Source organism: Stegostoma tigrinum, chromosome 7, assembly GCF_030684315.1.
Source record: "Stegostoma tigrinum isolate sSteTig4 chromosome 7, sSteTig4.hap1, whole genome shotgun sequence".
Classification (NCBI taxonomy): domain Eukaryota; kingdom Metazoa; phylum Chordata; class Chondrichthyes; order Orectolobiformes; family Stegostomatidae; genus Stegostoma; species Stegostoma tigrinum.
The window spans coordinates 61,754,532-61,826,620 of NC_081360.1; the positions used below are offsets into that span (position 1 = coordinate 61,754,532).

Consider the following 72,089-nt stretch of genomic DNA (forward strand, 5'->3'; position numbering starts at 1 on the left):
ATCCTTCCTCTGCCAAGCTCTGGGACTTTTCCATGCCCATTCATCCACTATAGACTGCAGAAAACTGATCATTGTAGAGAATACTTAATGTGTTTTTAAAAAAAGCTTGTAACAGTCATTAGTTCATTACACTCAATGTTAATAGAGTCATAGAGTCATACAGCATGGAAACAGATCCTTTGGTCCAACTCATCCATGCCAACTGAGTTTCCCAAACTAAATTTGTCTCACTTGCCTGCATTTGGCCCATATCCCTCTAAACCATTTCTATTCATGTACCTATCCAAATGTGTTTTAAATGTTGTAACTGTACTTACATCAGCCACTTCCCCTGGTAGTTCATTTCAGATAAAAATCACCCTATCTAAAAATAATTGTCTCTCAGGATCCTTTTAAAACTTTCTCCTCTCACCTTAAAAATGTCACCTAAAAGTAAATTCTTACAAGTCAAAAAAAATGCATCAATCACCCAGACCCTTTACAATATCAATTTCAGAAACTGCAAGCACTAGAACTTTCTTAACCTTTTATAAATACACATCATCAAATTGACAGCACAGCCGAGAGCCAGAGATGTCAATCACACAGGAGTTTCAACAGGGTAATAGGTATCTCAGCTTTCAGCCATGCCTTATTATGCAAAATTTTCAATTTGTAACATACATACCATTTTGATATAGTCATTAATATGGAAAATTATATTCAACTTCCACCACCTGGCTATTAGATCTGAGGCCTTTCATGTAATTTTTTTTAAAGGAGTAGCCTGACCTGGGTGCCATGATCACCTGACTGCAGACTGAGACAAGTCCAGGAGACCCAAGTGAAATAAATAAAACTGCCTACAATAAAGATGCCACTTTATCTAAAGAAGTTGAAATGATGCATTAAGTCAGCATCCAGAAATTTACATTTACAGCTTTCGTTCATAATTGCATGGTAAATGATATTGAACATCAAAGTTTGCCTATACCTGCTTTGTTTAGAAAGAAAATGGAGCTAGGCTTTACAATATATAAACCAACCATTTTTCAGTAGATGTATTTGAGCAGAGAGAGTTAACGATTTTGTAACAATAAAAGCTGGAAGTCTCTCTCTCTTTCTTTGTTTTAACTTTCAGAAGTCAACTCCCAGTGAGAAAGCAAACTGAGAAAGCCTTCACCAAGAACACAAAGGTATCTTTAGGTTCCACTACTGCCAACAATACAAAACAGCAATTAAACAGCTGTGGTCTTGGGTTGAAATTTAACATCACAAAGATTCTAAGGACTAAACTTGACATCCTTTATTCTTCTTGTCCATATCAGATAATGTATTTTTGAAATGTATTACTTATATTACAGTCAGAGAGTCATATAGATCTACAGTGCAGAAAAAAAGGCCCCTTTGGCCCATTGAGTCTGTGCCAGTTCAAAACAACCACCAAACCTACCTAATCTCCTAAACTTGTGTTGATTATTTGTTTAATATTCCATTTGTATTCCGGTCACTCCTAGTGTTTTTTTAGGAGCATCAGAACTGTAAGCTGTATGGAAGTGTGTGGCTTATTAAAATGAAAATGTCATGACTCAATGAAATCAGATACAAAGAGATTTTAATTCAGGCTCATGATTATCATGATTAGTCCTGAAATTGGGAGCTAATAGGAAAGACCCAAGTCTGAAAAGGGTTTTTTTATTAATTGTCCTACTAAGAGTCCTCGTTTATATCCTGCTAGAGGTTTCTCCTCCTCTTTGTATGCCACTTCTCTTACCTTGTGGAGGCAGTCTTCTTTAATCCACATTAACTTTAACTGCACAATTTCCTATTCCAATCCACTTAGAAGTAAAGCTTAGCTTCATTTTGATGCTATTATGAGTGCGTCCCTTCTGCACATTTCATTCCTGACCTGGCATATAATCAACTCATTTGAACAAAGTGCTGCTTAGTCAGAGACCATGTCATTTAATATAGATTGCCAAACATGTTGTGTCCCTCCAAATTGTTGCATATTTTAAATCAAATTGTTTAACACATTTCCTGATATACCACTATCTAAAATTATATTAATAGTCAACAACATCCAAGCACATTGGGTTGAACACAGAGCAATATGGGCTGTGACAAGATTTGTGGCAGATTTACATAAGAAGTCCAGCAAGTTCCACCTCAATGACAGGAGCAACACTCTGCACCTTTTACATATCTGCCAGGCATCAAGGCAAGTTTCACGCTAGACAGTGGAGAGTTGCCATTTAACAGCTTACCTTTATTAGCAACCTTACTAATTGCACATCTTGCCTCATTAGTTTGCAGCTTCCTATCTTACCAAATGCACTGAACAAGCTGGATGTCGAGAATTTTAGACGTGGAAGTCAGAACAGGCAACTTGTCATTTCAGTTCATCACTGGCTTTAAAGGGCCTCCATATTCATTACCAGGCTACATGCCGTCCACATCTATGGACATTGTCATCTGATATGTGCCAGCCTTTAGGAATCCTCAAGGCACATTTGTGATCCACATACAGGATGCTTCTGCAGTTCAAATTTATGACTCAGACTGTAGCATCAACTATCATTTGCAATTCTCTCGTAAAGGCACTTTGAATGCAGGAACATGCACCCAACTCATTGACTGGACCAGGTTACAACTCTGGTCTCTTCACTTCCTGACATAGCATTTACTCACTCATGCTTGTGACATTCCAACCTTGCATTGCCTTGCCTTTTTGCCTTTTGCCCATTCAGCCAGGGGTACTAGGCTGACACTACTGCTTTGTTGCTGTACCATTTAGCACTGACACAAAACCAGGAAACTTATCACAATTCTCATTGGTCCTTCATCAAGTGAAGGGAGATAGCTTGCAGTCTGGAGTTCTGGCACAATATGTCAAGGCTAGCTTCCATTATCAGTCTAGGGAATTGGCAATGGTCAGTCAGCTACCCTCAAGATTCAGAATCAGGATGCTCTCCAGATAAAGGATGAGGAGATGATGTCTAGCAGCCTACTGCCTGTCTTTATTCTTTATGTGCTATCATGAGGCAGATATTAAGAGAGATGAAAGTAGTTGGCACACTTAGGGTGCTGGTGGGGAGTGAGTAGGCCGTGCATAGGGTATTCAGGGATAGTGGTGTTGAGAGTTGTGCTGGGTTAGAATGAGTGGTGCAGGCAGGAGGGAGAACGGTAGTGCCTGAATCTTGGTAGGAGGTGACAGAGAAAGAGTAAGTGTGTGATATAGGAAGGAGGAGTATCATACTTACATTGGCAATGTGTAGAAGATTATCGATCTTCTTCAGACTTGCTGTGCATTCCACAGGCTGGCTAAGATTGTAGCGACCCAATGGCAACCTCAAGCCAGTCCAGTTTCTGGCCTTTGCTGCTGGTCCTGGGGAAGAGGATGTCGCACCTCTGCACCACCCTGTGCAACAGTATGCCAGATTTCCCTTCTCTACCATGTCCTGGGCAAATGTCAGGAAATGTGAAGAGCAGCTCCAGGCTCACAATACTTGTCCAAGAGCATAACAGCCTTATAACTATTGCACTGTCGTCAGGGTTGCAGGTCAACTGTTGGAAGTCCCAGCAGTGGCAACTTGTTCCAGGACCCACACATAGTAAGATGGGGCTAAAATAGGTGAAGGGGTGGGGGGCATGAGTGAAATAGAACAGGGTTAGCTCATTGATGAGGTGAATGTTTAAGATACAGCGAGCAATCCCACTAGGCCTCACAGAGAAAACACTGAACATTTTTCACTTTTTTTAATAAAACAAGACACATCTGCTCAAAGTTTGAATGCGCTCTTTATGGACAAAATATCTCCCCATACTGTGTTTGAATGAAAATGTGGGTGCTTTATATTTGGCGATGCAGCCACCAGACAACTAAAGAGCATATGATTATCCCAACATGAGGACTGCTCCATTTCTAACAATGAACTGAACATGAAATGATTATATACTGCAACATCTCCTACTACAGGTAAAAAAAAATACAAACAGTGTGGCAGTTTCATGACTGTGAATATACATGTTTTCATCTAATTATCTATAATGTATTATGCAATGTCTCTGAAAAGTTAGTAAAGTGAGTCTCAATCCATGGATGGTTGTGGTTCAGCAGTATTTACACAAGTGCATTTCATGTTCAGTATGATCCATAGAAGTTTACATTATAATTATGGCAAGCACTTTACTGCCTGAGACCGTTTTAGCAGTGGCCCCACAGCTGAGAATTCACAAATTACCAAGTTCAAACATGAAGCAACTAAGACACAAATGTTACATTTTTTGGGTCTCCCTTGAACCTTGTATTCTGGGCAACTGGCTCGAGCATCTTAAATTAGTCTGATTATCAATTTCTTAAAATATCAACAATATCAACCCTCACGTCAAACAAAGTTTTTGGAAATGTGCTTAGGAGCAAAGATCTTAGCAACTGGAGTTCCCATTTCTTCACAGCATCTTTTCCCATTGAGGATAAACAGTAGAATATCACAATATCATCTATTACTCCAAACTATTACAATTAAGGAACTTTATTTAACAGCAGAAAAATAAACAAATAAAATAATCTGTAAAACTCGAACATTGTCCACAATTAAAACAATCCTGTTGGTGTTAATGTGATTCTTTCACACTTGATAGTAGTTGCTAATTCTGGTTGTAATAAAGCTACATTTTGAGCATAGCAAAACCATACACTTGTAGGAAAAGTTTTATAAATCTTATCTCAGTTATAAACAAATTTTAGTGAAGAACAAACAGCTAGGTGTAACTGCTTGAAGGAATGAATGCCGGAAATCAGAGAATTTTTTATATCAGTATAGATAGCAGATTAAGGAGGTGTGAATAATTTACAAAACTGTGCAAAATACACACACGTTTAATCTGTTATAGTTGGTGGCTTGAAGTTCACTTCTGACAAATGGTCAGTGCCAATTGCTTGAAACTGGGAGTGGCCCATGATGAATACATATAAGTCGTGTGAATTTCACTCTACTGTTTGAAAAGAACACAACAAATGCTTGAAAACTCAAAATTAGGTTATTAGTCTTTTTCTTAAATGGTCATGTTATCGGTACAGTGATGTTGTTTTTGCTTTATTTCTCAATTACTGTAAAGTTCCAACCAATAATGCATATTTTGAAACTTTTGCACTTATTAATTCAACTGATGTGAGTGATGTCACTGCAAGATTGAAGTGGCTATTTTAATTGGCAAGTGTATTTTGACTGACTGAATGGGGTGCTGCCCTTGCTTGATGTCAGCTATGTGAGGGCTAGACCATTTTAACTGCTTGGGCTAAGATGACTATGATTGAGAGGCTTCCCATAGGAGGCATGTTGGTCACTTTGGCTTGTGAGCTCCTGTGGGCCAGCTGTTTCTGTTTTACACTGTTCGCAAATTATTGACAATAATAGTACACAAACTCTTGTAAACCACAGATTCATGACCTTATTAAATATGTCCTTCATGCATATATGCCAGCAACTTATTTAAGCTGCATGTTTGAATACATTGCGATTTTGAATAACAAATATTAGCAAAAGAGTTGAGTCACTTTTACAAGCCTAACTCACATATGCCTTTGTGCAGATTGTAGTATAACCAACTTCTCATGGAACCTAAGAAGGCTATAATCCACTTTTCTGCTGCTGAGACATTTTTTGCACTTGGTTGCTTTAAGAATGTCTTGCCTCATCCCTTAAGGAGCTTTAATAAGTGTAAAATCAATGCCTTCTAATTTGTTTTTAAGTGTTTTAATTATTGAAATTCACGCTAACAAACGGTCTGCACTCAATGATGGCATCTTTTTCAATGAATTGAATAAAACAGAGATTAGTGTGCATATGCTATTTTTAATGTGTGTGCTGCAATGTCAAATCAATATATGTAACTATTTTGCATGGTAAATGATGGTAATTAAATCTGAAAACTTTTCTATGAGTATCTCTTGTATACATCTGTGCATCACATATGGTGCACTTAGAAAAATGGGGTGGTTGCCATCCATCTGATAAATGATTTTAGCTCTGATTGTGTAGTCAGATAAGGAATGATGTCAGTATCCTACACAGAAATTTGTTTCAAATACAAGACAAATTTCTGAGACAGATTTTGCTGAGGGGACCTTTTCAAAAAAAAATTCAGAAAATTCAGTAGTTAGTAAGACAATAAAGTATGTAGAGTGAAATAATGTAGTGTAATATTGACATAGTTAAAATGAAACCATCATTGTCAAATTATTCAATATACTGAAAATAGTGCTAAACCTGCCATTTACATTCATTAGAAAGAGGGTCGATTTTAATTTTGGCAATGTTGGAAAAGAGATGGTAGCAGTACTTGTGAGTGAGTGAGTTCTTTATTTTCTCAAAGATGCAGGGAAAAGTGTTGTGTGCCACAGTCTGACACTATTTTAAGTTACAAAAAGAATGAAACAAAATTACATTCATTTTCTGTACAAGGGGCCTTCAAACACAGCTCCAGAGCTTCTGCAAGGTATCCCAAGCCTCAAGGATTCCTAGTGCTTCAGTCCCACTGCAGCAAGAACTCCTCACTCCGGGCATCATTTCACCAGTGATCCACCAAACACCACTACAGTGACCCACCAAGCACCACCACAGTGACCTGCCAAGGAGTACCACAGTGACCTGCTGAGGCCCATCACAGACAGTGACCCGCTGAGTCTGCGCTTCAGCTCTACCACTGCCAGCGCTGCTGCCAAAGACCTGCCAAATCTTTGATTCCACACTCCAGGCCTACTATAACCAGAAGTCCTCACTCCAGGCTCCGCACCCAATGATCTACCGAGTCCATGCTTTGGGTGTCCCGCAGTGGGAAGTCCTCACTCCAGCCACCGCCACTGTCGCAGCCAACAACCCACAGAGCACAGCTCCAGCTTCCCCACAATATTAGAAGAGGAAGAAAAGAGAAAACAAGAAAGAAAATTATGAGAAAGAAGAGAAAGAATGCAGCCACCAAGATAGCAGCTATAAAATCACATGGAAATCAGGTGGGCTAACTAGATGGATACAAAACTGGCTTGGTCATCGAAGACAGAGGATAGCGGTGGAAGGATATTTTTCAGAATGGAGACTGGTAAAAAGTGGCGTTCCACAGGGATCAGTCTTAGGTCCTCTGTTGTTTGTTGTATATATAAATGATCTGGAGAAAAATGTGCACAGTCTGAATAGTAAGTTTGCAGTTGATAAGAAGAGTGGTGGAGTTGCTGATATTGCCAATGATAGGTAGATTGACAACTTGGGCACAGAAATGGAAGATGGAGTTTAATCTTGACAAATGCAAGGTGATGCATTTTGGAGGATCAAATTTAGGTGTAAATTGTAGAATGTTAATGTCAGAACGCTTAGGAGTATTAATATGCAGATGGATCTGGGCGTGTAGGTCCACTGTTCCCTAAAAGTGGCAACACAAATGGCCAAAGTGATTAAGAAGGCATATGGTATACTTGCCTTCATTGGCTGGGGAATGGTGTGCAAGAGTTGGCAAATCAATTTGCAGCTATATAAAACATTTGTTGGCCTATATTTGGAGCATTGTGTGCAGTTTGGTTGCCACATTATCAGAAAGATATGGAAGCTTTGGAGAGAGTGCACGAGGATGTTGCCCGGTCTCGAGGGCATTGGCTCTGAGGAAAGGTTAAAAAGACTAGGATTGTTATCACTGGAATGACAGAGCTGAGAGGAGACCTGGTGGAGGTCTACAAACTTGAGAGGCATAGATAGGGTGGAAAATCAAGGACTTTTTCAGGTTTGAAGTTTCAATTACAAGGGGGCACAGGTTCAAGGTGAGAATGACTTTTTAAGGGAAAATGTGTGAGGAAACCTTTTCACACAGAAAGTGGTAGGACCCTGGAACCACTGTTAGAGGAGGTAGTGGAGCAGGAAGTTTGGTGACATTTAAGAGGCATCTGGATAGTTACATGAACCAAGGGGAAATAGAGGGATACAGACCAAGTAAGGGCAGAAGGTTTGTTTGTTAGTTTAGTCAGGACATGATGATTAACACAGACTTGGAGGGCTGAAGGGCCTGTTCCTGTGATGTACTTCTCTATTGTTCTATAAATCGGGTTCTAAACTCTGGGAGCAGCAACAAACCACAGCACCGGAAGATCATGTTGGGGTTTGTGGCTGACCCAATACGTTTATAAAGTTTCTCTATCGAGCCATCGAATCCAGTGGCCACCTCATCCCGCTGAATTGTTAATGTTCCCACAGCTGAGGGACAAACCACATCCCATCGCCCTGTATAGCATGGTAACCTTTTGATACAATTCAAAGTTAGCAAGATGTAATGGCAATAGGAGTGGGATACACAAACGCACATTAATTCACTACCAATTCCAGGTACCACCATTCCCAAAAGTTAAAATTGCCAAGGCTTAAGCTGTCATTGAGTTCTGGAATTATATTGAATAAGCCTGTTAAAAAAACACCATGCTTTGTAGAAATGTTCAGTTGAAATGAGTGTTGGGAGATGGTCATGAGTGGTCATTAGTAGTGAGAAGCAGTGATGCCGACTAGACTAGATGGGCCTCAATATCATTATATTCATTTGGCAAAACAAGTATAAACTGCGCCATGTGATTTTCAAGTAGGTGAGTATCAAGAAGAATTATAGAAGACAGGAAAGTCAAGAAATCCACTTATCACCTAGGAATAAGTCTTTTCAAAAGAATTTGGCTCCCAAAAATATACTTTTTGATGCTTGTAACAATTCATTGCAATCAAAAACACAAGGGAAAGTTATCTATAGGTGTTCATTGGTTCACACCATACCACAGCAAATAAATCTTACCAGGTATTTTCAAATATTTTCCCCAGTGCTTACTTCATCATTCCGTTTCAACTGGCAGGTTGTCCTTCCTTCTGATCATTCCATTGCAACTCTGTTTCCGCACTGCTGGGATGACCAATTCTTGGGGAAAGGTGACAAGTGGTCCACCATGGAAGCAAGGGCAGGGAAGCTGATTAGCAAAAAGTCAACAAAGTAAATTGTGAAATTAAGGTGGTAGCATTGGGAGGTATAAGAGTTTAGTGGAAATCAATTCAAAAGTATATCATGAAGAATAAAAGCTAGTAACGCATCAACTGTGCAAGACTCCCATATCTTTGAAACTCATGGCCTCTACCAGCTAGAAAAACAAAGGCAGCTGATGCATGGGAAAATCTCCACCTGCAAGTACACCTCTAAACTATGTGTCATCTTGACTTGGAGATATATCGCTGTACCTTCTCTGGTTAAAGTCATGAAAACCCTTTCATAACAGCTTCAGCTACTTGGTTGTTATTTTCAAGTATCTGACTGCTGAGATCCTTATCGTGGAGGTTCAACATGTTCCAGGATGATACAGAAGACCATGTCATTCCTGTTGTCTGCAACTCACATTCAATGCGAACAACGTAAAACTCAATAGGCTGCAGGTAGGAATCGCCATCATACATCATCCAGGCTGTGTTCCCACCCAAAGAAAGCAGATATCCTAGCAAGGTTTTCAACTCAAGAAAAAAGATGAGAAAAATGCCTTGTCAATAAAAAATAATCCTTTAAAGAAATGATTTACCTGACTTTTAAATCTCCAAGGTACCTGAAAGTCAAGCCAACCCTACCTTTCAGATTACCCTCTTCAGGCCAGGCAGAAAGGTCCCTGTGTCGGCATTTGTGCCTGACCCGCACACCCCTGCCCACTTGTCTGAGTCTTGGGACAACACTCACCTCTCTTTCACAGTCTTGAAACCCTCTGTATCCAACAGTCTGGTGATTAGACCCACTCTTGCTCCCACAGTCTCAGGACTCCACACACTGTCCTTCTTACAGTTTTGGAACTACACCACCCCTTTCCCTCTCTTGTGACTACTATCCACTTCCCAGTTCTGGATTTGTATTATAACAATGCCTCCACCCTGCTCCAAGATCTGGGTCCCTTGTACTCTCAATGAAGCTCAGAGGCCAGAGCATGACAGGAGAGCAAATGGACATAACAACAGAACTAGGTCGCCGTTCCTTTTATGCCACAGTTTCTCTCAAGAACCCTCACCTGCCACCAGCTTCTGACCTGTTATCTCACCAAGCCCAGTTACCTATATAAACTACCTCCTCTCTGCACTGTCAACTATTATGGATCCCAGATCAATCTGAGCCAGCATTGACTATCCCCAGGTTCTTGCTGGCTAGAGTGGAGTTGAGGGGGCACAGAGGATGAGGAAAGGAAGGCAGAGGGAGTGGAGAAGGGGAGATGAGGGGGAGAAATTGAAGGGAGATGGGAGAGGAGATAGCAAAAGTGTATGAGATGAGAAGTGGGTGATGGGTTTTGAGGAGAAAGGATAAAAGGCTTGAGGAGTCACATGGTGCCATGGATCAAATATGACACTGTCAGGATAATAAAGTTTATGTGCCACCCAACATGTTAGTTCATGTAAAATATACCACAAGGATCAATTTCTTGCTGAGACAGATGTCTTGAAGGTTATTAACATTAATTATTCATACTGCTGTAATATCATAGTCTGGAATTTGTAGTCACCAATGTTACTGCAGTGTACATGCACATAACTGATCAACTGATTCCATTGCACTGAGTGACTGAAGGTGAGGGAGGCTTCTTTATAGAAAACATTACATGTAGTGCAGCACAGAAACAGACCCTTACACCCACAAAGTCTGCGCTGACCATGATGCCATTCTAAACTAATCCCATTTGTCTGCATGTGGTCTGTATCCCTCTATTCCCCGCCTGTTCATCAGTCTGTTTCAATGCCTCTTAAATGTTGCTTCATATCTGCTTCTACCATTTCTCCTGACAGTGTGTTCCAGGTGAGTTCCAGCCTTTGTACAAAAAAGTTTCCTCACACATTTCCTTTAAACTTTCCCCCTCTCACCTTACACCTATGCTCCTCAGTGTTTGACATTTCGACCATGGGAGCAATACTCCAACTGCCAAACCTATCCATGCTTCTCATAATTTTATGTATTTCTATCAGGTCACTCCTCAGCTTTCAACGTTCTTGCAAAAACAATCCAAGTTTTTCCAACCTCTCCTTACAGATGCTACTCTCCAATCCAAGCAATATCCTGGTAAATCTCTTGTACCCTTTCCAAAACATCGACAATCTTCCTCTATTGTGACAAGCAGAGCAATACACAATACTCTAAATGTGGCCTCACTGAAGTTTTAACAGTTGCAATATGGCTTGCCAACTTTTATACATAATCACCTAACTAATGAAAGCAAGCATGCCTCATGCCTTCTTTACCACCTTATCCATTTGTGCGTTACCATGTTCAGGGAGCTATGAAATTGCAATCTGAGATTTCTTCGGATATCAATGCTCCTAAGGCTCCTACCATTTATTACATATTTTCCTCTGGCATTTAGCCTCCCAAAAATATAGTACCTCACACCTGTCCAAATTAAACTGCATCTGCCACTTGTCACCCAACTTTCCAAATGATCTACATCCTACTGTATCCTTCGATAATCTTCCTCGCTATTCACAACTCCACCAATTTTCATGTCATCTGCAAACTTAATCATTGGGTCACCTACATTTTCATTTAAATCATTTACATAGCTGACAATCAACAGAGGTTCCAGTACTGATTCTTGTGAACACCACTGATCACAGACCCCCAGTCAGAAAACTATCGCTCCATCACCACCCTCTGTCTCTAATAACCACTGCAATTTTTTTTATTCACCTTACCAACTCATGGTGGATCCCATGTGATTTAATTATCTGGACCAGCCTATCATGAGGAACCTTGCCAAATGCTTTTGTAAAATCAATTTGGACAATAGGCACTAACCTGCCCTCATAAATCATCTTCACCATTTCCTCAAAAAACACAGTCAAATTTGTTAGAGACAACCTCCCCCACAAATAGCCATGCTGACTATCTCTAATAACACCATTCATTTGCAGGAGTCCTAGCCTCTGATCTGTTTTTGTAACGATTGTGTTTATGTGGCAAGTGCAGTTGAGTTTCTGGCCAATGATAAATCACGGGATCTCAATAATGGGAGATTCAGGGTTGCCAATGCCAATGAAAGTCATGGGGTGATATTTAGATTATTTCTTATTTGAACCAGCAACTGTGAGGCTCAAATGTTACCTGCAACTTGCTTGTCCTCACATGGATAGTGTCCATATCTTATTGCATTTGAACATGGACTACTTCAGTATCTGGGGAGTTGTGAATGGTCCTGAACATTGTGCAGCATTGGTGAACATTCCCAGTTCTGACCTTATGATGGAGGGATAGTCATTGATGAAGCAGCTGAAGATGGGTGGGCCGAGGACACCAAGCTGAGGAATTCCTGAAGAGATAGCCTGGATCTGAGATGACTAACCTCTAACAACCACAATCATCTTCCTCTGTGCCAAGTATGACTCCAACCATTGGAGAGTTTCTCCCAGATTCCCATTCATTCCTGTTTTTCTGGAGACTTTTGCAGCCATACTCAGGTAAACATAGCAGTCATTCTCCCATCAATTCTGGAATTCAGTTTCTTGTCCAAAGTTGAGGTGGGAAAAGAGGATTTTGGGGGTTTGGATCAGGAGAAGGGATGTGTGAAAAGGTGTTTTGGGTTAGTGAGAAGAGGCAGGATATGAGAAGGAGTGAGGAGAGGGTGGTTGGTGATGAGATGGAGATAATTGAGGGTGGCATTGGGTGAAAAAGAAGGTGATGTTAGGAGACATGAGCCGAAGAGGTGAGAACAGGTGAAGAATAAGAATAGCACAGCTGGTGGTGATAGTAGTGTGGGAAGAGGAGTTGTATGCACAAGTAGAGATGAGGAAAGCAATGAGAGGTGAGGGAAGGCAGGAGGGGTGTAGGGAGGAGGAGAGGGGTAGGACAAGAAGGGGGAAAATGAGGAAAAGGGCTGGATGAACAGAGGCAGCTGTAATTGGAAGAGTTGGTATTGAGAGATGGGAGTGGAAGTGGGCAAGGTGGATGAGGAATGATAGAGAGCTGGAGAGAGTGGCATGAAAAAACACATGTTCAGGAGAAGGGGTGTGATGTGCAGCCAGAGGGAATGAAAGGCGGAGGAAGGTAGGGCTGGGGGAGGATTGAGAGAAAAAGTTAAATTTAACTAAGTTAACTAATATTAATGACAACATAAGGATCACTGTTGTGATTTCTCTGTATTAATCAATTGCACACTACTAAGACTTAACTGAATTTTCTCCTTTTTGATCACTTCTAGAATAAGGAGACCTTTGTTTCACCTTGATTCCCTGGTAGTTGGTTTCCGGTTATATCTGTTGAATACCATTGAGCACTTTAAACAAAAATAATTGTTTGCAACTGAAGTCCTTCGAGCATTGTTTGATTTTGGATCAGAGTCATTATTTTGAACACATCATTGCTAGATGTCAAACAATCACTAAATGAACAATGTGGAATGCAGAGCATTATCAATGAGCGTGATCAAACACTGTTGAGCTCAGGAGATATTAAAGTCTTCTGATTGGGAATGATATGGGCTAATGTATTATGGGGTGAGGAGAGTGGCTGGTGTGAGCATCCTTGATTTATTGTGGCAGTGAAATTTGAAATGTGTTCTTGGTAGTAATGTTTGTAATTCTGCCACAAACAGCAAAAGAAATCCTCCCTTGCTTGTAGCAAGCTGTCTATTTAAATATTGAGAATGCTGATTGCAAGAAGGTGCAAAAATATTTTACAAAGCATTTCCTATGTCATAAACTTTCAAGTTAATGGGTTTATATTTTGTTCAGGTGTTAAAGAGAAATAGGCCTAACATCTAATGCATTGCTGAAGTTGAGTAAGAAGCAGAGAGTCTGGAATAGAGTACATCATACATGCTTCACTCCTTTGGAAGTTAATGAGTATGAATTTCCCTCGGCCTTCCTTCTGGTTCTCTCCTGTCACTTTGCAGGAGACAAGATATATTTTGAACAACGTAATTATTTGAAATCACTCCAGAATCTGCCCATATATGTTTTTAAATCATTGTTGCTGGATAGGCCACCTGGAGAAGTTGGTAATGAGATGACTTTTTCAACATCCACAGTGCTGTTGGAAAGGGAGTTCCAGGTTTTTGACTTGAAAGAATGACAATATAGTTCAAAGCAAGGATGATGTGTTGGTTGGAGGTGGTGGTGAAGTTCCCTTGAATTTGCTTGCCTCATCCTTACAGCTGGTAAAGGCTTTGCATTTTTGAAAATGTCATTGAGGATCCTTGGAGAGTTACTGCAGTACACACTATAGATGGCCCACACTACTGCCACTATGTGTCAGTGGTGATTGGACTAAATGTTGAAGGTGGTACATGGGTTGCCAATTGAACAGGCTTCTTTATCCTGGCATCAAGAGTCTTGTTGGGCCAGCATTCATCCAGGCCAATGGAAAGTATCCCATCACATTTTTGAGCTGTGCCTTGTCAAGCTTTCTAGCATTTAGACCCCTGATTTCTGTCATTCTCTTTTTTATTTAATAAAGGATTTATATTAATTATTTTCCAATCTAAGGATATCAACCAGGAATCAAATTTTGGAAAATTAATGCCAAAGCATCAACTTTCTCACTAACCATTTCTTATCAGATCTTAGCATGAAATTCATCAGGACTTAACTCTAACAATTTACTCAGTGTGACTCCCTGTTGATTGCAATTTTCATGGGTTCCTCCTTCCCTTCCATTTCCAGATTTACAGTTTTGGATAGGTTGTTGCTTATAAGATATGTAGGATTTTTAAGATTTTCTGTTTTATGGTTCTGCATTTATTCATTCTCAGAAACCAAACTGCTGATTACGCAGATAGCAGGTAACAGAAGTTTAGAAGATGAGCAACTGAGAGTCATAATCATGGAGTTGTAGAGCATGGAAGCAGACCCTTTGGTCCAATTCATACATGCCGACCAGATATCCTAAATTAATGTAGTCCCATTTTCCACCATTTGGCCGAGATCCCTCCAACCTCTTCCTATTCATGCACCCATGCCTTTTCAATGTTGTAATTATACCAGCTCCACCACTACCTCTGGCAGCTTGTTCCATACATGCTCCACCCTCTGCATGAAAACGTTGCCCCTTAGGCCTCTTTTAAATCTTTCTCCTCTTACCTTAAACCTATGTCCTCCAGTTTTGGGCTCCTCTACCCTGGGGAAAAAAAGATCTTTGCTATCACCCTATACATGCCCCTCAAGATTTTATAAACCTCTATAAGGTCATCCCTCAACCTCCAATGCTGCAAAGAAAATAGCTCCACCCTATTCAGTCTCTTCTTATAGCTCAAAACCTCCAACACTGGCAACATCCTTGCAAACCTTTTCTGAACCCTTTCACATTTAACAGCATTTTTCCTAAAGCTAGGAGAGCAAAATTGAACACATTATACCAAAAGTAGCAATGTCCTGTATATCACAACATGACCTCCCAATCCCTATCCTTAATGAACTGACCATTTACAGTAAGTGTACCAAACACCTTCTTCACTGAAGAAGAGTAACACCCAAAACATTGACTTCTCCTGTCGTCCAGATGCTGCCTGGCTTGCTGTGTTCTTCCTGTTTTCCTCTCTTGGATTCCACCAACTGCAGATTTTTCTGTCCCTAACCTTCTTCACTAATATGTCTACCTGTGATTCAACTTTCAAAGAGCTATGAGCCTGCACCCCAAGGTGTCTTTGATTGGCAACAGGCCCCATGAGCAGCACGGTGGCTCAGTGGTTAGCACTGCAGCCTCACAGCACCAGGGACGCAGGTTCGATTCCAGCCTCGGTTTACTGTGTGGAGTTTGCACATTCTCCCTGTGTCTGCGTGGGTTTCCTCCAGGTGCTCCAGTTTCCTCCCACAGTCCAAAGATGTGCAGACTAGGTGGATTGGCCATGCTAAATTTCCCGTAGTGTTCAAGGTATGTGGGTTATAGTGGGATGGGTCTGGGTGGGATGCTTCAAGGGGCGGTGTGGACTTGTTGGTCCGAAGGGCCTGTTTCCACACTGTAGATAATCTAATCTATCAATAAGTGTATAAGTTCTGCTCTGATTTGCCCTACCAAAATGCAGTCCCTTACATTTGTTTAAATTAAACTCCATCTGCTACTCAAATAAAAACCAAATGAACTGTGAATGCTGTAAATCAGGAACAAAAAAAAAAGTTGCTGGAAAAGTTCAGCAGGTCTGGCAGCATCTGTGAAGGCGAAAGCAGAGTTAATGTTTCGGGTCCGGTGACCCTTTTTCAGAGCAAATTGTTTTCCCTCCTAATAGCTTTGCTGGCAACTTTGTTTTTGTTCCATCTGCTACAACTCAGCCCATTGGCCCATCTGATCAAGATCCTGTTGTACTCTGAGATAACCTTCTTCACTGTCCACTACATCACTAAATTTTGGTGTCACCTGCAAACTCACTAACTATACCTCCTATATTCACATCAGAACCATTTGTACAAATGACAGAAAGCAGTGGACCCAGCACTGAGGCAATTTGTACGGCACAGATTTGAATCTGTCAATGTTGTCTATTTCATGACACAAAATTTTAAAAATTTCACGACTGAACTGATGAATGAGTGATTGAAGGACTTCTTGCACAGTTCTTGACATAATTCAATACAGTTGATGACTCCATGAACAGGCAATCAATTGCAAATGCTACATTTTTCAAATCAAGGCAAACATCAGTTATAGTAGTAGATAAGTCCATTGACGGTAGAATAGAACTAGCAGAAATTCTACCCATAGTAGTAAACCTGGCATGTTTGGCACACCTTAGGAATACAAATTTGTTATAAATATTGTGACTAATATTCCTATACTTTGTTAATTACAGCTTCAAATTTTATTCTTTGCTCATATTTTTTACTGATGTTCGTTGGAGAAGAATCACATTTCACACTGTTTCACCAGAAGAGTAGTTTTTTGGTTTCTTCTTCTTCTTCTTATTATTATTATTATTATTATTATTATAATATCTTAAATAAAAACTTAAATGTTTTGTTCAATTTAACTGAATTTCTAAGCCCAATCTCAAACCAAGTATAGGAAGTGCATATAATTTTATGCAATGCAATCTGCTGTACAAATGCACTGTACTCCCACTGCCAATGGCTTGGTTATCTCATGAAATTAAAAAAGGTATACTGAATTTTCATATACCCATTATGTAGATGAGTTTTTTCCACTATCACCTAAGCAAATGGTTTAATATCGTATAGTACACTAAAAATTGAGAAATTCTAGATTCAATGCATTTTCACCTGATAGCCGAAGAATAATAGAAGTCTTATCACAAAAGAAGTCATGTCATTACTATTAATGCCACTTCTATGTCTTTTCTCTGCAGTCCTTCAAATTTTTCCTCTTCAGATAATGATCCAATTCTTCTTTGGTAGCCAAAATTGAACCTGCCTCTATCACATTCTCAGACAATGCATTCCAGTTCCTAATCACTTGCTGTGTGAAAACAAAATCCTCACATCATAATAGAGAGATAGTAGGGAATGCCGATGATCCAGAATCTGAGATAACAAGGTGTAGAGCTGGATGAACACAGCAGGCCAAGCAGCACCAGAGGAGCAAGAAAGCTGGCATTTTCGGTCTGGAACCTTCTTCAGAAAAGAAGGGTCTCAACCCAAAACATCAGCTTTCCTGCTCCTCTGATGCTGCTTGGCCTGCTGTGTTCATTCAGCTCTACACCTTGTTATCTCACATCATAACAACTTCTTTGTCAATCACCTTTGGTTCTTGATCTTGCTACTAATGGGAACAGGTTTCCCCCGACTATTCTGTCCAAACCCTTCATAACTTTGAACACTTTAGATCTCCTCTCAACTTTCTTTTCTCTACAGTGGACAGTTCTAGCTTCTGCAACTCTTCCTGTGATTCTCTTCTGCACGCTGTCTAATGCCTAACATTCTTCTTTAAGACTGCTGCCCAGAACGAGATCAAATACCCTAATTAAGGCTAAACCAGTATTTCATGCAAATGTATCATATCTTTGTTACTTCTGTATTCTGTGCCTCATTCATAAAGCTTAGAATCTCACATGCTTTATTAATCATTCTTCCAACATGCCCTGCACATACATATACCTTAAGACACAAGACTTAAAGACAAACCTGTGACGGTAATTAATTTGAGTAGTGTCTATTTACTGGACTCTATCTTGTCCTCTGAGCTCCAGATATGATGGACAGAAAGAACCTATACACTTAGGGTGCAAGTACACCAATCATTATTTCGGTAAAGAACAACAGCAGAGCATCCTGTATTAACATTGAACAATACACTACATTAATTAGAGACCTGCGCACCTTCCAAAGTTCATGATATTTAATACTTCTGTTGTTCTCCCATTTTCTAAGCTTGAAAAAAAGTCAAAACTCCCACTTGGTGATTATTTTCCTTTTTTCCTCTATTTATTTGTGGGATGTAGGCGTCTCTGGCTGGTCAGCATTTCTTGCCCATCCCTATTTGCCCTTCAGAAGGTGGTGGTGAGCTGCCTTCTTGAACCACTGCAGTCTTCCTGCTGTAGTTTGACCCACAATGCTATTAGAGAGGGAATTTCAGGATTTTGACCTAGCAACAGTGAAGGAATGGTGATATATTTCCAAGTCAGGATAGTCAGTGACTTGGAAGGGAACTTAGAGGTGGTGGTGTTTCCATACATTTTATGCCCTTGTCCTTCTAGATAGAAGTGGTTGTGGGTTTGGAAGGTGCTGTCTAAGGATCTTTGTTGAATTTCTGCATTGCATCTTGTATATAGTAAACACTGCTGCTACTGAGCATATTTTCCTACAATTTTTACTTCTTGACTTCACTGTTAAGATGTTAAATGGTGACCATTAAAAGTGTATTGTTGATCCTGACCAGATTTTACATCCTTGCATCAGAGATATTGACAGTATTTCACAGGATTTTAATATTGCTGAAAAAAATACATTTCGTAGAAGCTTTTTGTCTTCGACATATCAGGACAATTCATGAGAAATGCCAATATGAAAAGACAACAACATTGATAATGACTCTGATCATGCTTATTAGTTGAAAGGGGACTTCTGATGGAAAATATAGCAGTTAGTGATGACTGATAGTTGACTGCCAACCATAGTTTAAATATTAAACAAAGCAGGTCAACTCTGATTGGTGAAGCTATTTCTTATGGCAATGTCCTGCCTTAATTTATAAGATAATCTAGTTATAGCAAAGAAAAAAGTAAAAAGGAACAATTTTGTTATATTTTAAATTTTCATTAATTGATAAGAATAGGCTGAGGCTGTATAGGAATCCAAGAACTGAAGTTTACTGCACTGAATGTCCAACTGAATTTGTTCAATACTACTTTTTTTTTGGTTCTGTTGAAATGTGATGTTGTTAAGCCCAGAACAATATACTGAAACAGAAACATGTGGCCTCTGAAATCTTGTAATTGGATAGAAGTTATAAAGTCTCCAGGCTACCTTCTTTACAGGAACAGCTGCAATTTCAGTGATCACATATTCTAAAATTGCATCAGAATACCAGCATGTCTTTAGTGTGTGTTAAAAAAAATGCATTTCTACCAAATCTGTTTAAATGTGTTCATTGCTGAACTAGATTATCTTTTCTGTTATTACGCTGGAGTTTCCCAGTGTACCTGGAGTGAAATATTTATTCATTGCACCTGACATGGTGATCCTGATATTCTTCCCCTATAAACATTAGTTTTCAGGCATATTCGGAACATGAATATTGACTAAGGTTTTTGTTTGTGTGAGTTTAATGGCACTTATTATGACTTACACATAATTGGTTCAGCAAAATAAGCCGTAGGATTAAAAGTCAGTCCCAAATCTTGCAATTCTCTTCACTTTGCCTTCATTGCCTGTCTCTGCACTGAGCTGCATAGATGGTGTGTAGTTGCTGTATTTGCATGATAGGTATGCATTACACTCAGTACTCCAAGTTAAGGATCACCATTACAGGCTCAAGAGAAATGCTGAAAGTGTGAAAAGTGTCAATTACTATCCTTCACCCACTGAAAACTAACTCCTGTAGCTGCAGGGTCTTACTTATTTGACTGTTGTTGTTGGTGACTTTGCACATTTTTAAGTTAAAAACTTCTTGAAAAAAAAACTTTCCTTCCTCCCTTAATCTAATCTTGCCTTTCCTTTGGGATGATTTTAATTTAAAAATAAATGGTGGGTTTGGATTTTTTGGGTTAGGGGTGGCAGAAAGGTAAAATCTTGAAAATTAGGTTTTGTTCACAAACACAGCTCCAATTTAACATTTACAACATGAACTGGTGTCATAAGGTAGGCAGTTGACTAACCCAATGTAAGGTAGTGGGGTAGATTGCAACATTAAATTAGATGTGAGTCTTATTGCCATTTAAGATATAAGTACACAGATTTTCCACTGGTCAGACAGTTGTTATTTCAAGTGTAGATGGGAGATGAGTATTAGGACAGTCCCCATCATAGCAGACTCCAAAGGATTTGCCTGGGAAATTGAATTTTCCACAGGGCAATTCCTCTATGCCCAGGATTCCTCCAAAAGTCTCCACTTAAATTGAAGACTTTGGATTGTTCCAATGAAATTAGGTAAACTTGTTACTCCTGAAACATTAAGACAATTAAATACATAGTCTAACTCCTGAGAAGTGATTAAACTGGTCCTATACTTACCTAACACACTCCCAAATAATACCATCCCCAGAGGCTTACACTTCTCAGACTGACCCAAACCCACGCCCCCTACTGCAGAACCAGAAAGCAACTAACCCCCCTTCAACAACCAGAATTCTGTGTCACCCCAACTTCCACCCCTGCCAGATTATACGCAACCCCTCGATCATTGGATCCAACCTTATACCAGCATCCCCACTGAATCCAAATTGCTCATGCTCCCACTTGATCCTGAGACAACTCTCTCAGAACTTGGCCACTCACACCATCCTGCCAGGCCCCGTTAAACCTCAACTGTCTCTTCTGGACTTGACTCAATCCTCCATCTCTTGCTGCCAGACCTGATTTCTGCCACACAGCCCCACTTGGCATAAATACCACATTGCTTATCTTGTCAGAATGCAAACTGACACCCTACCCATTCAGCACCTGTACCCACCCCCAAATCTGGTAATCTCACCTGCCAATACCCTATGATCACACCTACCTCATGTACATGCAGTTTGACAATGGCAGCAGCTGTCAAATTGAGTGTCCAGACCTTTAGATTCCTGAATTTAGCAGCTGACTGCTGTGAAAAGGTGGGTGGGGGGTGGTTTCACTTCCTCTGACAGACCTGCACTGCAAAAGATATGTCTAGCAGCTTCTTTGAAGTGAGACGTTATTGGTTTGAGGGGACAAATGCCTTCCCATCAACCTCCTGAAACCAGGCACCTGCTTCTGTCCATCAGGCACTGACCCTGCTGCTAAACTCCACTAGGCCTCTTCACATCAAGGTCCCTGATCCAACCAAGAACACTCCAATCTGTTTACACAGCCCCATCAACAAACATGGAGTCTTCATGCACCCAGCAAATCCTGTTCTGCCCCACCACAACCAAATAATGATTTCCTCATTTCCAGAAGTCTTTCCAACCCTCTGACTCCCAACTTCCATCAGATAGATAATGCATGCAACCTATCTCACCTCAGGCTGACCATCATCATATTCCTCTGTTCAATTCACCACTTACCCCATGACCAATTTCTTTACTCCTCCAGTCAAACCAGCAACTCTGGTATGGACTTTGTTCATGCTGTGGCTATCACTGACTACCTCCCTGTTCAAATAATGGCCCCAGCTGTCAAACATGGCATCCTCTGGGCAGGAAACCAATCAGTGACATTATTGACAGTTGTGGAGTTAAAGCTTCACATTGTATTTGGAAATGCTTTCTAACAGATCTGTGTGCTAGGGGTCAGGTCAATAAATGCTCTCCCCTTTAATTCTCTTTCTGTACCTGGCCTGATATTGATTCCATTTGGTCTAATTTAAACCTGCTTCCCAATACTCTCCCTGTTTATTTCACAAAGCTTCAAGCTAATTGATAAATGAGGTAGTCAGACGCTTGGCCTGTTCACTCAGGTCCTAATGTTCTGATTTTTTGGATGTGCTCTTATCAGCACATACTTGAAACAAAATTTAAAAGCTCAAAAACTGTGCAAGGACAAATCTGATGGCAGTTACATTTTGATGGCCTGCTACAGCAACATTTGAGTCATTGGGCAGAATCTTCTGCACTTAGCCCCAGGCAAGATGAATGGCAAAAAGACTTTCAAATGCTGAACCCTGCACTCTGACATTTGCACAATTCTCATGCAAAGCACTTCTCACAAAAGAAACCTGACAACACTGATCAATTCTATCTTATGCAGGTACCTTATATCCCCATCTAAACAGCTAACTGTCACACTGTTCTTTATTGTCCTATTGCATATAAGCCACAGTCAGCTGCCACAAATATTATCTTAGTCTCCTTTCTCCACAAGCCATTTAGGCCAACATGCTCATCTCTGCTTTCAACTCCTTGCAAGAGGAAAAAATTGTAACCCTCTAGATATGCAAAAGAGATCCAATTACTTAAAAAAATCAACTTACCTAACAGATCTAAGAGGTCACTTTCAATCTCACTCTGTAGATATTTGAAAGGGAGTGGGGTAATGTTGTGATTCTAGCCCTACATGTTTTTCAGGAGATTTACCTCCCAACATCCAAAGGTACATTTATATACTAGCCTGCGAGCATTCATCACATGCCACTCACTCACTCACTGTCCAACATTCCAAACATCCATTCTTTCTATGAGTGATCATGGGAACTGCAGATGCTGGAGAATCCAAGATAACAAAGTGTGAAGCTGGATGAACACAGCAGGCCAAGCAGCATCTCAGTAGCACAAATGCTGACGTTTCGGGCCTAGACCCTTCATCAGAGAGGGGGATGGGGTGAGGGTTCTGGAGTAAATAGGGAGAGAGGGGGAGGCTGACCGAAGATGGAGAGAAAAGAAGATAGGTGGAGAGGACAGTATAGGTGGGGAGGTAGGGAGGGGATAGGTCAGTCCAGGGAAGACGGACAGGTCAAGGAGGTGGGATGAGGTTAGTAGGTAGGAAATGGAGGTGCGGCTTGGGGTGGGAGGAAGGGATGGGTGAGAGGAAGAACAGGTTAGGGAGGCAGAGACAGGCTGGGCTGGTTTTGGGTTGCAGTGGGGGGAGGGGAAGAGCTGGGCTGGTTGTGTGGTGCAGTGGGGGGAGGGGACGAACTGGGCTGGTTTTGGGATGCGGTGGGGGAAGGGGAGATTTTGAAGCTGGTGAAGTCCACATTGATACCATTGGGCTGCAGGGTTCCCAAGCGGAATATGAGCTGCTGTTCCTGCAACCTTTGGGTGGCATCATTGTGGCACTGCAGGAGGCCCATGATGGACATGTCATCTAAAGAATGGGAGGGGGAGTGGAAATGGTTTGCGACTGGGAGGTGCAGTTGTTTATTGCGAACCGAGCGGAGGTGTTCTACAAAGCGGTCCCCAAGCCTCCGCTTGGTTTCCCCAATGTAGAGGAAGCCACACCGGGTACAATGGATACAGTATACCACATTGGCGGATTTGCAAGTGAACCTCTGCTTAATATGGAAAGTCATCTTGGGGCCTGGGATAGGGGTGAGGGAGACCACACCCAGCACCTTCCCCTGCAACTGCAGGAAATGCTACACTTGCCCCCACACCTCCTCCCTCACCCCTCATGGGCCTTCTGTAGTGCCACAATGATGCCACTCGAAGGTTGCAGGAACAGCAACTCACATTCCGCTTGGGAACCCTGCAGCCCAATGGTATCAACGTGGACTTCACCAGCTTCAAAATCTCCCCTTCCCCCACCGCATCCCAAAACCAGCCCAGTTCGTCCCCTTCCCCCACTGCACCACACAACCAGCCCAGCTCTTCCCCTCCTCCCACTGCATCCCAAAACCAGCCCAGCCTGTCTCTGCCTCCCTAACCTGTTCTTCCTCTCACCCATCCCTTCCTCCCACCCCAAGCTGCACCTCCATTTCCTGCCTACTAACCTCATCCCACCTCCTTGACCTGTCCGTCTTCCCTGGACTGACCTATCCCCTCCCTACCTCCCCACCTATACTCTCTTCTCCACCTATCTTCTTTTCTCTCCATCTTCAGTCCGCCTCCCCCTCTCTCCCTATTTATTCCAGAACCCTCACCCCATCGCCCTCTCTGACGAAGGGTCTAAGCCCGAAATGTCAGCTTTTGTGCTCCTGAGATGCTGCTTGGCTTGCTGTGTTCATCCAGCTTCACACTTTGTTATCATCCATTCTTTCTAACTTAGTAGTCATATTAATCTGATTCTTCAGAAAACTGATGCATTTTGGATATCTGCAAGAACAATGTTAATAATTTTTAGAGCTTAATTTTTTTAAAAAGAATTATATTACACAATACGGCTCCTGTACTGAAATACTGTTCTAACAGCACCTGTACTTGCAAGGAAGGAAGGAAGGGTGGATATTCAGTGTAACATAAATTATATAGGTTAGTCATAGTAATAGTGAAAAATATCTGTGCTCTGACTAGAGAAAAAAATCTGAAGTTAGTAAGCAGTTTCCATCATGAAATGTTATCAGTTACCATACAACAGTCAGTTAACATTTAATGCACATGTTTCCTGGGTAAATAAAAACTATGAAATAGCTAAATGTTTATATTTTTATCATCACATTAAATTTTCCTGACAGCAAACAACCTTTTCCTCTCTTCAATGGTCCATTTGTTTCTTTAGTGATTGATCTGTTTAAAATTCCCATTTTTAAACTGAACTGATCACAGTGTATGGCTCATAGCCAGCCACTGACCAACATACACTCGGTTATGCAACACTATAAAGACTAAGAAGCTGAGCATTTTAATTATTAAGAAGGTTCATTGCTCATTAAAAAGTTAATGATGGAAAAATTGCTGGTGTGATACTTTGGTGCATATCGTGTTTGCAGTTTCCCTTTTCTTTTTATCAACACAGAACAGATTTAGGAGTCAAAATTCAATCAAAGGATTAGCTAGATCCTGCTCCTAGGCTCAAAAATAATCAAAAATAGCCAGATACATTATATGGAAAATACCTGCTCGCATTGAAATGAAACTTAAGTCTTCCATTTGTGCATGGAAGACTTCAAGTGTTAAAACTATCCAAGCAGCTATTTCAGCTAAATAATTACATTGGCTCTCAATTTCTTGATACCAACAATATCATTGAATGACACTTATACACTATTATAATATTTTTATTTGTAATTCTATTTTAGTTCATCCTCTATCTAATCAATCTTAGTTTTACTATTTTGGAAATAAGGCAATTGTGAGTTGTTTTAAAAAGACCCCATCATTTTCTTACAGAACTCAGTCAAGACTTAAATTTGGTTTTAATTTTAGAATTTACATTTAAGTTCAGTGTTATTGGGCCGACAAATTCAGCATAAACTAATTGGCAAAGAAACATAAAATTCATTTATGAAGGCTCAGATTATAGGAAGCATATATGCTGTGGTGTCATCATTGATTTGTTTTGGGCATTTTTCCAATATTTTTACACTGAATGTAAGTTAAGCATTAAGATTGTAATATGAGCTATGTAACACTAAAATAATAATCTAGTTTTTTTAATGGAGAGAGAAACAACCTAAACTAACTCGGCTTCTTTAATTAATAGCAATGAATGTTAAGAAATAGATGTTTGCTGATGGTCACACATAGTTAGGAACCACCTACAATTCCTTAGACACTGTGCCCATTGTAGTAAGACCGGGTCAACATTCATGCTTGGGCTGGAAGGCTGATTTGTCATACCCACATGTCATGGTCTATGACAATTCAGGATGATGGTTCACCATTACCTTCTTGGGTACAATTAGGAATCGGCAAATGATGGTGGCCAAGTCTCATGACTGAAGAGAAAGGATTTTGCCAGTCAGCAGTGAGGATCAACACTGTTCCACTGAGAAGAAAGTGCAGGCTACCAGAATCTATGAAGGATCAGCGACCTTAATCCATAAATGCTCCTTGACATGCTAAGTATTCTCAATATTTCCTATTATCCGATATCTGTAGTATTTTGCTTTTGTATTAAAATAAGTATGATTTTTTTCAGAAACACTCCTTCAGATTATTCAAACCTGATCAAGATCAAACAAATTCTTGTATTGGAAGATCAAATTCAGAAGCGAGTCTGCAAGTATAAACAACTTCAACCAGTCTAGATAACACAATGTGGAGCTGGACGAACACAGCAGGCCAGGCAGCATCAGAGGAGCAGGGAAGCTGACGTTTCGGCTCTGTAAGATCCCAACCTGAAACATCAGCTTCCCTGCTCCTCTGATGCAGTCTGGCCTGCTGTGTTCCTCCAGCTCCACACTGTGTTATCTCAGACTCCTGCATTGGCAGTTCTTACTATCTCTCAACTACTCTAGAGCTTTGCAAAACAAGATTCAACGTAATTAGATAAAAGCACAGGATGCAAATAATGAAGATCTGAAATAAATGCAAAATGAACTAGAGAAACTCAAGAAGTCTGGCAGCATCTTTGGAGATTGAAAAAGAGTTAATATTTCAAGTCTAACATGACACTTATTCAGAACAAGTCAGTTAGATTTAGGAATGATAGTACAGTGGTACTCTTATTGGATTAGGAGTCTCAGCAGATAATTGCACTACCTTCTCCGGGGCCTGGTTAGGTCATGCTTTACCTGAGAATGTTGATAGGGTTTGGACATAATCTGTGAAAGTGGCACAAATAAAACAGAGTAGAACCCAGAGGTTCACCATAATGTTCAGAGTACAAGGCTTCAAACCCCATAGGGCCATTAGGGAAATTTAAATTTGATCAATTAATAGATCTAGAACAAAATGCTTGTCTCATTGATAATATTCATGAAGCAACTGGATTTTGTAAAATGACCACCTAGTTCATTAATACCCTGCAGGAGAGAAAATCTGCCATCCTTGCCTAGTCTGGCTGCATGCAACTTCAGCCCACAGCATTGTAATTGATTTGTAATTGTCCTCTGAAATAGCTTACACCCCATTCAGTTCAAGGACAATTAGAAATGGACAATAAATGCTCACATCCCAAGTACAATTGTTTTTTTTTCAAAATTGCTTAAAATGATTTGAGGAATACTATTTTATTCCTCAAATACTTCAGTGTATGGTGTGTTTTTTTTTCAGTTATTCACACTGGGTCATGATATATTCTCGTCCCTTCCTAAACCCCTTACCCTCCACGTATATCTGTGAATCCACCACAGTGTCTCTGTCACTGCAGGCAGAAAACTTGAAAAGGAGCAGAGTTAGCAAACAGCCAAAGACAGTGGGTCCTTAAGGCATTTTCCACTTCAGCTGATTCCAGCAATGCCATCGAACTTCACTGTAAAATCTGTCTTTTCCTTGTGCTTTTCCCTCTGAGGACACACAAATTGATCACTTTTTAACAATGCAGTTGCCCTGACAGATTTCAATTTGTCATTGTTGTACAGTGTTCATAAAAAATGCACTTTGTTCTACACCTGCTATCTCCAGGCTAATTGTAGCAACCAAAGCCCCATTCAAACTTCCAGGGTCACAGCTGAGCTATAAATTTCTATAAAGGAATGAACTTTAAATTGTCTTCTGGATTGTAATTGGATGAGTCTTTTGATTCCATCTCATTGATGCTATTTTACAATAATGGCAGGTTGTTAAAACAGTAAGTACAATAAACAAATATATACTGAGAGTGTGGAAATATCTGAAATTTTAAAAATCAACAAAAATAGATGAAACTGCTCAGTGGATCTGGCAATACCTTTTGAGAGAGAAACAACGTTAATTGTCCAAATCTTCTCGTATCCAGATCATTTGAGATGACAGGTAAGTTGGGAGATGGGTGTCGGAAACCCAGAAGTCCTGACACACATGAGGAATTTGCCTGAGAGGTTTAAACTTCTGTTGGACTGATTTCTGCTGTGTAACACACCGAGCTCAGGTTCAGATACCTGGAAAGGTTTGCAGCACTTACCTGGAAACTTACCCTGGAAATGAGTTAAATGCCTGGTTTTGCACACCTACCCCATAAAGTCTCTCATCTACATCACAGGTGGTGTCCTTGCATACTTACAATTCAATATGTGAAGGTCACAGCTAGTAAGATTTTCCTTCCAGTACTAACTGTATAATGTGTTTGTGAAATAATACACACAGTTACTGCTTTTAAGTGCCTTTGGCTGATTACACGTACTTAGCTGCCATGTAATAAAAGCAATTAGCCCACGCACTATAATGGTCATGACTGCTTGATGCCATATTTTATAATGAGCATTCATAGACAATGAATAACTTGCTGATGATGGATAAATTGAACTCACATTACTGAATCTGTGAAGGCTTGATTAGTGCAGTTCCCCAGCAGGGCCTCAAATACCAAAGATTTTGCTCCACCACTGAAAAAAAGCAAAAATTTACTCTGCCCACTTTCTACATTGTATCTGTCATTTTGTGTAGTTACAATGCAGTTGAATTTTAATCCGACAAGGCAAGGTTCAAATTTTAATTCAATGTAATGACTTGGAAATTTGCCAATGATGCTTGAAAGTTACCCCATTCTTTACGTTCCCTTTATGTTGCTGTTCCTGAAGCCCTATGACCTTTCAGTCTCCCCGTTGTGTTGACCCTCCTTTTATAGCTACTAACCCGAAAGCCTTTGACTGTTGGGTGTTCCCATGTCCTTGCTGGCCATACACCCTGCCATGGAGAGGCCAACTTATTGTGTTATGTTTGGAGCCCCCCTCCCAGAGATCCCAGCTCATTCCAGTTCAATATGAGACACCACTGTATTATTTCTGACTACGCACTACCAGTGTCAACATTCCCTCGGCATCCCAGTATAATGAAGTGAGTGGGTGCTTTAATGAGATGTAACTACATGGAAATAAGGTAATTGCTCCTCAATGGCAATATTCTGGAGTTGGTATTGAAGGCTTCAGTGAAAGATCATAAGTATATTTTTCACATTGATATTCTATTTTCTCACTCTTATCATATTTCACTAAAATCCTGCTATTGTTGACACCATACCATGTGTAAGCAAGGGGAAATTTCCAAACCATCTCTCTTTTCAGCAATATTCAAGTGCTGAACTTTCAAGTGAATCTTATTTTTAATCCTATTCTCTTCTTTTAGCATATCTCACCTTACTTAGGGTCACGTCAAAGCTGTTTGGTCACCCTTCTCATTTCCTCCTCCCAGTCACTTACTCTTCTATCCAAGCAGCTGCACTTAAGTCTCTCTCTAACACATTCTTCCATCTAATTTTAAACTTTCCTCTTTTCCTAACTGGCTGTCCTACCTCAATCAATCGTCATGTCACATGTCCTCCCTTTCTCCACAAGAAATCACCTCACTATTTTAAACACTTCTCAGCTACCTTCCTTAATGCTTTCCCAATCTTCAATGAACCCCTGTTGTTCTCGTTCCTCATATGACCTCATCACTCTACATATACATGTCAATAGCCTCACCTCATGTGTATCCAATTCTGTTTTTAATTTTGTGTACATTTACATTTGTGAATCCTACATGAATTTTACATCTTGTCCTTGTCCCTTGTTTGAACTTTCTTTTTCTGGGCTGTTCTTTACTCTGGTACTATTTATCCTTTCTTGTTCTCTGTACATATTTCTTGTCCTCCCTAATGTTTTATTCTGGTGTTTAATCTCCTACAAAACTAGTTTAAATCTTTCCCCAGTGGTTAACCAAATGCTAGAGTACTGAAGCACCGTAGAGCAGTTAATTAATGCTCCATTAGAGCATCTATAGATTAGAGATTTGAACAGTATTTAAAATTAATCACAATTGGCTTATTAACTGCTCACTGCTTTGTGGGTTGTAAGTGACACTTCAATTTATTGTGCCTCTATAGGCAGTTGCAATAGCAATAGCAGTTGTGTATTGATCCATGTTTCTTTGCATGTACTGATAAATCACCAGTTGACAACACTGACTTTTCTATTTAATGGCATTAGATCTGCAATCTTGACCTTTTCTTTGATGCTAAACAAACTACACTTATTTAGTCCTCAATTATAATTGTCAACAGGATGAATCAGATTAAATTGGCTCTTAAGCACAATTTCTCTTCACTTGCACAATAATGGGTAGTGATACCATGTCAATATCATTTATGGAAAGAGGGTTCGAGTAGTCAGATTTTAACATAACTTTCAGGCTGCTTGCAAACAAAGTGGTTATAAAATATATCTTACAAGATTGTGTCATAAAAAGCATAAAAATGTGTAGGTTAGGTGGATTGGCTATGTTAAATTGCCCATTGTGTCCAGGGATTAGATTAGATTAGATTCCCTACAGTGTGGAAACAGGCCATTCCGCCCAACAAGTCCACACCGCCCCTTGAAACATCCCACCCAGACCCATCCCCTTATAACCCACACACCCCTGAACACTATGCTCAATTTAACATGGCCAATCCACCTAGCCTGCACACCTTTGGACTGTGTAGGTGCAGTGAATTAGCCATGGGAAATGCGGGGTTACAGGGATAACATGGGGAGGTGAGTCTGCATGGGATGCACTTTAGAGGATCAGTGTGGACTTGATGGCTGAATGCTTTCACAAGGTAGGGATTCAATGATTCTATGATGACAAGGTTTCTTTCTTGGCAACAGTGCACACTGGAGGATTGGGCACTAGGATCAGCAGCCAGTTCATCAGTATTCCAAATTTTCCAGTCTTTGATGATTTCAGCCTTTACCGTTCTGACCAACAATATAAGCACCCAGGATATTACAAATCATTAGGACAGATTACTTCCTTTGGCCCAGTTGATTAGCTATATAACGTTGCAGAATACAGATGTTGTCTGCAATAACTTTCTGAGAGAGGCACCAAAACATCCTGCTCTGTTAAAAAGATTTTAGAACCTTGAAGCAACCTTGCAACGATATTGTGGAATTGCTCCTCAAAGGGCATTAGTAGCTCCATGTGGGCAGAGTAAAGAGACAGAAACACGTGGAACATTTAGACAGGAGCCTGAAGTCTGGCTCTGTGAATGCTGGTAACGGGTGCAAAGAAGCATGTGGAGCAAACTGACACACATTAGATGGTAGAGTTAATGGAACTGTCTTCCAATAAAGTGACCATAAGATTAGAACCTGATACTTCTCAGAATACCATGAAAAAAGGTGTTTTTAATCCCTTACTCCCTCTTTAGACCAGACAGGGTTCTGGTTTCTTTTTTAAGTATTTATTTATGTGAGTATGCATATGGGAGGTGTGAACATCAAAATGCCATATAAGTCACATTTTTGCCACAAAAACAATGGTTTCAATGCTATTTTTACAGATAGCAAGCTCTCAATCAAAAGTTTACACATTTACTCATATTTATATCTAACCATATTTATTCCATTTTATATTTCATGTTAGTACACATATTTGTATTATTCAATTATGTTCAAACTAATATTCATAATTATATTATTAAAACACTATCAAAACAAGTTCACCGACTATATGGACTAGTAATTATCGGAAACTTACCCCCTCTCCCCCTTTCATGGTGTTTCATGTTAATATGGATTAAACAATATAATAATGAGGTCCAAGCCTGAAGACAATTCTTTCTCCATGATAGGCCTGCCTTGAGTGTGGGAATAATACCATACAACTAAAGATTTTCCATCTAAATTCAATTAATTTTGGGGTTTAGTTCATAGCCGTGCCTGATTCGGAGCTCCTCTGAAGTTAAGCCACGCAGATTTTGTTTTGGATTTCCAATTGAGTAGCCATAAAAAACCAACAAAGAAATCAATAAACCATATTTTTAAAAAAAACAAGTAATGGTTCATATTCAGGAACGAATATCCAACTGTTGGATTTTTTGCAGCTCATTGATAGGACACCTATTTTGTATTGTTAATATAGCAAATAGTCTTCAGAGTGTTGAAAACCAATAAAGAATTATTGCTTTCTCCTTACAATAAAATGAAAATGTACATTTGTAACTAATAATTTTCCCCACACAGCTAAGTCAATTATTCCGTGCATTTAATAAAAAAAAGAAAAAATACTTGAAGAAAATTAAGATACTAAAAACATGCTGAAACAATTACAATCAGAAATAAAATAAACATTCACAGCTAAGCCCCCTTTAGGAACTCAATTACAAGACCAAATTGCTCTGTGTCCGTGAAAAATGGGCTTTGGAAGCAAAAACTGCAATTTCAGCACAAAGGATGAGAAATTGTAGAATGTGTTCGCTTAAATATTTTGAGTTCATTCTGAGCTTACTGAAACCATTGCTCATAAAAACTCTTGGGCACCAAATAATGCTCAAGAGAAAACTAAGTGCAGGAAGAATTTGGTACAAAACATGCCTAAGGCTCACTTGGCCAATTTTCTGATCAATTATACCTCTTCTGTTCCTGTTGAATACAGCACCAGCTACAGAATGAATTTGACACACTTACGATCCTGTGAACAACATCTTTATGTACTCCATGCATGAAAACAACACCATCATTGACCTTACCCCTAAAATACTGGTACAATTATTTCCATATTCCATGGAAGACTTTTAAAATACTGTTATTTGTTTCATTAACTACATTACCACTTAATAATTACAGCCTTAAGATTACTGCTAGAAATAGAAAAATGTTCAATATGTTTTGAATAAAATTCCTGAATTCTTCATTTCGCTACGACAGTGGGTTAATGCTTTTATTAAAATAACATACAGAAGGATGTCACGGAAATATATTTTATTAAAATAGTCTAGAGCATTTATGTGGTTTATGTTAGTTAATCTACACATACAAAAAGAGCACCGAACACAATTACTTCAGCGGTACAATCAAAATTTCAAAGGAATACTATTAGCATTATTATTCCTGTAATATTTTACATTCCTGTAAAATCGTCTAAATTCAGAGTTCTTTATTTCTTTATCTCATTTACTGTATGTGTAGGAATTTGTGATTGTGAAATCCAATTTAACACATATTTATATTTTTGACCACAGCTAAGACTCTCATGTTAGCACATAGGTGCATTGTTGGTCATTTTGTACATTGTAGACTGATCATCAGTACTTTGGAGCAAACTGTAAAACATAGCTGGTCAATGAGATAATCAGAAAGTACTCAAAATTCTAACTAGGACCTCACATGACAAAAAAAATTATCAACTACCAGCAAAGTTTATGTTCAGGCTGCCTGGATGTATATTACTAAACATATTACTGCTGGTTTAAAGATATTCTCAATTTAATAAGTGTCTACAACAATACACATAAATCGAAAAGTCATTTGATTATAATATTTGACAATAACTGAGTAAAAATGTCACACAACTCAGAACTACCCAAAGTATGCTGTCAACAACAGAGAAGTCCTGAATTCATGCCTGCCTCTCTTTTGTGCTGCCTGGGCTTGTGCAATTTCTGCCCACAACTCACCAGACCAATATAAATAAGGACTGCACCTCAGCCTACTTGTTCCAGTGCAGAAATTGTTCCCTGACCCTGCTTTCTTCATGATCATTTTGTGATCTCCCCTTCCCCCACTGCATCCTAAAACCAGCCCAGCTTGTCCCCTTCCCCGACTGCATCCCAAAACCAGGCCTGCTCGTCCCCGCCTCCCTAACCTGTTCTTCCTGTCACCTATCCCCTCCTCCCACCTCAAGCCGCACCTCCATTTCCCACCTACTAACCTCATCCCGCCTCCTTGACCTCTCCATCCTCCCTGGACTGACCTATTCCCTCCCTACCTCCCCACCTATACTCTCCTCTCCACCTACCTTCTCCTCTGTCCATCTTCGGTCCGCCTCCCCCTCTCTCCCTTTTTATTTCAGAATCCTCTCCCCATCCCCCTCTCTGATGAAGGGTCTAGGCCCGAAACGTCAGCTTTTGTGCTCCTGAGATGCTGCTTGGCCCTCTGTATTCATCCAGCTTCACACTTAGTTATCGTGGCAGGTGGTGGAGTTTGAATGCAATAAATACGTGGAATCAAGAAATTTGTCAACGACTATGAATCCATCATCAATTGTCAGGGGTAAAACCCATCCAGTTCATTAATATCCTTTAGGATGGAAACTGCCATCCTTACCTGGTCTGGCCCACATGTGACACCAGACCCATAGCAATGTGGTTGACTCTTAACTGCCCTCTGAGCAATTAGGAATAAGCAATAAATGCTGCCTCGCCATCCCACAAAGGAAAAACAAAACAGCGGCCATGCTACAGTTCTGGACCAGACTTGAAACTTTAATGCTGTTTCCCTGCACAGATTCTCCCAGACCTGCTGAATGTCACCATCAATTTCTGTTTTTGTTTGTATTATTATGACAACATTGATAACCTATAAAATCATTGAGTGATAGTCAGTAAAATTACCGCAACACTCACAGCTCTTCCAGGCAATGTGATGGCATAGCGTTTATCCACCATGATGTTGTACATTTTGGGTGAGCAATAATGGTGATTAATAATGTATCTTAATGACACAAATCTATTTGCCAGTGCAACCATTGCCTAATCAGTCCATTGCATTTACCAAAGTGTAGGATTTAAATTTGCTCTGAAAAAAAAATTTTAAAACATATAAATTAATAAGATGCAGAATGTTCTTTGGTGTTATAAATTTTTTAGTGATATAGGAATGCAATGCTTGTACTCCAAAATCACATTTAACCTAATGTAATTCAGAATGACAAAAATATAGGTATTAATACATAAATAATGTGCACAGTCTGTTTTTGTTTTATGCTTGGCAGATCTCCAAGAGCTATATATAGGTTTGTCATGGCAACGTATGACATAGTTTGTGTGGAGACATTGCAAAGCTCAGCAAATTTACAAAATTATTTTCAGAGACCACTTTTTCAGCTTTTGTGCCAGCATTCCAATATTTTGTTTCCTACAAGGAATGATGTTTATAAATGAATCTCCCTTGCACTTTATTTCCATTGTCTACCTTCTGTTCTACTATTCAATTTATAGAAAGTTGCACCTGGTGATATGAGCGAGAGAATGAAAGGAAATTTTATACAATTTGCACAGACAAGTCTCCATTTCAAGCATCACAATAATAGATCAGGTTATATTACAAAATCAATGACAAATCTGAAAAATGTAAATTAATTGTAATATCACTTACAAAGAAGCGTCTGCTACAAATCACTAGACTTTGTTTTTAACTTAATGTCTATATAATTAACTGAGGTGACTCATCTTGCCTTCAACCAGCCACTTAATTGCATAATGATCAAAATTGGCGAGATGCAAAGCATTCTGTAATAAAAATATTCCTTAAAGCAGATTATCAGACAGTAATACCACAACACATTAAAACAACAACTTGCGTTTATTTAGAATTTTATTCTAAGGTACTTAAATAAATGCATCATAGCAAACAAAAAGTTCTGAACAGGGGTGACCAATGCTAAGACCAATGTGGAATTCTTTACCACAGAGGCCTGTTGAAATTGGGTCTATAAGCACATTTAAGGCTAAGATCAACACATTTTTAATCAAAGGCTATGTGAAAAGGCAGGAAAGTGGAGTTGAGGGTTATCAGATCAGGCATGAGCTCATTGAATGGTAGACTAGACTTGTTGGTAAGTCTAGTAAGTATGTAAGTAAGACTAGACTGAGGTAAGGATCTCCTTACAAAAGATCTTGAAGGCAGACTGAATGATGGACAGCGGAGTGGCTGAGAGAGGGGATGATTGATTGGAGAGCGTAGGTAACTGAATGCCAATGGCAGGGTTAAGAGACCAATAAATGGCAATAGTTGGGACAGGAATTGAGAATGGAAGAGTTGGGTTAGTGTAGTAGTGAAAGATGAGTCAAGATGATTGGAAGGAACAAAACCATAGAGATTTTGAACACAAAGTTTGTGAAATTTAAATTTGAGGCTTTATGGTAGAGCCACTTAGAATAGGGGTAGTGGAAGAGCAGGATTTGTCAGACATTAGGAAATAAACATATGAAGTTTGGATGGATGAACTGATGTTTAGAATGAGGGAAGAATGTCTGTCTTTAAATGATGAAGTAATGAAAACATAGAACATAAGAGCATAAGAACCAGGAGCACAAATAAGCTATATAGCACTTCAAGCCCGCTCTGCCATTCAATAAGATCTTTTCTTGGCCTCAGTTCCATTTACCATAACCCTTAATTCCTTCATTGTTAAAAAAATTATTTATCTTAGCTTTAAGAACATGCAATGAGGAAGCTTTGGCTACTTCACTAGGCAGGGAATTCCACAGATTTACAACACTTGGGGTGAAGAAGTTCATCGTCATTCAATCCTAAATCTGATCCCAATAATTTTGAGGCTATGCCCCCGAGCCCTAGTTTCATCTGCTAATGGAAACGACCTCGCTGCTTCTGTCTCATCTATTCCCTTCATAATTTTATAGGTTTCTATAAGATCTTCCCTCTTTCTTCTAAATTCCAATGAATATCATCACAGTCTATTCAGTCTCTCCTCATAACCCAATAATCTCAACTCCGGAATCAACCTAGTGAATCTTCTCTGCACTCCCTCCAGTGACAGTACATATTTTCTTAAGTAAGGAGATCAAAAAAGCACACAGTGTTCCAGATGTGGCCTCACCAGCACCTTATACAGCTGCAACAAAACCTTGCTGTTTTAAGCTCAATCCCTCTAGCAATGAAGGACAAAATTCCATTTGCCTTCTTACTTACCTGTTGTGCCTGCAAATCAACCTTCCGCAATTCAAGCACAAGGACACCCAGCTCCCTCTGCACGGCAGCATCTGCAATTTCTTACCGTTCAAGTAATATTCCTTTTTACTGTTATTCTTACCAAAATGGGTGACCTTGCATTTTCCAGACTGGAGATAACAAAAACAATGCTTGATTATGTCAGCAGCAGCTGAGTAAAGATAGGGGAGTTGGTAGGCAATATTTTGAAGGTGAAGATGGGACAAGGTCAAGATTAGCCTTGGAATAATCAAGTCTCGGGGTATTAAATGTGTTACTTAGTGTTTCAGTGGCAAATATACTAAAGTCAGGATAGGGGTGGACAATATTCTGAATATTGAAGTAAGTAATCAATGGGATCAAGAGCTCATGATCAATCAAGAAATGGAAGTTTGGAACAATGGATCAGCCTGAAATGGTCACTATGCATTGGAATCAACAATGAGGGGACACTGTTGGTTGCACACGCTAAAGGTGCTGGCTTTAGCTTCGTTAATGTTTTGCAAGAGGAAATTGTAGATCATTTAAGACTGACAGTTGAACAAGCAGTCAGGCAGCACAGAAGTGATAGAGACATGGAGCTGTATGCCTTCAGCGTATTAATAGAAATAGTAGGATGTAGATGAGCAAGGGAAAGTGAGGGATCGATATTTCGCACCCTTAGGTGGCAGTATTTATTAGGAAGAATGTTATTTGTAGACTTGCTCTGGCTACAATCAAATGTATAAGATGTAACTCAGACAGCACCATTCCATCAAGCCACTTAGCAACCTTGTCATTGGATGGAATGTTACCAGAAAATAGCTAAGTATCAATTTTGTTGAATTTCATGTAGTGTTTTTGTCCCTGAGGACCAACGAGTTTTCTCACAATATTTTACCAAAGGCATATTGTGATCTATGCACCATGGCCCTCTGCTGCCCTACTCATTGTATCCTTCCTCTTGCCACTGGCGAAAATATTTAGCACTTTCAGGACCTTCTGGCAGTCATGGTACTGGCATCATCTTTAAAGCCAGCCAGGCATCCAGTCAAGTCAAACAGTACCTTTGACATGAGTGGCACGGTGGCTCAGTGGTTAGCACTGCTGCCTTACAGCGCCAAGGACCCGGGTTTGATTCCCCCTCAGGCAGCTGTCTGTGTGGAGTCTGCACATTCTCCGGGTGCTCTGGTTTCCTCCCACAGTCAAAAATGTGCAGGCTAGGCGGATTGGCCATGCTAAATTGCCCATGGTGTTCGGGGATGTGTAGGTTAGGTGAGTTATAGGGGAATGTGTCCGGGTGGGATGCTCTGAGGTTTGGTATGGGCTTGTTGGGATGAAGGGCCTGTTTCCACACTGTAGAGATTCTATGGAAGTCTACTGGAAGGACAGCCACAAACACTTCATTGCACATTGGTGCATCTATGGCTACTCAAGAAACAAGCAAAGCAGATTACACATGCATAGGCTCATCCCACTTTAGATCCCTGCCTAAGGGAATGCCAGCCTTTTCCCAATGCCCGATGTGGTCCAACATCCCCTCAATGTACAATATGGAACCATGACAATCAAGTAAGTCTTCTGATATGATCCCAGTTAATATTATTTTTGGAAAAGCCAAATTCTGAAATAAAATTTGGCTTAATAGATTTTTTTATTTAATGAGATGGTGTTTCATTGAAAGAGAAACAAAAAATGCAGCAGATTTGGTTTTGATTTTAAAAAAACCTGAAGTTTATTCCACAACATAAAATTAGATGAAATAGATCAAAAAAAGGTATTTACTCGAAACACAATTTCAAGGAGTTCAAAATGCATGGTCAATATACAATCCTTTCTATCGTAACACCATCATTGTGCAATTCTCAAATACCGAAGAGAGGTTAGTTATGCATCACATTTAAGTAATTGCATTTACTATTTCTTCCCATTTCCAATATTGAGATTTGTTAGCCTCTTTCTTGATTAACTTTGAATAACCTTGTCAAGGTTTTAACCGAACTCTTCCACTCTGGAGCTTCCAGCTAATACCCTTATACTGGCATAACCTATTTCCTAACTTTTCTGAACTAGCTTCTTCCTCTGGGTGAAACTTTCATAGCTCAACTCTCAACAAGGACCTTTGCAAACCGACCAATAAAAGCTTTCCAAACTATAGGGTTTTTTAACTAAGCAAAAAAAGAAATTCTTGATTCTTCAAAACAGAAAGCGAACTCATGTTCCTCAATATTTGCTTCCATATCTAATCATAAAACTCTCTCAATGCAAACAATTTCCCATTAATGAGACAAGAAATATCTCTCTCATTCTGGTTTTCTCTCTCATTGTGGTTTTAAATTGTCATTGTTGCAGAAAGTTAATTATTAATTCCCTTCAGCACTCAGGCCAAACTCCACATGCCATTAGTTCAATATCCAAACTCTAAATGATTGTTAGAATATTTACATATAAATCGCACGTTACAGCACACTTCAAATGGTTCAAAATATTCACCTCTATTCACAACAGCAAAAGCAAACAAACAGAAACAGTATTTGTCTCTGGGAACAGAAAGGGATTGAGTGTTTTTCAAGCACCAACAAATTTACAGTCAATGAGTGATTGCTATGGCTCCCTCAAATGTGCTGGAACTGGGCTGTTAATCAAATCCTGTCAAGCTTGTTACTCCTGCTGCTGCAGTACACTGTTAACAAGAAGTTGATGTTCATCCTTCTCAATGTCCTCATCTTCCCCCTTGGAGCTGCTGTTGAATCTCTCCAAGAATTTTAGAGCCTAATGCATCTCCTCATTGTCTGTGTCAGGTGTATAGAGCGCAGCCTGCAAAGATGATGTGGCACATTCTTTCTGTTGTGTTGCAAGGTGCTACCCTAGAACTATGTTAACAATGGAATTTTGTCTTTGGGAGATCTATCATCTATTCTATAATGACCTTGTTTGAAGTTTGGCTTGTGGTGCATCTATGTTTGACCTTGGTCCAATGTTGTGTAACATAGTCAGCAACCATCGTCACATCATATCATCCTTGTTTCCATCCTTTGTAAAGGGTCTGGCCTTTAAAGTGAGGCAACAACATGAAAGTTCTCAAAATGCAGTTCACAGATGTGGGCATCACTGTCTAGGCCAGCATTTATTGCCCATCCTTAATTGCCCAGAGATCAGTTAAGAGTCAACCACATTGCTGTGGTCTAGAATCACTTGCAGACCAGACCAGGATGGCAGTTTCTTTCCCTAAAGGACATCAGTGAGTCAGATTATCTTTTCCTGACAATCAGTATTGGATTCATAGTCATCATTAAACTCTTAATTCTAGATTTTTTATTGAATTCAAGTTTCATCACTAACCATGACAGGATTAAAATGCGTCCCCAGAACATTACTTGGTTTGTGCATAAACAGTCCAGTGATAATACCACGAGGCCATCGCCTCCTCTTTTTTTAATGTAACTTCCGGAGTACCTGAAGTATATTTTCAAGATGCGATACCAATGATCACAGATGAGTTGGACATTGATGGAATGGAACTACTTACTATTGATAAACTCAGATGATTTAAAACTGGACTCTCTAAATGCAATATGTGTATGGTCTATGGTGCCCTGCACCTGTAGGACACCGTTTTTGTTGGTAGTGCCTCAGCTATACCGCAGATCACATCATGAGGAACTGAGATGTAGCAGTGTGATCTGTCACATATTGCATTGGTAACAGCCATGATAGATTTGCCGGTGGAAGATTGCGAGGTCCCATGCAGATCCCCAGTGGATACATGGATGTAGTTAGTTGCATAAAAATTTAGTACCATATTTACCTTGACAGCCACTGGGATGACAAGGCCAACCAGTCCTTCATGTCATAGGTTCTGCCCCAGCACTTGACACAATTCCCAGGTCATCTCTGTCTGCAACAACACTTCATCTTGCTCATCTAGAGGACATAACATCAAGAATAATTGACTGCAGTAACTTTCCTCTTCTGCCTGACTGGAAGTCAAGCTGTGGAGTGAGATCCTAATCAAGCTCAGATGGAGGAAAGTGGAAACTTCACTGAATCCAGAGGTGAACCTCTTGAAGAGCCATGAGGATTTAAAAAGTGATGTGGAACAACAGGAAGGTGCTGATTAGGTAAATAACATTGGGTGAGTATTTATACTATTTTTATTGCTTTTAATTATAAGGTCTTTATTTTGGATTTATAATTTGTAAGCGTGAGGGCGTAGAGATCCAGAGAAGAAGAGCCCTGCCTTCACATTGAGGATTCCCTCCATCCTGTTGTGGATTACTATCACCATGCTAAATGGGACAGAGTTCAAATATATCTAGTAGCTCAAGACTGGGCATCCATCAGGTGCTGTGGACCATCAATAGCAGCAGAATTCCACTTCAACACAAATTGTAACCTGATGACCCAGCATATCCCCCACTCAACCATCACCAGCAAGTCAGGGATCAAGCCTGTCTCAATGGACTGTACAGGGGAGCATGCCAGGAGCAGCAGCAGGCATATAAAAAAACGAGGCGTCAAACAGGTGATGCTATTAAAAGGACTACTTACACGCCAAGTAGCATAAGCAACAAGTGATAGACAGAGCTGAGTGATCCCACAACTAATTGATTAGAGCTAATGTCTACAACCTGGCCACGTCTGGTTGTGAATGGTGCTGGATAATTCAACAAGTCACTGGGAGAGTAGGTTCCACAAATATCCACATTCTCAATGATGGAAGAGCTCAGTACATCTGTGCAAAAGATAAGGCTGAAGCATTTACAGCAATCTTCAACCAGAACTACAGAGTGGATGATCCATCTCAGCCTCCTCCAGTGGTCCCCACCATTACAGATACCAGTGTTCAGCCAATTTGAATCATTTCACATGTTATCAAGAAATGGTTGGAGAAACTGGATACTGCAAACGCTACAGGCCCTGACATCATTACAGCAATATTGCTTAAGACTTGTGCTCCAGAATTTGCTGTTCCAATTGCCAACTCTTCCAGTACAGTCACAACACTGACATCTACCTGACAATGTGAAAAATTGCCCAAGATATCCGATACGCAAAAGCAGAACAAACCCAGCCCAGTTAATCATTGTTCCATCAGTCTACTCTCGACCATCAGTAAAATAATGGAAGGTGTCATCAATTGTGCTATCAAGCATTACCTGCTCAGCAATAACCTGCTCAGTGACAAACAGTTTGGGTTCTGTCACAGCAGCTCAGCTCCTGACCTCATTACAGCCTTGGTTCAAACATGGAAAATAGCACTGCATTCCGGAGGTGAGGTGACGATGACAGCACTTTGATAATCTAGGCTGCATTTGACCAAGTATGGCATCAGGAGCCCGAGCAAAAACTGGAAACAATGGGTATCAGGGAGAAATCTCCCTGCTAGCTGGTGTCATATCAGACATATAGGAAGATGGTTGTGGTTGTTGAGGTCAGTCATCTCAGTTCCAGGACATCTCTGCAGGAGTTCTTCAGGGTAGTGTCCTGGGCCCAATCATTTTCAGCTGCTTCATCAATGACCGTCACTCCATCATTAGGTCAGAAGTGGGGACGTTTGCCGATGATTGCACTATGTTCAGATACCAGAGCAGACCATGTTCAAATGCAACAAAACCTGGACCATATGCAGGCTTGGGCTGACAAGTATCAAGTAACATGTGTGCCATACAAATACCAGGTGTTGACCATTTCCAGTGAGAGACAATATAACCACTACCTCCCGGCATTCAATGGTGTTATTGTCATAGAACCCCCCAGTATCAACATCCTGGGAGTTATCATGGACCAGAAACTCAAAAAATCTTACCACATAAACACAGTGGCTGCAAGAGAAGGTCAGAGGCTAGGAATACATTGACATAACTTGCCTCCTGACTCCCGAAACACAGTCCCCCATTTACAAGGCACAAGCCAGGAGTGTGATGGGATACCACCCCCACCCCCCACTTGCCTGGAAGAGTGAAGCTCCAATAGCACTCAAGAAGCGGGACAAAGCAGCCCGCTTGGTTGGCACCATATCCACAAGATTCCAATCCATCTACCACTGATGCTCAGTGGCAGCTGTGTGTACTATCTTAAAGACGCACTGCAGAAATTCACTACAGATCCTTTGACATCACATTCTAAACTCACAACCACTTCCATCTAGAAGGACAAGAGCAGCAGATCAATGGGAACACAACCACTTGCAACTTGCCCTCCAAGTCACTTGTCACCTTGACATGGAAATGCATTGATATTCTTTCACTGCCGCTGGGTCAAAATCCTGGAATTTTCTCCCTAAAGGCACTGTGAATCTATATACAACATGTGGATTTCAGAGGTTAAAGAAGGCAGCTGATTATCACCTTCTCAAGGGCAACTAGGGTCAGACAACAAATGCTAGCCAGACAACAAAGCTCACGTCCCATGAATGAATAAAATTAACTAATTTTATTTGATTTTATGTGCAATGCAAGGGTTTAATTTAAAGAGGCTTGATGCAATGGATGAAAGGAGAGCTCAAGGTTGTAAGAACATAATAAACATAGGAAATAGGAGCAGGAGTAGGCCATCTGCCCCATTGACCCTGCTCCACCATTCAACAAGATTGTGGCCGATCTTTCTGTGGTTTTAGCTCTGCTTACCTACCTGCTCACCATTAATTCCTTTACTGCCTGAAAAATATTCAATGAGGTAGCCTCAACTGCCTCACTGGGCAGGGAATTCCACAGATTCACAACCCTTTGGGAGAAAAAGTTCCTCATTAACTCAGTCCTAAATCTGCTTCTCCTCATTTTGAGGCTAAGGCTCCTTGTCCTAGTTTCATCTGTCATTGGAAGCAACACCCCTGCTTTTATCTTATCTATTGAATTGAATTGAATATCCTTTACTGTCACTACATTCAAAATAAAATACAGTGAAATGTGTGCAACGTCTCCGGCGCATAAGTGCCATTTTCAGAATAAAGTAAAGGAAGATAACTGGAAGAGAGTCTGACTTTCCGACTTGGCTGCTTTAGCACCACCAGAGTTCAGTTCCAGGCTTTCTAGCCCACATTATGCCACCGAGAGTGTCCTGCTTCAGGCTACACTTCCGTGCCAAGCCACTGTCGGGGGCCTGCTCCATATGGAAAATGCAAGACCCTCTCCAGGTCTTGCAGGCCAACTCAGTAGCCACCTCCAAAAATGCCGCTGTTGCTCTGGAGCCCAACCAAGCCATTTCCCATCGAAAAGCTCTCTCGGCTACCTGTTGCAACAGGACTCGACCCCTATTCCATACTCCTCTTATTCTACATAGGGCATTGAGCAGAGGTCCGTAGCCTGGGGCCAGAACTTACGCAGGAAATATCTGCAGTTGCAGTTCCTGGAAGCCTGAGTTTTCAAGCTGTAGAGGAGGTGGCTTGGAACATAGTGGAGCATCCACGAAGTTAACAGTAGTGTGAAAAATGTGTACCAGATAAGGGGTCACTCTGCACACTAAGCCTCCACAGGAGGCAAAGAATGGGTGACACTAGGCAGACTAAGAAAACTAGGCAGATAGTGCAAGAATCCCTTGTAGTCAATCCTATGCAAAACATATGTGCGATTTGGATACTCTTGGAGCAAATGGCCTGTCAGAAGAAGGTAACAACACTCAAGTTTATTGAACAACAGTTAGATCCACTACACTAAGTTTAACAATAGGTACCGGAGTTCTATAATACTACACCATTCAATTGTAAAATGAACAGATAGACATTTCTGTGGCCACAAATGAAACTTCAGGAAAGAATGTTGCCTCCTGGGTACTCAAGTCAAGGATGTCTCAGAGAGTCTACTGGACATTCTGTAACGGGAGGGTGAACAGCCAGCGGTCGTGGTGCATCTTGTTACCAATGGCATAGGTACTAAAAGGGATTAGGTTCTAAAAGTAGAAAATGAAGAGTTAGGAAACAAATTAAAAAGTCCAATTTCAAAGGTAGTGACCTCAGGAATTTATCAGTACCACATGCTAGTCAGAGTAGAGATGGCAGGATATATCAGATGTTGGGGCAGAGAGGTAGTGCCAGTGGAAGGGTTTCAGATGACTCGAATATTGGGACCAGTTCTGAGGGAGGTGGGACCAGCACAGACTGGACTGATCTCCAATAGGTGAAGTACATGCTTCTATGGTTGGGGAGAATTTAATTTAAAATGACAGAAGGACAGGAACCTATATAGGGAGACAGAAGAGAAGGAAACAAGGCAAAAATGAAAGACAAAATGGGAAATAAGATTAGTGATAGGCAAAGAATTAAGGGCAAGAATCAAACAGAACCGTAATACAAAATAATGCAAATACAACTTAAAATGTTAAACAGACAAGCCTTAAGGCATTCTGTCCTAGTGCCATTCTGCAAATAGATATAAACAGACATAACATAGTTAGGATCATGGAGATAACAAAGTGTGGAGCTGGATGAACACAGCAGGCCAAGCAGCATCTCAAGAGCACAAAAGCTGACGTTTCAGGCCTAGAGCCTTCATCAGAGAGGGGGATGGGGAGAGGGTTCTGGAATAAATAGGGAGAGAGGGGGAGGCGGACCGAAGATGGAGAGAAAACAAGATAGGTGGAGAGGAGAGTATAGGTGAGCAGGTAGGGAGGAGATAGGTCAGTCCAGGGAAGATGGGCAGGTCGAGGAGGCGGGATGAGGTGGTAGGTAGGAAATGGAGGTGTGGCTTGAGGTGGGAGGAAGGGATGGGTGAGAGGAAGAACAGGTTAGGGAGGCAGAGACAGGCTAGGCTGGTTTTGGGATGCAGTGGGGGAAGGGGAGACTTTGAAGCTGGTGAAGTCCACAATGATACCGTTGGGCTGCAGGGTTCCCAAGCGGAATATGAGTTGCTGTTCCTGCAACTTTCGGGTGGCATCATTGTGGCACTGCAGGAGGCCCATGATGGACATGTCGTCTGAGGAATGGGAGGGGGAGTTGAAATGGTTTGCGACTGGGAGGTGCAGTTGTTTGTTGCGAACCAAGCGGAGGTGTTCTGCAAAGGGATCCCCAAGCCTCCAAGTGGTTTCCCCAATGTAGAGGAAGCCACACTGGGTGCAATGGATACAAAATACCACATTGGCGGAAGTGCAGGTGAACATCTGCTTGATATGGAAGGTCATCTTGGGGCCTGGGATGGGGGTGAGGGGGGAGGTGTGGGGGCAAGTGTAGCACTTCCTGCGGTTGCAGGGGAAGGTGCCGGGTGTGGTGGGGTTGGAGGGGAGTGTGGAGCGGACAAGGGAGTCGCGAAGAGAGTGGTCTCTCCGGAAGGCAGACAAGGGTGGGGATGGAAAAATAGCTTGGGTGGTGGGGTCGGATTGTAGATGATGGAAGTGTCGGAGGATGATACGTTGTATCCGGAGGTTGGTGGGGTGGAATGTGAGAATGAGGGGGATCCTCTGGGGGCTGTTGTGGCGGGGGCGGGGTGTGAGGGATGTGTTGCGGGAGACACGGTCAAAGGCATTCTTGACCACTGCGGGGGGAAAGTTGCGGTCCTTGAAGAATGTGGACATCTGGGATGTGCGGGAGTGGATTGCCTCATCCTGGGAGCAGATGCAGCGGAGGGTGGGTGGGAGGAGGTGTATTCCAGGTAGCTGTGGGAGTCAGTGGGCTTGAAATGGACATCAGTTTCTAGCTGGTTACCTGAGATGGAGACTGAGAGGTCCAGGAAGGTGAGGGATGTGTTGGTGATGGCCCAGGTGAACTTGAGGTTAGGGTGGAAGGTGTTGGTAAAGTGGATGAACTGTTCGAGCTCCTCTGGGGAGCAAGAGGTGGCGCCGATACAGTCATCAATGTAACAGAGGGAGAGGTGGGGTTTGGCACCTGTGTAGGTGCGGAAGAGGGACTGTTCCACGTAATCTACAAAGAGGCAGGCATAGCTGGGGCCCAAGCGGGTACCCATGGCCATCCCCTTAGTCTGTAGGAAGTGGGAGGAATCGAAAGAGAAGTTGTTGAGGGTGAGGACGAGTTCGGCTAGGCGGATGAGGGTGTCGGTGGAGGGGGATTGGTCGGCCTGCGGGTCAGGAAGAAGCAGAGGGCCTTGAGGCCATCTGCATGAGGAATACAGGTGCATAGGGACTGGACGTCCATGGTGAAAATGAGGTGTTGGGGGCCAGGGAATTGGAAGTCCTGGAGGAGGTGGAGGGCATGGGTAGTGTCACGGACTTAGGTGGGGAGTTCCTGGACCAAAGGGGAGAAAATGGAGTCCAGATAGGGTGGAGATGAGTTTGGTGGGGCAGGAACAGGCTGAGACAATGAGTCGACCAGGGCAGACAGGTTTGTGGATTTTGGGAAGGAGATAGAAACGGGCCGTGGGGGGTTGGAGAACAATGAGGTTGGAGGCTATGGGTAGGAGGTCCCCTGAGGTGATGAGGTCATGGATGGTTTTGGGTCTAGGCCCGAAATGTCAGCTTTTGTGCCCCTGAAATGCTGCTTGGCCTGCTGTGTTCATCCAGCTCCACACTTTGTTATCTTGGATTCTCCAGCATCTGCAGTTCCCATTATCACTATCAGCGGATCATGGAGATATGGCTGTAAGAGTGATCAGGAATAGGAGCTCAATAACCAGTTATTAGGAAGGCAAAAAGGAAGAGGAGGGGTTAGCATTGATGGTTAAAGAAATAATTAACACAACGGTGAGAAAGGATATTAGCTCCATTAAAGGGGAATCTGTACATGTGGAGCTTGGAGATACCAAGGAGCTTAATATAATAGTGGTGGTTATATATAGATTGTCAAATATGGTGATACTGTTGGTGAGGTATTGAACAGTAAACTGTTAATGTTGCTAGACCTGCCGAGCTTTTCCAGTAACTTCTATTTTTGTTCCTGATTTACAGCATCTGCAGTCCTTTTGGTTTTTATACATTAACAGTCTGGAAGAAGGAACTAAGGGCACTGTTGCTAAGTTTGCAGGTGACACAAAGCTAGGTGAAGGGACAGGTAGCATTGAGGAAGAGGGGAGGCTGCAGAAGGACTTGGACAGGTGAGGTGAGTGAGCAAAGAATTGCAAGATGAAATACAATGTGGGAAAGTGTGATTCAATGCATTTTCATAAGAAGAATATAGGCCTGGGCTGTTTGTTAAATGGGGAAAGGCTTCAGAAATCTGATTCAAAAGGGTGGTGGGATACCCAGTTCAGGATTCTCTTTAGGTTATAATGCAGGTTCAATTTTCAGTTTGGAAGACAAATACAATGTCAGCATTCATTTTGGGAGGACTCGAATACAAGAGCAGGGATGTACTTTTCAGGTTATATAAGGGATAGTAGGAACTGCAGATGCTGGAAAATCTGAGATAACAAGGTGTAGAGCTGATGAACACAGCAGGCCAAGCAGCATCAGAGGAGCAGGAAGGCTGACGTTTCGGGCCTAGACCCTTCTTCAGAAATACTTCTTGGCCCAAAACATCAGCCTTCCTGCTCCTCTGATGCTGCTTGGCCTGCCTTGTTCATCCAGCTCTACACCTTATTATCTCAGGTTGTATAAGGCTCTGGTTAGAACATATTCGGAATATCTTGAGCAGTTTTGGACCCTGTATCTAAGGAAGGGTGTGCTGGCATTGGAGGGCATCCAGAGGAGGGTTACATGAATAATGCTGGGGATGAATAACTTGTCATATGAGGAGTGGTTCAGGGCTGTGAACCTGTAATTGATGGAATTTAGAAGGAAAGCATGGATCTTGTTGAAACTGACTGAATACTGCGAGACCTAGACAGACTGGACATGGGGAATATGTTTCCACTAATACGAGATACTAGGACCAGAGGGCACAGTTTTAGAATGAAGGTATGACCTTTTAGAACTGAGATGAAGAGGAATTTCTTCAACTGGAATGTGGTGAATCTATGGAACTCGTTGCCACAGATCACTGAGGTGACCAAGTCATTGAGTGCATTCAGTACAAAGATAGATAGGTTTTTGATTGGTAAAGGGATCAAAGGTTCCAGGATATGGCAGGTGAATGGGATTGCAAGACATATCAGAACCAGGCCCCCAGTCCATGGAAAGGCCATTTTGTGTCGAGATAAGGAGAAATTTCTTAGCCCAGAGAGTGGTGAGTCAGTGGAAGTCTCTCTCACAGAAAGTAATTGAGACTTAAACATTGAATGCTTGCAAGAAGTTACAAATAGCCCTTGTGGCTAAAGGGAGCAAAAACACTGCTGAGAAAGCTGGAACAGGGTACTGAGTTGGATGATCAGCTGTGATCATATAGAATAATGGAGCTGACTTGAAGGGCTGATTGGCCTGCTCTTGCTCCTGTTTTCCATCTTTTGATACCAACAAAAGTGGCAGTGATTGGGCATACAAGTGGCAGATTCCTACTCCAATACAGCAATCACCACTCCAAAAGGGCAATGTCAAAGAATGAACAGCTAGAGCACAAGTCACAGGAATGCAGTGAAACGCCTATAAGCTCCACTGAGCCACAGTCATGATGCAAGTTAGTTGACCTACATGGCAGTAGGCATTGATCTCATGGCATCTGTCTGAGCTTCTACTGCAGTACTGAGACATTGGGTGACTTCTGTCTCTGTTGCAGTAGAAGGTGAAACCATGACTTTACATCATTACTGAACCTACAAATGTCATGCAACTCACCACAGCTTTCAAACTGGAATGCTGTACTCAATGTTCTGTGAGATGCTGAAACTGGACTCCCTGTGTTCCTTCACCATAACAGGAAACTGTTTGGTAGCCCACCAATACACCAAGCATCTTGATATGGTCCTCACTTGTTCTTCCTTACACTATGTCACTGAAGTGCTTATCTGAGACCCTTTTAACAGAACACAGGCACATCATTCTTTGTTGAGCTGATGCATGAGCTGTGCTTTCTCACTGGTCTTGCAGCAGCTCAGTCATGACAGTCGATTCAGTATATCAGGATCTGAACTCCTTATAAAGTTTGCACTGTGCTAATAGCTGATCTATTGGCTATGAGTCTCAGATCAAGTGACAGCTACTTGCTAATTCATCACTGCTCATTCCTCCTCCTGGAGCTGTTGCATTTGGGAAGGCAATAAGATCTTGTCTATTTTAAAGGCAACAAATCAGAACTGGAGGTTCGGGGAGATGAAAGGTGATAGGGATGCTGAGTGAAAACAATCATATACAAGGTCACATCGTTTGAAGCTCGTATTTCATTCAATCTACAAGACAAAAGTGAGGTGGGATTTCAGAAGAGACACATAAGGCATCAACAGTGGGAGGGCTCTGGTACATTAAGCAGTGAAATGGTGACTGGTGTGATGATGAGGGATAACATTTGAAGATGCATTCAATGATCTTGACCACTCACTCTGTTATGTCCAAACCTGGGGCGAAGTTCCCCAATTATTTATGATTCCAGGCAGGATAGCCAAACTATTAAGCCCTTGGGTGAGGAGGGATGAATTGGCTCCATTTTCTTATTCACCCAACAACATGGTTAATTACAACTAAGTTAATTTTAAAATAGAAGTATGCCCTTGTGGATATCTTTCTCCTTGGCCCAAATAAACTAATGTTTTAAAAAGAACCAATTTAACTAGGCTTTCTTGAGTTAGTAAGAGGGAGTTTGTTAATTACTAAATGCAAGCAGAATTAGTGACACAAACATAGGCATCCTGATTAAAAATAGGAGATGAGTCCAAAAAGATATAAATAAAAAAAGAAAACATAGATCAGTCTCTGAATTATTTGTTACAGAGCAGATAGTTGAATGTTACAGCTGGAGGTTGCCTTCAGTGGAAACCTGTTTTGGTGCCCCATTTTATTTGTTGCCAATTTCAGAGCTAGGACTCAGCAGGAACTTTCTTTTAACCAATGCAGCTCCTTTTGAACAGGGACAGACTGCCCTTAGGAAATGGAAGGTGGTTGGAACATGTGTGTCAGCAAGTTTTACTACCAGAAACAATAATGTGATGGATGAAGAATGTTGCAAACGCATCTCTTCATAAAAGCTGTGTTGGAAATGTTTCAGAAGGAAATATGGTCATGTTGTCAGATTAATAACAGTAGCTTAATTAGTAAAAAGTTTGTGTTTAGATTGGGTATTTCACAATGACAGGACATGCCGAGGCAATTTACAGTCAAGGAAGTATTTTGAAATGTGGTCTCCGTTGTAATGTAGAAAGCACAACAGTCAGTTTGTGTACAATCAATTTTCAAAACGAGTAATGTGATAATGACCAGTTTTTTTTTAATATTATTGTACGTTAAGCATTGTCCAGGGCACAGGGAACAACTCTCTTCCTCTTCTGAGAGGGCAAACAACATCTCAATTTAATACCTCAACTGAAAGACTAATGAAATGGGGGGAAAAAATGAAGAAATTGAAATTCAATTAATTAAAGAAGAAGTTGTACTTTAAAATCAGTATCCATAATGGTTACTGTGGAAATACCAAATTGTTCTGAGCCAGGTGTAACTCCAGACTCAAAGAAACGGTGGTAACCCTTAACTGCCTTCTGAGAGTACCTAAATCAGTTGCATACAAAAAGATGACTTGCTACTGCCTTCTCAGGGGTAGAACAGTGGCTCAGTGGTTAGCACTGATACCTCACAGTCCCATGGACCTGGGTTCGATTCTAGCCTCAGGTGTTTGTCTGTTTGGAGTTTGCACATTCTCCCCGTGTCCGCGTGGGTTTCCTCACAGTGCTCCAGTTTCCTCTCATAGTCCAAAGATGTGCAGATTAGGTGGATTGGCCATGCTAAATTGACTGTAGTGTCTGGGGTGGGAAGTGCAGGGATGGGATAGGGGTGAGTCTGGGTCGGATGCTCTTTGGAGGATTGGTGTGGACTCAATAGTCTAAATAGCCTGTCTCTACACCATAGGGATTCTACAAAATGGCAGTAAATGCTGGCTTTACCAGCAATGATTGGATACAATGAAAGTTGCACAAAAATGCAAGAATAAATAAATGACAGAAGTTCTAGCTACAGGAAGGTTGAAACTGTACAGTTTTTTTTCATCTACCAAGAAAACAAACAGGCATATTTGTCATCAGTAGTTTCCTTTTAATCATACACAGTGGCAGAAGTTGTTTGCAGAAAGCAGCCATTCAGGCCTCAGATGTATATCCACGATGTAACAGAGCGCTTGTAAACAAAAAAATAATTGCGTTGGACAGGCAGCACAGAACCGGCCATTTGGCCTAAATAGCAGATGCCTATCTTTATGCTGTACTGCAGAAGGAGGCCATTTGGCCGATCAAATTTGCTCTGCCATTCAACTTGAGCATGTCTGATCTGATAATCTTCATGTCTACTTTACTCCTCTTTCCTTATAACCCTCAGTTCACATGTTGAGTAAAAATCCACCTCCGCTTGAAAATATACATAGCAACTCAACCTTGATCCATTGATTCACTGCCCATTCAGAGATGAATTTTCTCCTCATATCTGTCTTAAAATTGTGACGTCTTAATGTGACATTAAGCCCTCTGCTCCTTGATAGGCACAGAAGGGGAAACAGCCTCTTAGCATCTAAATCTTGTCAACTCCACTAAGGACCTTATATACTTCAATAAGGTTGTGTCTTACTCTACTAAACACCAATGAATATAGGCTCAACCTACTCAACCTCTCCTCATAAGAAATTCACTCCTATGCAGGATCAATGTTAAGAAACTCGTCTGGACTGCCTCCAATGACGATGTAAATTTCCTTTGGTAAAGGGACAAAAACTGCTCACAGTATTCTAGATGTGGCCCAGCTAGTACCTTGTATTGACTCTATTCCCTTTGAAATAAAGGCCCCAATGGTCCATTTGCTTTCCCTATTTCCTGCTGAACTTGGGCAATAGCTTTTCCAGGATTTAAGCAGAAGGACCCCAATCCCGTTGTGCCATATCTTTCTGTAGTCTTTCTCTATTTAAGTAATATTCAGTTTCTCCATTCTTCACATTATATATTTGCCACATTATATTACATCTGGTATGTTTTGCCCCACCCATCTAATCTTTCTGCATCGCACTGTAAACTGTGTTATTCTCACCACTTACTTTTGTTTGTGTTTTTATGAAGCTTGCAAACTTACTATCTTTGATCTGCTCCCACTCCCTATTTATTTCAGAACCCTGTTCCCCTCCACTATTTCTGATGAAGGTTCTAAGCCCGAAACGTCAGCTTTCCTGCTCTTAAGATGCTGCTTGGTCTGCTGTGTTCATCCAGCTACTCACCAATCAGCTACTTTTTTGGGGGAAAATATCAACCAAAGAGATCTTTCTTACTTTGCTTCCCTACTTGAGGCACTTAACTCTAGTACTGTATTGCAAGCAACACTCAAGTGCCAAGTTGCACTAAGTTGGCTATTTATACATGTGCCCAGCATAAAAGGTCTCACTGACTGGCTTAAGGAGGATCCAGTTTCAGCTGGTTCTTAGCTGAGCTGTTCTTCCACTGCAACCATTAAGACAAAACTGGACAATTATGAGTGTGAGGCTATTCAAAGGAAAGCCCTGGCTGATCAATATAAACAGGAGATTCAGAATCTCCTTAGTTCAGGGGACTGACTCTGAGCTGGTTGGCCACAGCCAGTGTACTGTGCACAGGTAAATAAAGGGTAACGTGGTGATGGGATACCAGCCTCTGTGTCATTATTGCAGTGGTGACTGGAGAAAACAGATCATACCTGAAGAACATTCACTTACAACAGTCATCTCTGAGTTGGGGTAAGCATATCTGTCACCATGCCTTTATTTGGGAACCTTGACTCATTTGATCCTGCTGTCAAAGATTGGGCCCAGTATGTGGAAAGAATGTGTTATTTTTTCTGGGCAAATAACATTGCGACAGATGAGAAGCAATGAGTAATCCTTCTGATTGCTTGCAGAGTGGCAGCATTTTTTGGTTTAAGGGACTTAACTTTCCCCAAGACACCAAACACTAAAATCTTCCAAGAGTTGACAGAGTTGGTTAAGGAATACTCTGACCTCAAACCTCCTCTCATTCTGAGATGCCATCGGTTTTATTCAGCTGTTAGAGAACCAGGGAAATCCCTACTGGGATTTTTGATGAGTTTGAGATGACTGGCAGAGGCATGTGATTTTGGGTTAACTTGAATGAGACGCTGAGAGACCATTTGATATGTGGGATTAACAATGTTGCCGAGCAGAAGCACCTATAAGCTGAAGTCCAACTAGACCTGAAACAGGCAGTACAACTGCAGTTATCATTCGAAAATGCAGCAAGTAAAGCATGGGAGCTACAAGGCATCCAAATGGAAATAGACTCCCTTGCCTCCCATACATCTCCAACTGAGCCTGGGGATCACCACTTGAGTGTCGGAAATGACAGAGCCTCACACAGGGCATATCATAACCAGAGGCATCCTAGGCCAGCCCACAGCAGAACCCCAGAACTAAGCCGAGACTCGGCCAAGTGGCTAAAATGTTCTGTGGGATCTGGGCCGGCAAGCCATTGTAGTTGCTGCCAGTATGTGGACTCGAGGCAGCAAAGGAGTTGTACAAGGCCTGACTGAATAAGGAAAACTCATAAACTGGTACCTAGGAGAGTGCACATGCTGGGATGTCCCCGTACATGTGGGCTGGAACAATTAAATTGTTTAGCAACATTCAAATCAGAGCAAACATAGAACATAGAACATAGAACATTACAGCACAGTACAGGCCCTTCAGCCCTCGATGTTGTGTCGACCTGTCATACCAATCTGAAGTCCATCTAACCTACACTATTCCATGTACATCCATGTGCTTATCCAATGACGACTTAAATGTACTTAAAGTTGGCGAATCTACTACCGTTGCAGGCAAAGCGTTCCATTCCCTTACTACTCTCTGAGTAAAGAAACTACCTCTGACATCTGTCCTATACATTTCACCCCTCAATTTAAAGCTATGCCCCCTCGTGCTCGCCGTCACCATCCTAGGAAAAAGGCTCTCCCTAACCACCCTATCTAACCCTCTGATTATCTTATTTGTCTCAATTAGGTCACCTCTCAACCTTCTTCTCTGTAAAGAAAACAGCCTCAAGTCCCTCAGCCTTTCCTCGTAATGTTTGGTTAAGCAGTCACTCAGTTCCCATTGAGGTTAATACTGGTGCAGCTGTATCTATGGCTGCAGAATCTGTCTTTAACAAGATTCACTCAGGACTCTAAGTTTAGACAAGACCTCAGCCAGATGGAGAACATACACTGGGCAACCACTGCAGATTAAGGATATGACTTCAGTCCAGGTCTCCTACGAGAGGCAGTTGATACAATTACCACTGACGGTAGTAAAAGGCTTGGGCCAAAGCCGATTGGGGGCGGAATTGGTTGAGAAAGCTTGACTTGGATTGAGTAAACATTTTTCAATTAGAAAATGGCTGCCTCTATGAAGTCTGAGTGAAATACCCAGGAGTTTTTTCAGGAACAGCTTGGGACTATCAAAAGGGCCGAAGCCACCTTATTTATTGTCCTGGAAGCAATACTGAGATTTTTCAAGGCCCACCCGGTGCCATTTACCTTGTAGGAAAGAGTAGAGGCAGAAATCAGGAGGCTGGAGAGCGAAGGGTTCACCAAAGCAGTGCAGTTTGCAGAATGGGCAGCAGCAGTTGTACTGATTATGGAAGGGAAACATGTGTGTTCCAGGTGCCCCAAGTGATCTACTTGGTTACAGAGTCAACAAAACCGGGTTATACATGTTGGAAGATGAAGTGAGGGCAATCAAATGTGCCCCGGCTCCTTCCTTTGTACCGGAGCATAGGTCTTTCCTTGAGTTAATGAACAATTAATGAAAATTCATACGTAACCTGGTCTCCATCTTGGCACCCTTACACCTGCTACTGAAAAAGGGTCAGCCTTGAAAATGGTCATGTAGCCAAGAAGTAGACTTTAGAGAAGTGAAAAAGCAGCTTTCATCCTCTAAGGTGTTGGTCTACTAAGATCTAAAGTGAGAGGTCGTGCTGACAATGCCTCCCAATATGGTATCAGGGTAGTGCAATCAGTGGCCCAATAGAGAGGAATACCTGATACCATATGCTTCCCGGACTTCGGCTTGTGCCAAACACAAATATGTCCAGATGGAGAAGGAGCTTTCGGTGGTCATCTTTGGTGTGAGCAAGTTTCACTTTTATGGATAGGAATTTGTCATAGTAACATATCACAAAACCCTGCTGGGGCCACTGAAGGAAGATAGGACAGTAGAGCCCATGGCTTCTGGTAGACTTCAGTGCTGAGCCTTTATTCTCAGTGCATACATGTACAAGCTAGAACACCGTCCAGGAGGCCAAGTGGTGAATGTGGATGCCTTGAGCCACCTCACAATGGCAGATATTCCACTGGTGCTTCCCCTGGAAGAAGCCATTTTGGTTTTGAACTTCCTGGACACTCTTATGGTCACCGCTGACAATATTCAATTGTGGACACAAAAAGATCCTAGGTTAATGAAACTAAACAGCTGGTGGCATTGGAGAAATTAGAAGGGCCATCACAACCCAGACTGATATATTTCTGGGCCCATGAAAACAGATCACTGTAGCAGATGGCATATTACTGTGGAAAGCAAGGTTGGTTGTCCCAAGTCAAGGTCGCCACCAGATACTGGCAGAACTCCACCAGGCTCATCCAGGGGGTTCCAAGATGAAGATGCTAGCAAGCAGCTATGCATGGTGGCTGGCCTTGGGTGCAGACACAGCAGCATTGCTGGGGCAGTGCCCAGCATGCTAACAAGGACAAACATTTCCATTGGCAGCACTGCCACCTTTATGGGAATGGCTGGGAAAACCCTGGACTTGGTTGCATGTTGGTTATCCCGGTCCTTTCATGGACTCAATGCTCCTGGTCATTGTCGATGCCCTTTCAAAGTACTTGAACGTGCATAAAGTACATTCGGCAAACTCAGGGATGATGATTGAGAAACTGCAAGCATTGTTTACAATACATGGACTCCCAGAAGTATTGGTCACGGACAATGGGACATCATTTAGCAGCAGTGAATTTGAATAATTCCTAAAGTCAAATGGTATTCAGCATATACGGACACTTCCATACCATGCATTGTCCAATAGTCTAGCAGAAAGAGCAGTCCAAATGTTGAAGGCACGTTTAAAGAAGCAGCCTATAGCATCATTTGACGGCAAACTGTCCTGGTTCCTGTATGATAGTAGGACCGCCCCACGTGCAACAACAGCAATAGCTCCAGCAGAGTTGCTGATGGGGACAAGACACTTAAACCTGATATTCCCAGAGCTGGGAAGGGAGGGTGGAAAGACAGCAAGAATATCAATGCCAGCCAGATGCCTCCTCTAAGCGAGAAAGACAATTTAATTCAGGGGACAAAGTTTGGTGTCAGAACCACAGGAAAAGCCCCATATGAGTACAAGGCAAGGTTGACAATGAGGTCAGGTCCTACCACTTACAAAACTGGATACATGATACAGTCCTGAACAAATACATGGGTCAACTGAAAGGTGTTACCTCACTAATAAGGCCTCAGCGAAACATACTTGACCCCTCAGGACAGCCAGAAGGCCAGTCAGAAACTATAGTTTCTCCCCCTCCACCTCAAGTCAAACAAACCTCGGAGACTGAGATGGATGCAGCCTCAATACTGTTACTACCAGAAGAAGAGGAGGAAACTCTCCCGAGACATTCTGGATGCAAGAGATAGGCTACGGTCCAGAACATATTGCTCATGTCACCATCCGAATCAGAGGAGCTGGACTTGGGGTGAAAACATCACAGGAAAGGCTATAAGGCCTACTAAACCTACATCCCCAGTTTTGAGGATGGGGAGAGGGATGTAATGATTGGAACTAAGTTGACCTCGCTGACTACAAGGTAATTGATTGAAGTTGTGAACCTGGACCAATCAGAAACCCTGGCTGACCAACGTAAACGGGAGATGAGAATCTCCTCAGTTCAGGGGACTGGCTCTGACCTGGCTGATCACATCCAGTGCTCTGTGCACAAGTAAATACTAGGTGGCTTCCTCTAAGTTGCTTCATGAGGACTCAGTTTCTTAATTAACCTTCTCTTTCACTGTAATGCTTGATTTTTTTTAAAGCAGCTTAAACTCAGTAACCACAAAATTCAATCCACAAATTTCAGTGTAATATCAACTGCAGACTAAATTAGGTTTATGCAAGATTCATATTTAAATTGTTGTCCCCAACAAATTGAACTAAGTTTTCCATTTGAATTTTCTCTGGTATATCTCTACTTAACTTCCCCTCAAATCTAAACCTGTAATGATTGCTGTATTTGTATTTGGAAAGGACGTTTAAATGTAGAAGTTAGACCCATTATCGGTGGCTTCAATTTTCACTAGAACAATTTTTTTCATTATTTTATTCCCAATGTTGAAGAGAAACAAACCTTCAGGGTCTTTGTGGTGCTTTGGTCAAATCCCTACCTCTGGGCCAGAAGGTCCAGGTCCGGGTCCCATGTGCCCTCAGGTTTGTCATAACATGTCAATTGATTAAAAATGCTTTTTAAAACTTAAAAAAAACAGGCTTTCATCTGTCTTTTCAGAAACAAGACCACCGGACATCTGCTCATGAAATCTGACAGCCCCCAGAAACTTATTCTTTTGAATAGCATTCCACTGTTCTCTCCAGTTCGTTACCCTATACATTAAATTTACAACTAATTCACCTGCCTGGTGAATATTTGTTGACAGTTTCTTCGCACTACCCTTTGCTTGCGGGACAGGCAAAGGGGAAAAAAAAAGATTGCAACAAGCCTTAACTGGGGAAATCATGTGATTTGAATAAGCAAAGTTGCTTTGAGAACAAGTCATGTAAGTATCCTGGAGCAGACAACAGCACAGAGATGAGCTACAATGATCCATGATGTTTAAAACCATTATCCTCCCTTTCTCATTTTTTTAAATTCAATCATTCCCTCACTTATAAACAGCTAAGCAAATTACCAGCACACCTAACATCTGGATCAACACCTCTAGTGGTAAATCCTTCACACAGTGGGAAGGTCTCCCAGGGATGCTAACACTGCTGAATCAGAAATCTTCACCTCCTATCTCCAAAAGCTGTCCTGCTCATCTTCAGCATGCTGGATAATGGCTTCACTGCTCTCATTATTAGCACAAATCAATGGACATGCTGAGACTGGGCTCAGCAACAGGACATGGGTTAGAATAGGCGCAGACTGCTGTCCCTCAATGAGAAACTATATTTAGACCATCCAATCCCTCTTCTCAGACGAGAGGTCTTTATTTAAGCCTAAGGACATTTTCAGCCGAGATTGACTGAGTGCTGGTGCTTCCACAGATTCATTCATAAATCTTCCATTTCAAGGCTGCAGAAAAATGTTTTCTTTGAACTCAGCATTAGTATTGCAAGAAAATGGCTTTCTATGGTCAAAAAAAAATGATGAAGGTGTAAGAATTTTGGATTAATTTTAACTTTAAGTGTAAGACCTAAGACCATTGCAATTATAGACTGAGTTTGAGAGACAATCTAAAACAACAGGCCACTTGAGAAGTAAGATACAATATTACCAATATGTTACATATCTGCCACTACTCTCAGTGGCAGAGGCTTTCACAATATCATTCTGAAGGCATATGTTGAGAAATTTTAATTATCTGTCATATAGTTCAACAATCAGAATAACACCACCTTTCATTTAAAAAAACTGAAGTGTTCACACGGATCTTGAGCAGTGTAGACAGCACCATCTAGTGGTTAGAGATAATGGGAACTGCAGATGCTGGAGAATCCAAGATAACAAAGTGTGAAGCTGGATGAACACAGCAGGCCAAGCAGCATCTCAGGAGTACAAAAGCTGACATTTCAGGCCTAGACCCTTCATCAGAGAGTCGAGGCCCGAAACATCAGCTTTTGTGCTCCTGAGATGCTGCTTGGACTGCTGTGTTCATCCAGCTTCACACTTTATTACCATCTAGTGGTTGTTTTATTTTCAAATGTTAATAATCTGTTGCTTTGTTTTCTCCGTCAATGCTTCTTTTCTACCATTTCAATATACAACTTAATTATAAGTGCTAGCGTCAATTCAATGAAAGTTTACAACAAAGTATTGTGATTTTTTGAGTTCCAGCATAGTGCCATCATCACTTACATTTGTGTTACAGCATTATAAGTCAATAAACATGCATCATGTCGATATAATTTACTGAATGTTTGTTATTTTTCAGGACCGTACTTTCAGTCAAACATCTCAGCTCAGTCACAACAATGATTAATGATATTAAACACAAAATATTAATGATTTAATTGAGATAGACCAAATTTTTCTAACTGAATGTATGAAATAAGAATATAAAAATATCTGCAATAGGAACAAGAGTAACATTGGTAATAGGAACTGCAGATGCTGGAGAATCCGAGACAACAAGGTACAGGGCTGGATGAACACAGCAGGACAAGCAGCATCAGAGGAGCAGGAAAGCTGACATTTTGGGCCTAGGCCCATCATCAGAAATGCAGGGTCCAGGCCCAAAAAGTCAGACTTCCTGCTCCTATGATGCTGCTTGGCCTGCTGTGTTCATCCAGCTCTGCACCTGTTGTCACAGGAGTAACATGGCTCCTCAAGCTGTCTCCGCTATTCAGTCACGTTTAGTTTTAGCTTCAAACTGAGAATCATTGATTCCTCTATTGTTCAAGAATCTGTCTGTCTCGGCATGGAGTATATTTGAGGACTAAGCCTCTACTTTCCTCTTGTGTTGAGAATTCCAAATATTTCCAAGCTTCGTAAGAAAAACATTCCTCCTCATCCTCATCTTAAATGGGAAATCCTAATTTCTGAAACTAAGCCACCTGATTTTTATTCTTCTTTCCTGCTGTACAGCTGGTCTTTTTTTTGACATGGACTCTTTTTATTTTAAGGTTTTTGCAAAGACTTGTAGATTGGGTCACGGACGAGGTTGTTGACTCGTTCGTTGAGTTGGCTTGTTTTCATTCATTCATGAACAAGCCAGCTCGGCAAACAAGTCATCAGCTGGATCTTTTTCTCCTTCATTGTTTTTTTCACTTGATCATGAGGGAATCGATTAGCTCAGTTGGCTGGACACTTGGTTAGCTTTGCAGGATGACATCAACATTCATAGACCAGCTGAGGTTGCTATTTCGGCCCTGCTTTCTCAACCACACCCCTCACTTGAAGATGATGACCCTCAGGTTGAACTCATGACAAGCTGGTGAGCAGCCCTCTGGGACTATGGTGATGTCACCTTTATTTGATGACTCTTCCTTGTTTGCAGTTTCCTCACTCCTTGGTTCTTAGTTGCACCATGTTCATTGTTTTTCTTCTCTTTTAATTCACTTGTGGGACATAGACATTGCTGGCTGGCCAGTATTTATTGCCCATCCCTTGGTGCCCTCATGAAGATGATTGTGAGCTGCCTTCTTGAATGGTTGCAGTCCATATGCTGTAGGTTGACCTACAATGCCTTTAGGAAGGGAATTAGGGAGGTTGACTCAGCGACGGTGAAGGATTGGCAATATTTTTCGGAGTCAGAATGGTAAGTGACATACAGGAGAGTCAGGAATGGAGTTGGCTTACAGGAGAGTCAGGAATGGAGTTACTCACCGCAGTATTCCCCACTTCACCTCTGGAATTCACCTCTTACGTCAATGTTTGAGCCAGGCTGTAATGAGGTCAGAAGCTGAGTAGCCCAGCACAACTCAAATTGAGTGTCACTGAGCAGGTTATTGCTCGGCAGGTGCGCGGCATCAAATCAAAAAGGAAAATTTTCATTACATTCCTTCTCAGATAATGCTGAGATTTTCAATCTCAAAGACGTTTAACTCTTTTTTTTTTAGCTTTATGATTAGGATCCTTAGTAGCGTGCCTAAGGCCTTTCCTGAAGTTCCGTTGCAGTTGTCATCAAACCAGACCTTGGTTAGTTGCTGTAACTGACAATTCAAAATATTGGGGTGTTCCCTCCCACGGTACATGTGTTCTATTTGCTCGTCACTGATTCAAGATGGGACCTGTCCTTAGCTAGTCTGCTCAAGGTTCTCCCTTAACTGTTCTATCTCTTACTATCTACAGATACTGCACAGGATTAATTTCTGCTGCCTACTGTCATCTATTTTCTATGGGTGATTTTACTGTCCTTGCATGTCCTTCTAGCGCTAGTACCAAATCTTAGCTGGACTGATTTCCCCCAAGTCCCCTTCAGCAACTTGCCAATTGTCTTGATTGATTTTATCCCAAGACCTGTTTAACTTGTCGGGTTAAAATCCTGAGATTATTGTCCAAATTGGTCAAATCGAGTGTACTAAACTGTGGACACTCATGCTCTGTAAACTGTTACCAAATCGTTAATTGTATCAAGTGTACTGTGCCCCATTGGCTAGGGTCTGGCCTTACCTGTATCAATTCCTGTTCACTGTCCTACTAATCTACAGTGCTAAATATAGGTACATTTTCTGACATTGGAGAGGGTATCATTCTGACAGCTGACTTTCAGATGTGTTTAACACTACAGTTAACAATTTGTTTTAGAGATAGTAGGGACTGCAGATGCTGGAGAATCTGAGATTGCAAGGCGTAGAGCTGGATGAATACAGCAAGCCAAGCAGCATCAGAGGAGCAGGAAAGCTGACGTTTTGGGCCTAGAAAAAGCTAATAATTTGTGGTGGATGTTTTCATACAAGATTTTGCCTGTGTATTTTAAAACCAACCGTTTTGCCACCCCTTGGTATTTCTCAGACAGATATAGATGGATGCACTTACAGCTGGCTTCGGTCCATTGCTTATTTCAAAGATTAAGTATGTATTATCAAAGAGCTTTCCAGAGCATCTTTGACCTAGCTCCAATCCTTTCTCTGGACCAATGGCCAAAGATCCCAATTCAGTGGAGTTCCCACCAGTCACACATGGGTTTGACACTTACATGACAACATCCTGAATTCCACTTTATTCTCCTGTACATCGCTCGCTGTTTGTTACATCCATGCATTGTGGTGTCGCTAGGACAGACCCAGAGAATTCCATCATTGCAATCAGCTGCTGTGGTCGGAGAGAACAAATACAGCCAGGATAGTTCTCCCCTGGTTTAACTAGTTGCTGTAACTGACAATTCGAAATATTGGGGTGCTCCCTCCCATGTAACATGTGTTCTATTTGCTCGTCACTGATTCAAAGATGGGACCTGTCCTTGGCTAGTCTGCTCAATGTTCTCCCTTAACTGTTCTATCATTGACAGTCTGTAGATAGCAAGTGTTTTGGCCCAAATTGTTGAATTGCCTGCTATTTCAATTCCACTGGCACCGGAGTACCCGTGAGAATGGCGATGAAAATAATGAAAAGACAAAAAGTAGCTGAAATTTTAAACATTTGATGAATCCTACAAATACAGAGACCATGTTGTGGGGTTATAAATATGAAAAATAATGGCAGAGGATCACAGACATTAGGAATAGTGTAGGTCAATGATACGATACTTGTATCGTGATGTGCCCCATCGATAGTTGATACTAATCATTCATGTGGGGTACAATAGTGAGCTGTGACAGCAGGAGTCCATGCTCTTATGTGATTAAGATGGATATCTTTTCAGGGGTTGTGGACATGAATGACAAAATAAAAGACTAACAGTGACCGCTGGCTGTAGGCTAGTTTGAAAGAAAATGGACATGAAATGAAGGGTAGTTGAGGGTGTGTTGACCCTCAGTACCAGGCTCCTTGTGCCTATATGTGTGCTGACAGAGGCTCCCTGTCTAAGTGGGAGTGCTCTGTCTTACTGCGACTTGTTCCTCCATGATGTTTTGACTGAAGCGCTGCAAAAAATGCCTCAGAAAAAGGACTGTCTCTTTTGTAGGCTCTGGGCTAGAACACTATACTGGACACTTCTTTGGGCAGACAACTATTATCCATCTCTTTCACTTCAGAGTTGCTGCACACTAAGGCCTTACTCTCCCAGCAGGGGTGAGTGGAGTCAGTCATGAACCAGGCTCTGAGATCAATGCCTCAGAAGGGTCAAGGCCTGGACCAGTGTCTGAGGCTTACCCAGGTTCAAGTTTAGGAACAGAGACGGGGACTGGCAACGGACTAGGATCAGGAACAGAGACGGGGATTGGCACCAGACCATGATGGGAAATGGAGGCTGGGACTGCCACTAGATCAGGATTGGGAACAGAGATTGGGACTGGGTCCTGGAGGGGCACTGGATTAGGATCAGGAACAGACAGTGGGACTGGCATCGGATCAGCAAGGGCACAGGATTAGGATCAAGATCTGATTTGATAAGGTTCCCCATGGAAGGCTCATTCAGAAGGTCAGGAGGAATGGGATACAGGGGAACTTAGCTGCTTGGATACAGAATTGGCTGGCCAACAGAAGACAGCGAGTGGTAGTAGAAGGAAAATATTCTGCCTGGAAGTCAGTGGTGAGTGGGGTTCCACAGGGCTCTGTCCTTGGGCCTCTACTGTTTGTAATTTTTATTAATGACTTGGACGAGGGAATTGAAGGATGGGTCAGCAAGTTTGCAGACGACACAAAGGTCGGAGGTGTCGTTGACAGTGTAGAGGGCTGTTGTAGGCTGCAGCGGGACATTGACAGGATGCAGAGATGGGCTGAGAGGTGGCAGATGGAGTTCAACCTGGATAAATGCGAGGTGATGCATTTTGGAAGGTCGAATTTGAAAGCTGAGTACAGGATTAAGGATAGGATTCTTGGCAGCGTGGAGGAACAGAGGGATCTTGGTGTGCAGATACATAGATCCCTTAAAATGGCCACCCAAGTGGACAGGGTTGTTAAGAAAGCATATGGTGTTTTGGCTTTCATTAACAGGGGGATTGAGTTTAAGAGTCGTGAGATCTTGTTGCAGCTCTATAAAACTTTGGTTAGACCGCACTTGGAATACTGCGTCCAGTTCTGGTCGCCCTATTATAGGAAAGATGTGGATGCTTTGGAGAGGGTTCAGAGGAGGTTTACCAGGATGCTGCCTGGACTGGAGGGCTTATCTTATGAAGAGAGGTTGACTGAGCTCGGTCTCTTTTCATTGGAGAAAAGGAGGAGGAGAGGGGACCTAATTGAGGTATACAAGATAATGAGAGGCATAGATAGAGTCGATAGCCAGAGACTATTTCCCAGGGCAGAAATGGCTAGCACGAGGGGTCATAGTTTTAAGCTGGTTGGTGGAAAGTATAGAGGGGATGTCAGAGGCAGGTTCTTTACGCAGAGAGTTGTGAGAGCATGGAATGCGTTGCCAGCAGCAGTTGTGGAAGCAAGGTCATTGGGGTCATTTAAGAGACTGCTGGACATGCATATGGTCACAGAAATTTGAGGGTGCATCCATGAGGATCAATGGTCGGCACAACATTGTGGGCTGAAGGGCCTGTTCTGTGCTGTACTGTTCTATGTTCTATGTTCTATGTTCTATCTATTTCTTCCAATCACTCTAAAAACTACGTTGAACTGGTGGCTATTGCTCTGAGTTCTGTATCCCTTTAATAGGTTCACTCCATGCCATCTAGTCTCTCTGAGTCTAGCCTGTGCAGTCTGTACATTGTTGAGCAGGGTTTTTGTAGTATTTTTGAGGCGAAGGCTATGACTTTGGGCTCTGACAAGTCCAGTTGTATTAGGAGTCTGATACCTTTCATGGAACATTCGGTCATTAAAACATGGGGAGTGAATCCAGGTGGGCTGGAGAGTTGGTTCCATAGGATTATGAGGACAAAAGGCAGGACTATGTTTCAGGATGAGTTACTTTGTTGGACGACCTTTCTCTGTACCCCTTTGAGAGTGCGGTTGACATCTCTACAATGCTGCTCAATTACGGATGGTAAGCAATGTGAAACCTTTAGCGATACATTCATCACCACCTGCATTACCTGGGCATTCTGATCAAATTCTATACTAAACAGAAGTCTCCATCTGGTGAACACATGCTACATTAAAACGTCTACTGAAATTATAACAGTGTTTGTCCGGTTTGGGAAAGCTTCTATCCACTTACTACTACGATGATCAAAATGTACTTGTATCCACTTTACGGTGTGGTAGGGTTCTGACATAATCTACTAGGAGGTCTGTCCACAGTCCTGCGACTGGCCTAATATGACTTAATTCTCCCTTATTGGCATACATGTTGGGTGTTGTTCTGGGCACAAGTAATATAATTTTCAAGACAATGTTTTATATCTTTACTCATTTCTGGCCACCAACACATGCCTTAATTTTCTCTGCATTGGCTTCTATTCCCTGATGGTGTTGGACATCATGACATTAATAAATTATCTGGTTTCAGTCTTGGACCAGTACCAAATATTGTCATCTTTAGGGATGTGTTCTTCTTTGTTGGTCAGTCTGTCCTTCCATTTCCTATCAGAGGCAGGTTCTTTCCTGTTTTTGTTTTAAATCATTGTCACTGCTCTGAGCCGGTGTAAGATCCTTGACTTTAGTGTCATTCACAGCAATGGAGCCTATCTGCTCCTGCCATGCTTCACCACCTGCAGATGCCTTGATGGGCCAATTCATCAGCCCTTCTTTTCCCAGTTTTGGAAGTTCTATGATGGATCCTAACTTTAATCATGCCATACTCACAGCCTGGTGCAGTCTGGACAATGAATTTAAGTAGAAGTATGGATGGCAAAGGTTTTCCATACGCTGAAGCAAATCCTCTAGTTTGCCACACTGGCAGAAAGTCAGTTAAACTGTCTGTCTGTGATATATATGTCACACCCTGTCTTTCACTGGCATCCTCCACCATAGAGGATCTAGCTACAAATATTTTTACAGGTCTGTTTTTTTTCATGATTTTCCTTGAGCCCTTATATGTTTTGTCTCGATACAAATAGTCCCTTGATGCCATCTGTAAACAAGAGTTCCCCTCTGTAGCTCAAGCTGTTGGCCAGGGAGAGATGGACAGCTTGATATGATTCGTGATAATGTTGCAGCCTGCATCAAAGGGTCCAGCATGATATGCCGTTGTCGCCAATCTTACCATCTTTAATCCAGCTATCCAATAAAAGTTGGAGGGGAGTGTGTTCCATGAGGATGCTTAAGGAATTCAGTTCAATGATGCAAGTCCACTGCCTAGAATATGGCTAATGATTTCACACACAGAGAAGCCTAGTTCGATCGGGGAGAGCAGCTGAGACATATAGGCTATCTGTCAGAGTTTATTACGGCACATTTTGAGAAGCATGGCTGCAAGAGTGGCATCCATGGCTGTAACTTCCATGCAAACGGAAACCCTGGGTCAGATACTTGCCATGTTGGGACCTTCGCTAGGGCCTGCATCAGTTCTGAGACAGCTTCTGCGTGCTGCTCAGTCTATTTCACGGATTGCCCTTTTTAAGGTCAGACAGAGGGGTGACTTTACTGGCAACACTATCCAATGTGGTTTCCGCAATATTTCACTAAATCCAGGAAAGTATCTAGCAAACTTATATTTATGGACAGGTGCAATTAGGCTAGAGTCTCAATGTACTTCTTTTCCATCTCATGTTTCACCTGGGTTATCATAGTTTCAAAGTATGAGATTGGGGCCTCATGATTTGTGTATTCTTTGGCTTAACCTCTAATCCTAAAGAGTTGAGGAGGGTGAACAGTTTCTTCAGTAATTTTAAATGTCTTGTTTTTAATTGGATTAGATTAGATTCCCCACAGTGTGGAAACAGGCCCTTCGGCCCAACAAGTCCACACCGCCCCTTGAAGCATCCCACCCAGACCCATCCCACTATAACCCACACAGCCCTGAACACTACAGGCAATTTAGCATGGCCAAACCACCTAGCCTGCACATCTTTGGACTGTGGGAGGAAACCGGAGCACCAGGAGGAAACCCACGCAGACACAGGGAGAATGTGCAAACTCCACACAGACAGTTGCCCGAGGCTGGAATTGAACCCGGGTCCCTGGCTCTGTGAGGCTGCAGTGCTAAGCACTGAGCCACCGTGCCGCCATGTCAGTCTATAAGAGTAGGTCATCTACAAACTGTATTAAACAGTCTGTAGACTGCTTTAGCCAATCTCTGGTGAAAGATAGAGGGCGAGTTAGAAACACTGGAGCAAGAAGGTCCTTGCATACTGCTGGCCCTAGAATGTGAAAGAAAATTTATATTGGCATTGCCTGTGAAGTGGTAGAGAGAAAAATCTGTTGCTGATGTCCAGCGCTGTAAAAATGTCTTGCTCATAGGGCTTTTTTTCATCATAGTCCCGGGCCTGGATGCTACTGTATTGCTGTAATTCGGGTGGTTTCATCTAATTCTCCAAGTGTCACCAAGAGTCGTCCAGTTTGGTGAATTTTTAGTGGGTACCACAAGACATTGGACTCCCCATTGCAGTTAGCTGTTGATGTCGTTGGCTACATAACCCTCTGCCTGCTTCAGGAAAGTGTACTATCTCTGCAGTTTTGGGTCCTGTCCCTCAATGGGCTCCACCAGTTCCAAAGGCATATATCATGGCCTTTACAGGAATATCCAATGGCGTGACTATTTTCCAAATTTGGAGGTCATAGAACATTGTTTTAAACCTTCAGCTGTTAAGTGCTGTCCTTGTCACACGATGGCTCTGGCTCCTACTGAGCTCGGTGCCATCAAGTCTACATAGAATTCTTCTAATAAAGCAGCTTCACAGGACGTGGAAGCAGTGGTTCATTCTGAAACAATGTGGCTATTGGCACCTGGCCAGTCAGTTCCATTCCTGTCTGGTTTCAACAGCAAGTTGATTGTCCAAGGCCTGCCCACATGAATACTGTCTGTTCCAGCTCTGCAGTTTGCAAATTGCAGAGTTTGGCTAGATTTAAACTTAGCTTCCACACTTCCACATAGCACTTGCGTCAAAAGTCTTGAATCTGAAATCATGAAAAAAAGTCACTATTTCTGTAACAGTCTAGATGTCACTTGACCACAATGGCTTACTCCTGCTCCTAATTTGTATGTTTGTCTGCTTATATCCTCACTTTCCTGGTTGTTAAACATAGAAACTTGGAAAATAGGAGAAAGTACAGCCTTTTGAGCGTTCATTCATTATGCTATTCATTATGATCGTGGCTAATCATCCAACTCATTAACCTAATACTGCTTTTCCCCCATATTGTTTGACCCCTTTAGCCCCAAATATATCCAACTCCTTCTTAAAATCATACAATATTTACACCTCAGAAAATTAGAAAAATAAACTGTGGATGCTGGAAATCAGAAACCAAAGGAGAAGTTGCTGGAAAAACTCAAAAGATTTTGCTTCTGAAGAAAGGACCAGACCTGAAAAATCAGCTTTCCTGCTCCTCTGATGCTGCGTGGCTTGCATTGTTCATCTAGCTCCATACCTTGTCATCTAAGACTCCATCATCAGCAGTTCCTACGATCTCTTCTTTACTTTGTTAGTTTCACTCTGCCTCTGATTTCGTCTCCACTCTCACCTTTATTGTCCTTGTATTTACATAGATCTTCATTATATCTCTAACATTGCTTAGTCTCTTCACTTCTTGTGATTTATCACTTTCTCATCTGTCTAAGAAAGAGGGAAAAGAGAAAAAGATAAAGAAAAGAATGAGAAAGATCATAAGGGCAGAAAGTTGGGAATAAAAAGGGAAAGTTGGTAAATTGAGTTGAAGTTTAGACCAGTCTTGATCTCTAATAAAATGGTGACATAGGTTCAGTTGCCAAAATGGCCTCTTCCTATCTTACACTGTGCATTCTCTGAAGCTTATGTTTGTTGCCCTTGTCCATTTTTACTTTATCCCCATGCACTCCATCTGCGTTTTTCTTTGTTCATTCTCCTTTGTTTCTGTTTCATCAAATTCCCTCATTTCATTTGTTCTTCGTACTTCCATTCTGACACTTCTCCATTTCCGCTCCTCTTTTATTTTCTCTGCTATTTCATTTCATATTCCATCCTTTCTCACTTTTCTATTTCACCCTTCATTTCCAGCCTTTGCCATTTATTGCTGCAACAAATTTCAACCTTGCTTACTGCTGTGTCTGCACAATCTCATGGGACTCCCTAGCAGAGGGGTTGGTGGCCCATTAAAATGTCTTTGGAAGGTCTAGAATTACTGACCATAGGAGTAGCAAGGAGCAACGAGAATGAAGCAACCCCTGGTAGCCCCATTCAGGGATCCACAGAGAATTGCAATTGTGGGATCTAAATTAAGAGTCAGACAAATAAACTCCAGCAGAAAGACTCCTGGGTATGGTATGACATAAAGGGGAATGCTTGCTCTGTGACTTCTGTGAGCTCAAATGCAAAAAGCAGTCATAGTGGCTCCTGAGAATTGTACTCCTGGGGATTGACAGATTTAAGGCAAGTTTTGTTAGCTTGTTTACTCATGGCATTTGGCAGGATATGCCATGTATTCCAGTTGTTATATTAATACAAAATAGAGAGTGCAAAAGACCTTTAATTTTTATTATTCATTAAGGAGATTTCCATTTTGCAACATGGTGTCATCATTTGTTTAATGAAATGTAAACATTTTACAAATTTATGATTTATTATTAAACACAGATTGAACAATCTTGATAGACTGCTAACTCAGATGCACATTTTAACGCAAAGATATCAAGTAGTTTGAAGCAATTGAGATTAGGCAACAATGAAGTAGTTTCAAATCAGGATGATACATGGCTTGGTATGGAACTTTCAGGGCAGTATTTTCCCATGCATCTGCTGCTTGTGTCCATCTACAAAGTTGAGGTCATTGTGCCTGGGTGAGACACTGCTATGTGATTTGTAAATGGTGCACATTGCTGCCACTGTGCATTAATAAATTTTGCATAGTGAATAAATGTCCTTGGCTTGATTCATGAAGTTACTAATATGGCTAGTCTTAAGGAATGATAGGAATTCTAACATGTAATGTTAAGTGAAGTTAGGTTTACGATAGACAGCATTACAGAACATCTAGCCAATCTTACAATTAGGATTTTGGTGAAATTCAGCTAGTTTGAGCACAGGACGGTGCAGATTAAGACATCTAAGGAAATTCTTATACGCAGCTGCAGATTCAAATCAGGCAAATGCATCATCAACAAGTTAGAAATATGAAAGATGTAGGAAATAATGTGTTATTTTATTGAAGACACATTTCTCATGGAATCTAAGGTGGTTGGTCCATGCTGGTCCCATGGCAACACCATCTATTTGGTATACATGGTGTCATTGAAACTGTGCGACTTATTGAGTTCATAAGTCTAACAAATATTGATGCATATAATGGTGAAAAGACTAGAGTGCTATGATACAATGCTAGGGCACAGATGTAAATATACATCTTCTTTGAAAGTCTTGCATAAGAGTACCATAAGAGACTGTGAAGACGGGTTGTGGTTTAACCTAAGGGTCATAATAGCCCAGACAAAGGGAGGGATTGAGAAGGAGAATCCGTCACAGCTACCTCAGCCAGTACAGTAATTAATCTCATACTTCTGGCATAGCAGTCCAGCTATCCAGCCGAATGAGCTAATCAACCTCTTCATATGAAACCTATAAATTACCTCAATCTCCTTTTATACTGTCCTTCGTTTCAGAATTCTTTAAAAGGTATGTTAGTGAATTGGTTAGCAATGTCAAACAAATGCACAGATACTGCACTGTTATCAATTGACAAGTCCTGTTTGGTCTTCACAAAAGTGAAGGAATCTATAAGTGGACAAGTTCTGAATGTCCAAAGAATTAAGCTGAAGTCAAATTTAGGATTAAAGACTGAAAGAACTGCAGAAACCATAAATCAGGAACAAAAACTGAAATCACTAGAAAAGCTCAGCAGGTCAGGCAGCATCTGTGAAGAAAAAATCAGAGTTAATGTTTCAGGTCCGGTGACCCTACCTCAGAACTGGGTCACTGGGCCTGAAACGATAACTCTAATTTTTTTCTTCACAGATGCTGCCAGGCCTGACAAATTTAGGGTTGTCAGTTGGGCTCATAGTATGTATGTACTGGAGGCTGCATATATCAATACACAGGCCACTGTTCTTTATAAGCAGAAATAACATGTATACACACTGCATCCATTTCAACTGAACAAAATAGGTGACAGCCATTCCCTGGTTCATTTCTTAGGACAATGCTGTGACCAATGGAGCCAACTTGCCTGATTTAAAATGTAACAAAATCTGGCTGCTTATTGTCAATCAGCAGTAATAGGTTCATTCTCCATAGCAACATCTCTACCAATTTGAGTCCTTTTGCCAACTAATTAGAATTCTTTTCTCAGGCAGTATAAATGTTGGCTTTAGCCCTTGAATTTGTATTTTTCTAATATGTCCTGACGTGTACAAGGTGAGAAGCTTTGACAAAATAGAGTTAACATTTTGAGTCCAATATGACTCTTCTTCGGACCCTAGGAAGAGTCGTATTGGACAGAAAATGCTAACTCTGTTTCTTCCTCCATAGATGTTGTCAGACTTGCTGAGTTTCTCAATTTTTGTTTTTTAAGGTCTAACTTTTCTTGTCCTGTTTGGAAAATCAAATAATTTATTCCATTGTAGCAAATGCACAATGCTTTGTGCTCAACTTCCAAGTTATTTCCAACAGTGAGAC

The 72,089-nt window shown here is 41.4% G+C and overlaps 1 long non-coding RNA gene across 1 annotated transcript; it reads right to left on the bottom strand.

Moving 5' to 3' along the window:
• Positions 1-3,477: 3,477 nt before the first annotated feature.
• On the bottom strand, positions 3,478-27,940 carry LOC125453770 (uncharacterized). The gene is made up of 3 exons (XR_007247849.2): positions 27,777-27,940; positions 8,833-8,968; positions 3,478-3,604 (listed from the first exon to the last, which is right to left on the bottom strand). It is a non-coding gene; the product is annotated as an uncharacterized LOC125453770 (long non-coding RNA).
• Positions 27,941-72,089: the final 44,149 nt, after the last annotated feature.